At 40.5% G+C, this 72,089-nt stretch overlaps 1 pseudogene across 1 annotated transcript; it reads left to right on the plus strand.

Annotated features, from left to right (window-relative positions):
* Window positions 1-11,092: 11,092 nt before the first annotated feature.
* On the plus strand, window positions 11,093-59,924 carry LOC308438129 (MARVEL domain-containing protein 2-like; annotated as a pseudogene). Its single transcript has 3 exons — window positions 11,093-11,311; window positions 11,600-11,708; window positions 58,326-59,924. The product of its transcript is annotated as an MARVEL domain-containing protein 2-like (transcript).
* The last annotated feature ends 12,165 nt before the right edge of the window (window positions 59,925-72,089 follow it).

Raw genomic sequence — 72,089 nt, forward strand, 5'->3', positions numbered from 1 at the left:
TTTTTTTTTTTTGGTGAAACCCAAGTAGTATTTCACAGAGGCCTTGAGGCTGGGCATGCTAGTGAGTAAACAGTAAACAGCATCCCTACTTTGTAAGTTGTTATACAACATAAGCTCTTTTAGTTTTTATTTTCTTTTTTTTAAAAAGTCTGTTATTTAGCATACACTAAGAAATACTAATTTATAGCACTTTAAGTTTTAAAAGAACTCCTAGGATTTAAAAAATAAAGAAGAGAATGTGAAGTCAGTTGGAAGAGAGGTGTGGGTGAATCTTTGAGGAGGAAGATGTGACTGGGATCAGGATACATTGTATAAAAAATGTATTCTTGAAAGGATTAATAAGAGAAATGAAAGAGGAGAGCTTGCTGATTTACAGATCCCTCATTAAGTTGGAATGAGAGCCAGTCAGATGGAATCAGCATTAGAGACAGAGCTGAACAGGAGAAACACATTCTGAGCACACTGTGGAATGCTGGGAGAAATGATGCCAATTCTCCATTCCAGGTTATGGCCTCACAGTGGGCCGTCAATGAAAAGTGTCTCTACACACCTTCTTCTATGGGATAAAGGGAGATGAAGAACGAACCCTAAAATTTAGCTACGAGGCTTCTCTAGTGTAAAGTACCCAAGAATTAAGATCTAAAGCTGACAGAGAAACTCCCTGTAAAAATCTCTTCCTCTGCTGGGTAACCCATAGATAACGAGAGGGAGGAACCATGCCTGATCATGTGATTGAGACAAGGCTCCAGTCCTGCGGTGAAGAACAGGACAAGTGTTGTATATGTAATGGATTTTTATTGGGAAGGTGATTGGATAATAACTCCTGCAGGTTACTAGTGAAACAAGGCTTAGAATGCTGCTGTGGGGGTGTTTACAATGAGGATTGACTGAGAGGGTAAGGCCTGCCCCAAAAGTGGGTAATATTATCCTTTGGGCTGGGAAAAGGCAATTAGTTCAGTAATTCTTTCCTTGTTCCCTGATTGCAGAGGTAGAGGAAACTCCCAGTAGGAGCTGACAGTATGTCCCCAAGCACTGTGTCCCCACAAATCACGAGGCGGACAAGAGTCTTTCTTCCATAATTCACTTTTTGCCATAGTCATAGAAAAATACACACAGGTGTTTCAGGAAACGAAAGACCTGAATTACTAATACTTCTGGTTACAGGGAAACAAAGGGATAGAGCAGAAGCCTGGAACTGGGGAAAGATGGCAGGTATCACATGTCTTAAGTCAGAAGGCCTGAGGGAGAAGATACCAGTTCCCAGAGAAAGAACACAGTATGGAAAAGACAGCTTACAGTTAAAATGGCAAGGAGACAGGGCAGTTCCACAGCAGAGAAAGAATCAGGGAGATGAATTACCCAATGTCTGTCTTTCCAACATTTTATGTTGTTCTCTGCATGTTCTTGTGGGTTGATCCCATGGAAGATCAGCCAGGAAAACCATGAACAGCCCTTAAGACAGCCCACACAGGTGGATGTGCTCAGAGGAAAACTGGGTAAGAAGCATGTTGTAGACAACCTTATTCTGAATTTCCTCAGTCCATTTCACAGGACAGCATCATTGTAAAGGAGCTTTCTCCCTCTGCTTCTTGGCTACAGGGCGTTTTCTCACCACATTCAGAGCTATTCATCTGCCTACTATGTAGAACAACCCAAAATGCAGAACATTCAATGCCCCAAACTCAATTGCCAAACCCAAGGGCATATATCAAAGATACATGACATGTCTGTGTATCTCACTTGCAGAGGTTTGCATGGATCCAGATATCAGTACACACTCTTGCTGCCTTCTTCCAGCTCACCTCTCCTGTTCTGCATATATACAGTCTGAAATCACCTGTCCCACGAACTACCCTTTTGTCAGACAAACAGAATTAACTTGGTATAGAAATACTGTCAAGAAAACAAGCTGGAGAGACTGTGGCAACACAGAAGGGGCTCCCAGCCTGGGGTGTCAGGTGTGGTGATGGAAGACTTCCCCAGAAGAATGATTTCTAAGTCCTGTCTTCTTTCAGAAAGAAGCAGGCTTTCTCCAAATGGAAAATTCACAGAGCCTGAAGGTGAGAATTCTGTCCCCTCTTCCTCTCTGTGGGAGAGGGGCTGATTGGAAGCCTACTCACCATTGCTCACTCCTCCTGCTGTTTTGAAAGTTTCTGATATGAAGGAAAATATCCTCTCTGGGGAGCCCTTGCCCTTTCATGATTTGCCAAACACCTCCTCAGCAAGGTACCCAAAGCCCTCTGCAGCTGATTGAGATTCAAACAGAAAGCAGATCTAAATGAAGGGTCTGAGTGAAAAGACTGTGTTTATTGTTGCTCTCTGGCATCCCTGGCAATCTTCACCGGAGGAATTTCCACACCACGCTGACTACCTGCCAGGCAGACTGGGGAAAGGCATCTCTCAGGAGCAGCAGGCACATCTGTTTAAAGTAGAAAATGCTCATGGTGGTGAATTGAAGTTGTTTGACGCACTTCAGGGAAACTGCCCTAAATAGTCTTTGATGCATATGTCTTAATAACCTTCATTCTACCTGAGTGTGGCCCAAGTGATTTTTAAGATAATAGAAATCATAAAATGGAGGTACTACAGCCTAGGATCCTCATTTGTGTGGGAAAGTGTGGTCAGGGCTGACAAATGACTACCCAATGGCCAGAGGGCACATGACTTGCAAAGAGAACCTAACACCCATGTCTACTGCAGTGGGAAAGTAGCAAGATAGTAACTTGATCCTCAAGTGTGGAGATGCTACTATCCAGTCTTGAAAAAATCAAATTCTGCATGCATTTGCTGAGCACTAGTCATGGATCTGACCTTACATTATCCTTTGGATAGTAAAAGGTGAAAAACAGCAATTCGAAATAAAACCCACATTGACATGACCCTTAAGACACCACAGTTTGTCAAGAGACAAGATGGATTTCTGAGTCAGCAAATGTATTCATCCTAGAAAGCCAATACACTAATGGACATGTCAGCACACACAGAATGGAGGAGCATATGGAATCCTTAGACCCTCCATCTTTGTACTGGATCACAGAGTGAAAAACAGAATTTCATGCTCACCTAGAACTCCAGACTGATCTTATTTAGTACTGGGTCTTGGTGAATATGATTGCTTAAAATGACAACCTGTTGGGTTAGGATTGGTCTTAAAATCAGCGTCAAAGGTCATTATAGGAAAGACAACATCTCTCTATGACAAGAGAATTTTACATGAAGACAGGCAGGGGGTCAGAATGACAGAGCTACAAGGAATAAGTAGCAAGAGTGCAGGCAATGCCTAGGAATCATAAGACAGTGCTGTCCCTGCAGCTTTAGAGGAGGAACAGTTCTACCAACACCTCAGTTTCTCACTCCCAGCCTCTACAGTGGGATCAGAATATACGTTTGTTCTTTTAAGCCATGTAGTTCATGGCACCTGTTACAATAGTCTTGGAACATTAATACAGTTTTCAGGCTAAAGGGTTAGTTTCTTCCTACAGGGTACAAAAGGCTGTTGAAGGGCAGATTGTCTTTAATGTAAGGCTGACTCATATTTCTATATCTCTCACCTGCACTTTTCCCATCATTTGAGGTGACCTCAGAACACCTGTGTCATGAAACTTCTGTACCAAGTTTTCAACTCCATACTCCTGCAGAAGACAGGCCAGGAATATTTTCAAGGGGAGCTTCCCTACAAGGTGGCCCATTAGAGAATCCTTAGAGAAAGACAATGAGGAATCAACTTATAGCTTAGTGACAAAAGAAGAGTCCATGTAAGAAGGACAAGTGGGACAAAGATGTTTGTATCTGTGATATTGTATTTGCATATGTGTAGAGGTGTGTAAGCATATGTATGTGTGTATTATTAACAAGTATTTTATGAAGGCCTAAGGATAAGAAAGCTCAAAGTTTGAAGTATACAGTATATCATAGTGGGGAAGTAATGGTGGCAGGAGCTTGAGATATGCACAGTCAGGAAGCAGCAAGAAATTAATGACGGTATGCATAGACTTTCTCCAATATAGCAGTCAAACATCCAAGCACATGCACGTGTCAAGGTAGGCCTTCTCACTTCAATTCACTCAATCTAGACATCCCAGAGGCTAGTTTAATCTAGATCATCTCTCGAAAGCATTCCCAGAGGTGTCTCCTAAGTGATTCTAGATCCAGTTAATCTGACATTTAATAATAACCATTCTAGTATCCTTCATAGGCAACAAACCTTGTAATAATCAGGGGTTGTCACTGTGGCTAAACATTTCAGAAAAGCAACTGACAATGGGGAAGATTTATTTCAGACACCGCTTCAAAGACTCAGTCTAATGTCAGATGGAGACATTGCTTTGGGAAAAAGATAAGGCAGAATATGGTAACAAAAGTATGTGATGGTGAGGAATCCTTACCTCATAGCAAGCAAGAAGCAAAGAGACAGGCAAAATAGAAAGTGTTCAGTGCCAAGATAGACCTCTAAAGCATTCATCAGGAACCACCTTTTAATAATCTATTCAAAGTTTGAATCTATCAATGGATTAAACCATTTATTTTACCAGAATCTTTATGATCCAATGGAAACACACTCAGAGACACACCTAGAGGTGAGTTTCACTAATCTGTGTTTCTCAGTCCATCAGGGTAAAATCAGTGTTATCCATCACAGTCCATGTAACAGCTCATATAATAGTCAGCTGGTTAACCTCAAATCACTACAATGACAGTTCATATGCAAAGGAAAGAAACCATATAAGTGTATTTAGGATACATTATTCATTAGAAGTGTTGGCCTAGGTAAGTACTGATATAACATCTCCATAGGTTCCATAGGTGTAACTTTTCATGCCCTCCAGTGAAGGGATCAGCTCCAGAGCAAGAAAATGTAGAAGCATACAGTTCTTGTTTCCTGATGGAGTATTATATTATATTTTTCTTGGTTCTAAAAATTATATATACACTATATATATATATATATATATGCACATATACATATATATATATAATTAATTACACACACATACACACACACACATATATATTAACTGGTGTCAATAGGAATATATTATATTATTTACATTATGTTATATATTATTATCTATATGTATATTTAGTCAATTTGTTCATACATATATATGTATTTAGGAATTACCCTTTGGAACTGGGTAACCTGTCATCAGGCTTGTCTTTGGAGAAATATTCTCTTTGACTACAGACATTGGCTGCCGATAGCTGACTATATAGTGGTAGAGCCTTGTGACAGTTCCCTCATACAGGTTGGTATGTACACTGATGTCATTATGCAGTTCTTGTGAAGTACAATTGGGATCCATTGCTGCATCATGCTTTTGACTAGAAGACCATTTTGTAGAAGGTAAGAGTATTCTTGGGCTTTTCCAGTCATTCTTCCACAATGTACCCAATGCCTTAGGTATAGGATTTGTGTTGTAGACATACTGACTAGAGATAGGCATCACAGAATCACTATTTTCTGCAATATGATCCATTATTCATCTCTGTAGTAGCTTCTGTGTTTTGAGAAACTGACAAGAGACGACTCACTGTATCTGTAAATATAATTTTAAGCATTTATTGTAGTAGTAGGTTCTCCTTTAATACCTGTGATGTCTCCAGCCATGGGTAGTTGGCTAGCTTTACAGTACCGAGTATGAGTTCTTTTCTTAATTACTATGTTTAATGTGTTTGTTGAAGTAAAAAGTTATGTGTGAGTTGACTTTAATTGTTACAGACTTTGATAATCTTAACACAGAATTTATAACAAGTCTCACTCTACTGGTTATATAGATGTAAACAAATATTATGATTCTATTGAATCTTTTTATAGTCAGTGGCTTTTCTTACTGTGTGTGTGTGTGTGTGTGTGTGTGTGTGTGTGTGTGTGTGTGTGTGTGTGTGTATGAACATGTGGAGATTAGAAAACAACTTGTGGAAGTTCATTCTCTCCTTCTATCATGTGAGACACCAGGGGTTGAACTCAACTCCCAATAGTCTTTATTATACTCTGAGGATTTGTTCAATGGATTTTGAACACACTCAGACCCTCATCCTTCTTTTCTATCACCCTCAGCATTGTTCCACTCCTTTCCACAAACTTTGAGGTGACTTCTTTTTGCCCCCACTGAGTCCAGTTTGTATTGCTAGCTTTTACTGGGCTTAGTGTGTGGTCAGCCTATGGATAAGCAGTTAGGTCATTAAAGAAAATACACTCTTTTATTCTCCTAGAAGCTATCAAATGCCAATAACTCCACATCCACCTTCCCCATCTACGCTGGATGTTTGTCTAGCTAGAGCTTGTGCAGGTCTGATGCATGCTGTCATAACTGCTATGAGTTCATATGTGCATCTTCCCTGTTGGGTCTAGAAAACACCTTTTAAAAAACGTTCTCCACCAAATCTAGCTCTTACTGCCTCTTCTTTCTGCAAATATGGCTGAGACTTGTGGTGATGGTTGTGACTTGGCTGTCCAAATTCAGGATGAACACTCTACATATCCTTGAGGGTCTCTTAGTTGATTGCCATCTTCCATAAGGAGTTTCTCTGATTGGATTTAGAGATACTCTGATCTATGTGTACAGCAATAAGTCATTAGGAGTTATTTTTAATATTATATCCATTCAACAGCATAATAGCATTGGGTTCTTCCCTAGGACCTAGGACCTCTCTAGCTACAGGTTCTGAATCCTTTTAATAGTATGCCACGTATTTCTACTTACTAAAGTCAGTTTTCATAGCTGAAATTATCTTTATTGTTTCCTTTAGCTATGTGTTTGCTTTCCTTGAACTTCCTCAGTAAACTGTGTGGCATCTTTGACAATGTTTATAATTGTTTTATTAAATTTTGTGTCATGGGGTTAATATATATAACATTTCTGTAGAATTAGTGGTCTTTTGGGGGACAGAGGGAGAGAAAAATTGTATTTACATTTAATATTGTTTGTGTTTATGTAATAGGACCTGAGCATATTGGTTTATTGAATCAGTGGTATACAAGATATGAGAATATACTCTGTGTCATTAAGTGAAAGATTGCTTCTGGTTTTTCTACTGTCCAAGCTTAGTTGACTTCAGATCAAGTATGCAGATTTTGTAGGTCAGTTCTTCAGATACTTAGTCTTGCTTTTGATTAACAAATCTTTCATGACTAGTTCAGTGGCAACCAAGAAAGTGTGGGAATGTGACTTTCAGCTGGGTCTGAACATATGACGGTGACACAAGGGTAGGGATCCTAGTCAAGTTTCCTAATAGAGCTTGTGTGTATGACTGTCTGGAGGGGTGGTGTGGTAAGGACTTTTAGGTGACTTATCTAGTGGAAATGTTTACTAGTGGAACTTCTAACTGGGCCTAGGCATGGAGAGATATCATGGGCAAGGGCCTTGAGTGACTCACCTGGATAGAACAACGTAGATAAGAATCTTGTCTAGATCTGGAAAAGAGACAGTACAGATAATGATCTGGTTGTGTTCACATTTGTGTGTGTGTGTGTCTGTGAGTGTGTGTGTGTGTGTGTAATTACACTTGAGTAGATGCTTGCTGGAGCTCAAACAAGAGGTTGTCTAATCCCTTGAAACAAGAGTTACAGGCAGTTTTGAGCCACTTGGCATGCGTGTTTCGACCTGAACTCCAGTCATTTCGATGAACAGTGAGATATGGTAAGTGCTGAGCCATTGTTCCAGCCCCATGAATACCTTAAAAATGTAAAAACCTTAAAATCTATATAGATATATAAATATTTACATATATGAATATATTTACAGTATCCTTATTTCTACTTAATTTATTTTTACTTTGTCTCTTTGCTTCTTTTAGCTTAGTCTCTTTTCTTCTAACCTATAAGTTAAAAAGCGCTTTTTGACATTTAATTTTTTTCAATACAGATTGAAGACAATATATTTTCCTCTAAGTATCCTTTGAATTGCATTACTTAAGCTACCATGTGTAACCCTTTTGATCATCATTCACTCCTAAGTTCCCATTATGATTGCTAATTTAGCTCATGAATTATTAATCATGCTTCCTGATTTCTAAACATATGTTTTGTTTCTTTGCATGATCTCACTCAAATAAGATAGTAACGGTCTATTCACTTTTGCAGCAATGAAGTGGTGGTTCACTGAAAAATGTCCTGTGGATGTAACAGATATACCCTGTTTTTTCTACAGAAAGCAAAGAACAAACAGAATTACTTTATTTTGTATTCTGAGTGTACAGCTGCATAGAAAGGTCTTATTTACCCCTAAATTTAATCCTATTTTCACCAGCGTGCAGTGTTTCCTTCACACACTTTGTTATATCTGCCAGGACTGTAGTTGGTTCGGAGTGTGCACTTTATCAGATTGTAACAATCATATGCACCATTTTGTGGTTGGCCTGAAGAGGGTGGCCAGGGATGTTAGAGAAGGAAGGCCTGACCAGGAGCAGGGAAATCAGGAGGATCTGAAAAAGTACAGTACTCTAAAGAATAACCTGCAACAAGTCAGAGAATGAAGTATGAGCTCCAAGCAAGAGGACCAGACTGGGCACAGGTCTGGAGAGCGGCAGAACATGTGACTTCACCTAATGCAAGAATGCAAGACCAAAGCCATTTCTGAGTAGTTTCCAGAAACCAGGCCCAGACTGATTTGTAATCTGTTCTTCCTTTGTTCCCTCTGCCTCCCAGCAAAGGTTCCTATGTCTTCCTTTGCTGCTGCTCAGATAGTTTTAAAGTGAGAGCACAAAAAGTAGTGACAGTAAGAGTGTTCTCACCTTGTGCCTGGCAATGTGTTGACAGCATTGTGTGTTTTATTCTACTTCACTCCACGAGGATATGGGGCAAGCTGCCATGCTGTACATTGCAAATATGGAAATTGAGTGTCAGGTTGCTAATACATGCCTAAGGTCTCTGCTGTGGACTGAGTTGTGTACAACGAGAGATATATTCCAGTTTGGGGAGAAAATATTCCCCCACACACATCAAATTCATGTTGCCTAATTCTCCATGTGATTGTGTTTAAAGCCTTTGGGAGATAAATAGGTTTAGATAAGATGGTCATCATTGGAGGCACTCTCATGAAGGAATTAGTGCCCTTAAAGGAGGAAACATCAGAAGAAACAACCTGATGGCAGCCTTCAGTAGTTCAGAAAGAGAGTTTGTGTGAGAATCTGAATCAGCAAGTATCTTAATATTAGAATCCTCAGCCTAGAACTGTGAAAAACAAATTCCCGTGGTTTAAATTTGCCAGTCTATGGTAGGCAGTTGTGACACCCTGTGCTAACATGTATTTACAACTAGAAAGTAGCTAAGATGGGCTTTGGTCCCTCAGTAGAGGTCATATCCTCTCTTCTTGTCTCTCCACAAACAGAGCCTAGGTTTGTCCTATCAGCTTCCCAAAGGCAGTAATAGCATGTTGCAAGCATCCATCAACATCGCCACAAGCTTTGCAGCAGTTGACACATCCAACAGCATCTCACAGGTAACGGAAGCTGCAGCTAGAGTCAGTTCTAACAAGTATATCAGGAATTTTAACTAGAAGCAATATTATTCAACTAAACATGTCTTAAAACAGTACAGATTATTATTTCCCTAGTAATTAGAAGTCCAGAGGTGGAGATTCATTATTAGTACTGATTTAGTCAGTATTAATAAATCCCAAGAAATGTGGCATTGTCCAGAGATAAAAATGTCCAGAGACTGCCCCACCTGAAGATCCATCACATATGCAGCCACGAAACCCAGTCACTATTACTGATGCCAAGAAGTGTTTCTTGACAGGAGCCTGATACAGATGTCTCCTGAGAGGCTCTGCCAGAGCCTTACTAATACAGATGAGGATGCTTGCAGCCAACCATCAGACTGAGCATGGTGACCTCAATTGACGAGTTAGAGAAAGGACTGAAAGAACTGAAGGGGTTTGCAACCCCATAGGAAGAACAATATCAAAGAACCAGACCACCCAAAGCTCCCAACCAAATTATTAAATCACCAACCAAAGAGTACACATGGAGTGACCCATGGCTCCAGCCACATATATAGTAGAGGATGGCATTGTCAGACATCAATGGGAATAGCCCTTGGTCCTGTCAAGGATTGTTTCTCCAGTGTAGAGTTATGCCAGGGTGTTCAGGTGGAAGTGGGTAGATGGGAGAGGGAGCAGTTTCATGGGGAGGGAGAGAGGGGAGGGAGGAACTGGGAAAGGAGATAACATTTGAAATATAAACATATAAAATATTCAATAAGTTTTTAAAAGTCCAATGAAAAATGCACATATAGGTGCTGAGAGTTTTCTTTTTTTTTTTTAATTCACTTTTTAGTCAGGTAGTGGGGAGAAATTATTTTTAACCGGGGTCTCAAGTTCAGGAAACTTGTCTGTATGCACCATTGGCTGAAACTCTCTTGTTGCCTGGGCAAGCTACAGAGTAAGGACCTAGAATTTCCACTGCATGAGAGGCAGGGTCTGGTAGGGATCATGAGGAATGTTCTGGTTTGACTATGCTTGGCCCAGAGAGTAGCACTATTAGGAGTTGTGGTCTTGTTGAAGTAGGTGTGACCTTGTTGGATGAACTGTGTCACGTTGGGGGAGTCAGTCTTCTCCTATCAGCCTTCAGATGAAGATGTAGAACTCTCAGCTATTCCTGCACTATAACTGCCTAGATGCTGCTATGCTTTCTCCCTTGATGACAATGGACTGAAACTCTGAACCTGTAAGCCAGCTCCAATCAAACATTTTCCTTATAAGAGATGCCTTGGTTATAATGTCTATTCATAGGAACAGAAACCCTAACTGAGGCAGAGAAGTAGAAATCAATATGTGTACCATAGGAGTTTAGTTGAGTTTCCTATCTGCTGATTTGCAAACATCTAAGATTACTTTAGAGAACAATTAATTTATTCCTTAAGGAATTAAGTTGACTGAATTGCTTTCAAAACTGAAAATGAGTCAATTATATTCAGTTCACCAAGAAACATTTACTGAAATCTACTTTGTGTCAACCAATGTACTCTTAACACAGAGATGAAACAGATGACCATAGAGATGACAATGGTGATGATCAGGATGATGAGGATGATGGTAATGGACTGATTATAATGATGATGATGGTAAGTATTGTGATGGTGATTGTAATGATGGTTATAATGATGATTATGATGGTAGTGATGGTGTTGGCAGTTGCTGATGATAGAAATGGTGGTGATGCTAGTTACGATGATAGTGGTGATAGTGGTTATGCTGTTGATGCTGAAGATAACAATGATAATGACAATGGTCATGGTGATGATGATGGATTTCTTCATTGTAGGGAAAAAACCTTAACCATCTCTGACTGCTATCAGACCGCTTTGCCTGTAGGGTTGACATCACAGTAGATGTTGTAAAGAATTTACTAAGTATCCCAGTCTCCTTATCCTGCCTTGGGCACAGAATGAGCTGGAAACATTAGAATGTGGGTCAGTGGATGCAGGATTGACCCTTAGGGAATTTATGAGACATAGCAGACAAACCCCATGACGTTCAAATTCTGGGGAACATTAGATATTTTGGCTAACTTCAGAAGTCCAATGTATAAGGATATAACACCCTCGGTTTTCCATTGTAGGACTTGAATAACATTATGTTCCTTTTTATCATTCTAGCCTGAGATAAGACAAGAGTCATGTCCCAGTTACAGTGTGAGCAGAAACGGGAGCCCCACACTTGTAAAATCCCAGGACAGCATTCTAGGTCACAGCTGCTGTCTGAGAGGTAAGCTGAGAGTGGCTGTTGGAAAAAGCCAGCTAGACTTGTAAGTCATGGGAGAGGTAGCCGTTTTGAGCTGAGAACACATGCATGTAAGGTACAGAGAAAAGTGTGAAAAGTAGTATTGTAATATAACAATGACTCCTGTGTGGACGGACTCACAAGGAGCTTAGACTAAACCATCCAATCTTTACTTCAACCTTGCAAGGCAATGAAATGTTAAGCCACTTGTCAGGAAGCAACAGAAATGGGTTTAAAACCAGGCTTCACCTGCCTGAGAAAGTCCGTCAGGACAATGAGGTTGTCTGAGAATACCCATTAGCCTGGGATAGTCTATTCAAATGGGTATCATGCATGGGAGATACACTCCAGAAAGGTAAATACAATCAGATGGTGGTATATGTGACGGATGACCATAAGCTTCCTGAGAGCAGACATTGTGAGTCACTGAGCTTTTATTCCAACAGCCTGGTAAGTAGTAGCTGTCAGGGAGATGTTTATTTAGGTAAGTGGATGGGAAGATTCCTGCTCTAATTAGCTGTATAAAAAGGTAAACTATAGGATTTAGTCTTTAACCTGCAGGTAGCAAAAGCCCAGAAAGTTTCTTGGACAGAAGTTTGAGAAGAGCACTGCCATGACCATTTTCATGAAATCTTCACCAGCAGTTCCACAGTACAGTCTGATTGCGTTCGCAAAGGGAGGTCTGCGCCTTTTCAGTGAGCTTTGACTGGGTTAATGGCCTGGTGTTATGAGTTTAACATGAGAATAATTCTGGCACAGGCAAAGAGGAAAGCTAGAGCTGAGAGTCCTACTTATTCCAGCCTGCTGAGCCCTCTGTAAGCCAACCCATCCTTTGTGGGTCAAAATTGAATCCCTGGCTCCGTTTTCCACTTGCCACTCAGGTCCAATCACCACACTGTGAATGCTTCTCTCAGATTCATCTGCCTTTCCCTTTCGCTCTCAAACTGTCTTGGCATGTACTCCTGGCAGGGCTTTGAAACGTGCCCCAGGGTTGAAAATGCATGGCCTCTTCCTGTGCATTGCTGCCAGCATCTCACCACACAGGCTGGGAAACAGAGCGACAGCAATCAATACACACTTACAGAGAGAAGCGTTTGAACAGACACCATGTCTGTAGGAGCCGAGAGTTAGCAGAGAATTTATAAGCATAGAACATCTACTGAGAAAAGTTGCAGGGTCCCAGTAAAGCTAGGCAAGAAGGGAGCCTGTGTGTGCTGTAGGTCTGGGGTCATGGGGACAAATCTATTTAAGACCACCAGAGTTGGCATCATGGCATTGTATATCATGCAACCATAGACCTGGCTGCTGCACATGGAACAGCAGGATTTGATGTTTCCTCGTTAGGGTTTTGTCTTACTCTTGTGCAGTCCTTCTCTGTTGACATCTCATACTTCTTCAGAATGTGAATGTTCATTCTGAGCTACGGTACTTCGGAAGTACACAAAGTACCTTTTGATTTTATAGGGACTAACAAGCAATGGATCCACAGCCAGTAGACTGCCCTGAGTCTCACAAACACTTCGAACCCCAGACTTCCGAATGAGTATTGAGTGCTAAGGCCATGGAGCCCTTTGAAGTTAAACTAAAATGCATGAGTTTTTAGGGTCAAGGTTGCCATGTAAGAACTTGAATCTGAAAGTTTCCTCCCAGGTTCTTGCTTGGGGTACTTTGTCACAAGGTGATGGGATTTTTGAATGATATAGAACCTTTAGGGGGTGGGCCCAGCTGTCAGAGGCAGATCAGTCATGGTGGGCCTTTGAAAGTTTTGTCTGCCCCTACTTCATGCTATAGTCTCTGTCTCTTGGTCTGCCATAATGTGAATGGACATGAGCTTCATGCTCTGGAGACCAGATAATCAGCCACGTTTACCTACTATGAACTGAAATTTCTCTGAAACTGTGAGCCAAAGTAATCTTTCTCTAGATTTCTTTCTTTTAGGGACTTTGTTTGCAGTGCTGCAAAGTACTATGTATGCTTCTGGTGCTGGGAGTCCTAGGCCACCATGCCAGCTCATGGAGCAAGTGTCCAGTGCTCAGCTAGAATTAATATCAAATGCTTCTGGACACAGTGTGAAGCATATAAAACTGAACTGATTACAAGTAGTTTTGTAGAGCAAAATAAGAGAGCTTATTAAGAAAGGGAGCTGTAGGTTTAGCACATTTTTCTGAGAAGACTAAAGAGATACAACTCACATGACATATCTACCAGAAGGAATTGTAGACTTTGTTTTGCTCAGTGATGAAAGAAGTGGATTTAGCATGCCCAAGTCAGAGTTTCATGAATGAAATCTGTCACAGGTGGGCTCCAGACTGCATCTTAGAATATTACTTAGCCTTAATATTGCCTTAGTTTAGGTTTTATTGCTGGGAAGAGACACCATGACCAAGGCAACTCTTATAAAGGACAATGCTTAACTTTGGGCTATCTTACAGTTTCAGAGACTCAGTTCTTTATCATCATGGCCAGATGCATGGCAGCATCCAGGAAGACATGGTGCTGGATGAGGAGCTAACCCTGAGGGCAGCGAGGAGAGACTGTCTCTTACAGAGGGTAGGGTTTAAGCACTAGGAACTTTCAAATCCCACCCCCACAGTGATGCACTTCCTCCAACAAAGCTACACCTGTTTCAATAAGCCGACATCTCAAGGGCCAAGCATATTCAAACCGTCACAAATTCCATGCTCATTTTCTCACAACATAATCCACTCAGTTGGTTTCTGCTATATGAATGCTTCATCAGACCAAAACCTGCCTTCATTTATTCATGCCTATATCAAAGTTTGCCCTCATTACTTTGGGTTGAGATGCAAAGAAAACTTCTTGAGCATTTTTTTTTTCTTCCAAACAACAAGCTCCTTTGTGGCTATGAAGACATCACCTGTCACATCAGCTCTCTTTCCTATACCAATTCCTGGACATAACATGGGAAGTCATTCTGCACCAGCATGTGCCCAATGACTTCCCATGCCAGCCAGCACAGGCTGATTTTGAGTTTCTTGGCTTTCAGAAAAGTGTTTTCTTTATGGATCTTTAAGGTTCTTCCCTCCTGTCTCAAGATAATTGCTCCTACTTCAGTCTTTGGGGCTACTTAGAAACTTTTATTTGTATCAGGTTTATTTCATGGAACTATAGAGAGGCAAAGAAGATACAGATTCAATAGAGAGATTGAAGTACAATGGAAAGAACTCTTTCTGGTTTATACTACATTGCAGGTAGATTTGTAGCTTGAGGGGACCTTACATAGAAATGCTAGAACCTACCTCATCTTCTTATTACAATCCCTGCTAAATGCCCATCACCCCAAGTTTCTTTTGGTGAAGACTAGTCCTTATTTTTATTTTAAGCCAAAGTATTTTGCTGCATCTTTCTCTGTCAAGGTTTAGACTCATAGATGAAGGTGATGAGTTGGAGTGTTAATGAGTGAAACGAAGTCGTCATAATTAGGTAACATTACCCATGGAAAATTCGCCTCATACAACATAAAGAATGTAGCAATATTGCTCCACAGAGCTAGCTGCCTCGAAGTCAACACTGCCTTTGCAGAGACAGATAGGAAATGATATGTTGCTGGATTCTTAATATCTATTTTTAAATAGATAAGGACATTTTATTTGTTTTTATTATCTCCTTTGAGGTCTGGAAAGACTGATGGCCTCTTCTTATACTTTATTCTGGTTTCCATTTGTAATAAAATACAATTTAATTTTATAGCTTGAAATGTATTCTATTTTCCAAGTCTCTTGCTTTCTTAAAATTTTGCAGACATTTTTTGCCATTGATGCACCTGTGGAATGAATACAGATATAAATATAGATACAGAAGCTTACTTCATTTTGAAAATTCGTCCTATTCTTCTAGCTGATGACAAAGAATTGTGATTTTAAGAAATGTGATTTTGGTGTGTTTAATACTTGAATGACACTTACACATTAAAAGTAAGTAGTCAGGGCTTGGAGATGGCTCAGTGGTCAGAGCACTTGCCATACAAGTATGGGAACCTGAGTTTGAGGGCATGCATGTAACTCCTGGTTTAGAAGATGTTAACAGGGATACCCGGCCCCACTCCACACTAATGGATGTGCTCACATACAAGCAAACCTACGTTTGCATGACCTCATCGAAGCAGGGGGAGGGAGGATGATAGGGGGTTTCTGGAGGGGAATCTGTGAAAGGGGATAATATTTGAAGTATACATAAATAATCCAATAAAAAAGGAAAATGGGAAAAGGTGGTTGGCTTCTGTGAGTTTCCATGTTTTTATACAGTTTAGATTATGTGAGGCCATGCATGCAGCGCAGCAGTGACAAGAATGGACGAGGAAGAGAATATAGGTAATTGTGACTTACTAGATTAGTGGAGTCATTGGCAATCTTTATTTACATACAGAAAAGAGGATGGAGACAACCATTTACACATCATGTGAGATGGTCTAAGAAATTGCAAAGGGCAGAGCAAACCTTTAGGTAGCTGGTATGGGGTAAAGCTGGATCTCTTTTGGATATAGGAGGCAAAGGGTATACAAAGAGATGGGATTTGAAAGAGAATTTAGACAATGAAGAGGAGAGAGAAGAGGGGGGCAAAAGAAGTATGGGAGAGAGGGAAACACAGAGGGAAGTAGGGAGAGAGGGGGGAGAGAGAGAGGGAGAGAGGGAGTAGAGAGAGAGGGAGAGAGAGAGAGAGAGGGAGAGAAGCAGGGGGGCAGGGGGTAGGGAAAGAGAGGGAGCGGAGAGGGAGGGGGAGGAGGGAGGGAGAGAGAGGGATAGAGAGAGGGAGAGGGAGAGAGAGAGGGAGAGAGGGGGGAAAGGGACAGAGAGAGAGGCTGTGAGGCTGTGGTAGAGAATAAAAAGTGTGTGTGTGTGTGTGTGTGTGTGTGTGTGTGTGTGTCTGTGTGTCTCTGTGTGTCTCTGTGTGTATGTGTACATGTGTGTGTGTTTACATGAGTACAAATGAATGTCCTCAACAAAAAATTCTGGGAGAAGCTGTGTCAACAGAGAGAGGTTAATTTTTCTGATTTGAATCACGGGTGTTGTGGAGAGACTCTGATGTTGGAGGCCCAAAACTAGTTATTTTATCTTAGACTAGCTTTAGTTCAATGAATAGTCATTTCTCAGCCAACTGTGTGACTAATAGATTAAATGGAACAAACAGACAAAAAATTCTCTTGGAATCTCTTAATTCAGCAGACCACTGCCTTCTACCAACCCGAAAGCTAAGAATGGTATTAGCATCCAAGGCCTGCAGAAAATCTTCCTTGCTGTACCCACCTCTCTGATATACCTAACAATGTATTTTAAACTGGTCTGATTTGTTACTGTCTTTGGTCTGTAAAACCATAAAGCATTATAAAAGTGTTCCTATGTTGAAATATGAAATTTACAGTAAACTAAATCTTTGTTTGGGGTCATGTTCACTTAAATTTGACTCTAGAATAAACCATTCTTTAAGGTAAGAGTTGTGTTTTTTCGAATCATTAGTATGTATGCATATGTGTTTATGTGCATGTCTACACACACATGCATGTATGTCTGCATGAATGCATCATTTGCATATATGTATATATGTGCACGATGCATGTATGTTCCTGCTTTTATTTCTTTTTTGTTTTGTTTTATAGGTTTTAAAAATTTGGATATTTTATTTATATTTCAAATGTTATCCCCTTTCCCAGATTCCCCTCTGTAAAACCCCTATGCCCTCCCCCTTACCCTGCTTCCACAAGGGTACTGCCCCCCAACACCTACTCCTTCCTCACTGCCCTAGCATCCCTCTACACTGGGGCATTAAGCCTTCACAGGACCAAGGGGCCTTATCAGGCAATCTCCTCTCATTGATGCAGATGAGGCCCCTTCAGCTCCTTCAGTCCTTCCGCTAACTCCTCTATTGGGGTCCCTGTGGTCAGTAATGTTCATGCAGTAAGAGAGAGTGAGTTAAAAGTGGAAGAGAATGAGAGGACTCAATTATATCTTGGTTGTAGCAGCTGATCAAGTTCAGAATCCTTCAGAGTGACTTAGGATAGAGTGAGACAGTTGTATATCATGTGTTTTTTTTTCATTCTGATGTATTCATTTTTAAGGACTCAGTTCTTGAAACCTTCCTGAGTGAGGATCTCTGGTTGACACACTAGGGGACCCCCTGCTTGGTGTTAGAGTCAGTGGCAACAAGATTAACTATAAGGAATATAGAGGTGAATAAATAGCTCACGTCCATAAAGTGTTGGTCACAGGAGCACAAGAATCTGAGTTTAAGCCCTAGAATACCATAAAACCCAGACATGATATGTGTGCTTGGAAGCCCAGTAATATGGAGGTGGGGACAGGAAGACCTCTGGTTTCACAGGTCACATGGTCCAGCCTAATATTTTTCAAGTTGAATATATTTATTCATATCATATAATTAAATTGTTTAAATGTATTCATATGTGTATTCAAGATTAAATTCATACTTCATTTATGCATTAATATTTTTTCTTATGAATATTTTTTCTTACAACTTTAAAAAAGAGATACATGTACAGATTTTTAAAAGAATTTTGGCATAACACTATATGAATATATTTTTGTCAGTACTTAATTCTTTTAGAGGTTTGATAGTATGCATTGAAATCTTACTAGTTACCATATGCATAAAGTATATGTAGAACAGAACATAACATGGAAACAGTTAAGAGTTTTCTTGGTATGTATAGATTAAACATAATGCTTTTTGAATACCAAAAATTGCCACAAGGTTATATTCTTAGCTCTTGGATTATTAATGATTTAAGGATTTAACACCTGGACCTTAATTTTTTTCCTAAGAAGGACTGAGGCTTTCAAGTTTTGCCATCCTAATTTTCAAACACTGCATTGGAACTTTGGATGCATTAATCTGTGGACTAAAAAAGACACAAAGTTAGATAGATAGCAAAGGTTATAGATTATCAGGAACAGAGGAAGAGGTCAGTATGATCAAGACACATTATACAAATCCTCAGAGAACTGCTATGGAAAACAATCAAACAAATGACAACAAGAACAAGATGGACAGCTACTGAGGAATGACACTCAAGGTTGACTTATGGCCGTCACATGCATGATCACCCCTTTACACACATTTACACCTGTGCACACATGTGCCCACATGCATAATTATGCAAACATTTTTTCAAAAGAGATTTTGACAAATGTTTCTTATATTTCATTAGCAACTCGAGGCAGCTAAAGTCAGGAAAACAAAAAAGACTTTTTCATGGGCTAAGTGGAGGATAATGGATGGTGTAAAATTGATACACATTTAACATTTCTTACGCCTAAGTCATTTTTGAGGAGTCTTTGCTCCTTGCTGCTCATAAGTGATGAAATCACATCCATAAAATGCAGGTCAAAAAAAGCACAGCTTGAAAAAGCAATTAAAACAACCCTCTATTGCTTTCCCCTGTCACCTCTTTGAAATTTATGCAGTAGGTCCACCTTTTCATGCCCCTAATAAAAACAATGCAAACTCACTTATAGCATTTTATGCCATTTTAAGTTCCAGTGATTGCCTTGATTTACTCCAGTGCCCACTCAAAGATCTTATCCCAAGTGGAGAGGTTTTTATAGTGAGTGTTCTTTATTCTCTTGGGCCTAGATATGTTTGAAAGAGCCTGCGGTGAGGAAAGGTGGGACCTTTGTGGTGATTGATTTCTTTATATCTGGCTTGTGTTTTAACTATTTCATGAATGGGAACATCTTTTTCATTACTATTTCTCTGGCACTGGATGAGGTGAGAGGAGAGGCACAAGTGGGAAGACCTGCTTTGGGTGGCACCCAGGACCTGCCAGAACCATTGACATCCCTGAATACTTCAGACATCCTACATTTACAAAAGACTCTGAAAGTCTCCAGTCCCAGATAGAAGCAACTGCATTTTGGAAGATACCTCCTTCCCTTCATTTCTTAACTGCTGGAATTTTGATTGTGTTTTACAACATGATGTCACCACAACTTACATTGTTAATTTCAATGTGCCTGCTCTGGTCCTCTCGCCATGGACAAAGTCCCTTACTGCCTAACTTGTTTCTAGAAAATGCTGCTGTGTCCTTTGCTGCAAGAAGCCCTAGGTTTCTTAGGGTCCATCCAAAAATCAGTGATCGGCTCTTTTCCCCTCTGTGCTTTCTTGGTTGGGAGTGGATCTCAATGTTAAGGATGCTTCCTGAAGCTTTGGGGTGACACATGGAGGCCAAAATGCACAAAATGCACTATTGCAGATATCTCTGCAGGTCTCCTTCTCCATCATTTTGATTTTCTTTGTAACTGCAATGTGGATGAGGCTCCCTGGACAGGCTCCCTGACATTTCCTTTTTGAGTTCTACCTCTGGGAATCTGGATTTGAATCTCTCATGTGTTACCTCGTGGCACTTGCCAGAGGCTTTGAATTTAACAGCCTGCTATAAATTTGATTCAAGATATCTTGTGTGCCAAGAAGAGATTTTTTTCCCCCTCCCTCTCTTTTTGGTCTCTCATCCAAATGTTCTGTGCCTGTGCGATTCTGTGACTCAGTAGGGAAGACACATTCTCTTAGTCACGATGGAATGACTCACACCTGTTTGGTACTGTCTCTAGAGATGAAACTCAGTCTTTATAGAGGAGGACAGCTCTCGGTACTATTCAGGTGAGGTGAAGGCTAGACCGAATAACAAGTCCCTGGAAAATTAAAATGAGACATGACAGCTGGTACTGAGGACACAGCATGGCATAAAGGACACTGTTACAGTACGTAGCACATCACTTAATTTTTTCAAACAGCCATCCCCTCTCTGAGGTAGTAGTATTTCTTCAGCTCTTGCTGAGATGTTACTTTTTCTAGAAAGCTTGCTTGACCACAGACCACAGCAAGGCTGCGCTCTCTTCTTTCGGAGCAAACTGCAGTTGAGTAGTCATCACACCAGGCAGCAATTGTCTGCCTACTCCTCAACTTCTTTATCTACTATCTAAATGAAAACAGGACTCATGAGTGACTGTGCTGCCATTTATCCTAAATGCCTGGTGCCAAGCCAACAATCACAGACACTTAAGAAACATGCTTCTGTGGTAGTTAGGGTAAGGCCAGGGTATCCTGTAGCAGCAAATAACCCCGAAAACTAGAGAGCTTGGCCTAGGCTTACCTATGGAATGCTTCCTTATGCTAAGCCCTAGAGACATACCAGGGCAGCTTCTGTTCATGGAGTGGCACGGCCAGTCAGGCCTTTTAGATCTCATAATTTTATTTCCAAAAGTTAGACTGGGGTTTAGTGGCTATGAGCACTGAGTGCTCTTCCAGAGAACCCTTGTTTGACTCCCAGAAGCCCCAGGGTAGCTCACAACCATCTATAACCTAAGCATGTTGTACCCAGACATATATGCAGGCAAAATACCAATACACATAACAAACAAACACAATATGTAAAAGCATTTTTTAAAAAGTTGTAATAGAGAAAAATGTAATGCCGAGAAGGTGTGCACCAGCTAATCTGTGCTTTACCATGGGATTATGCAAGTCACTTCTGTGGCACACTGGCCAGGACTGTTCCTGTGGACTTGAGTCACTGTGAAGGGATTGATGGTAGTGTGAAGAAACTGATCTCCCTCTTCTCCGAATCCCACTTAATCTCTTTGTGTGGAGTCACTGGTAGGCTAAACTCTGAGCTGACCAGTTTGACAGACACTCGAGTAAGCAGAGAGTAGAGTGCTATGCTGAAGGAAGAGGTGCACATGGGAAACTCTCAGAACCATACAGAGTCCATCCTTGTCCAACAATATGAGCTCCTATCTGTTGGAGGTTACATGGTGCCTCGCATCTATTATTTCTGCTTCTAGCAAATACTTCCACAAGCACTTCAGGACCCATGTGGCAGAATTGGGGTTTTGGGCTTGGCACTTGCTCACGGTGTGAAATGTTCAAACCTACGCATGACAAAAATCTTAGGCAAACAGGAAGAAGAACATTGGGGTGCTGCTAAATTGGTCCTAGGTCAAACAGGACAGTGGTGCAGTGGCCTCTACTTTTTTAATCAATGTTGACATACCATAATGTAGCAAGGTCTGGAGGTTTTCAGTGCCCCCTGCCCCAATGAAGAATTAGTAAAAGCCACATTTTGTTATACTTGATATATTTAAAATTGACATTATTTTAATATTTAATTTCTGTTGAGTTCTGTAATAGTACTGTAACTGTACCTGTAATGGGGGTGCAGGGAGCTTACGGAAGGCACATGAGCAAGTCCGTGCTCTTTAGGAGCGCTGCATTTGTAAGGCAGTGGGCAATATTTGCACAGCTCCCTTAGTCCACTGCATTACGAAGGTCTTTCTGAGCAAGGCAGTCTGCAGCAATGTGAGCCTGGAATTCGAAAAGAGTTTGGGGTTCAGAAGTAAGAACCGTCTATTCTTTAAAAAGTTTTATAAGAGTCTAGTTTGGTTTTTTGTTGTTATTGTTTTTCTGTTTGTTTTCTAAAGAGAGAGAAAGAAAGGTTATGAAGTTGGGTGGCTACAGAGGTGGGAAGGATGTAAAAGAAAATGGGATATGGGGAGTGTGTTCAAAATATGTAAAATTTTTAATATTTATAATTAATTATAATTTATATATGTATCAATTCATCTCTCATCCCTATGACAAAATACCCAAGGAAATCAACTTAAAAGAAGAGAGGTTTGTTTTAGTTCATTGTTTCAAAGATTTCAGTTTGCTGCTCCTTGGCTCCACTGTTCTTGGGCCTGTCCTGAGGAAATACATTTTGATGCAAAGGCATAGAAAAACAAAGCTACTCCCTTCATGCAACCAGAGAAGGATGGTATGAAGACAAAATATAGCCCCTACTTGTGTGGCCCCAGGGACTTGCTTCCTTCACCAATGTCTTCACCCTACTTTCTTCAACTCCTAAGTGTTATCACCTCCCAGTAGCATGCCATGTTATGAACCCACTCATGTGTTGATTTATTCATGAGCTAATTGTTTGCTCTAAGGTCATGGGCTGGAATCCAAGCCTTCAGCACATGACCTTTGGTGAACATACTAATCCAAAATATGAAAACCAATGTTTGAGGTTGAAGAGTTCTAAGGTCATTTCTAAGTGGTTCCTAAACTATCAAATGAAACAAAGAGAAAGTCAAAGAGTTAACATCACACAGAGCAGGGTATTTATTTTTTTGGATGGGGGTATCCAGGAAGTCATGCATTATTGTGGTCACGCAAGACAGGAACACCAGGCTCTCAGACACCTTGGTCACTGTTGCTCCTTGCCCGCCAGTCTTCGACTTCAGACAAACATGTTTCCCACTCCAAGCTTCAGTCTTATTTAAGCTCCCATAAGCATAGTGGTAGAAAGACATCATGTTTTCCTGCAGAAAATGAGACAGAATTTTAAAGATGTGTGCAAGGGATGCTTCGATTTGAACATTGCAATTGCCCTGGCATGTGGTTTATCATAACAGCCCACATTTCACACCCACTCCTCACTCTGGGAAGACTGCCTCTCCACGCTGTCAGGGATGTTGGGCAAAAGCAGGTATTCCAATCATGCTGTCTGCTTCCAGACACTGTGCCCTTCCTCTTCTGCTCACACATCAGAAATGTGGGTGTGAGTTCCTGAAAGCGGGAAACATCACCTTCACTGGAGTGAAGGCTTCTCGTGCTTTGAAAAGGTGTAAAACATATTGCCTCCAAGAATTTCTCTGAGCACTGAAGCCATTTCACACATGAAACAGCGTGAGGAAGGCTACCATTCTGTACTCTTGAGGAGCTGTGGATTCTTTCCTCCTTTCCGGGGCAATTAATATTCCACCACAGAGGCTTAATTCAGCGAGTCTATAAAGATGAAGCTTTTATCTGAGTAAAACGAAAAACATCCATTCAGCCTAACTCTCATTGTTGGGGAAAGTATCCCATGAGCCACTGAATATGAATCCCTCCAAAGTCAAAGGCATCTTGCACTATCAGCATCTCCAATTATACTTATTCAAATATTTAATTTGGAAGGTCGTGAGTAAAAGAGCACTGTTCTAATATTCCAATACAGAACATTTTCATCGACTCAGGAGTTCCCAGTTCATACCCTGGGCATTAGGTGGGTACCAACTGACTTCTATTTTTCTAAAAGTTGAATGCAGTTAGAAGAGCTCATTTTCCTTCCTTTACATATTGTGACTCTTATTTCCAGTGCCCCTGCAAACTATCCCACTCATCTCTACCTTTATTACTCCCGTTCTCTTCCTGTCTAGTTGCATTGTTTCCAGTTCAGCATGCAGAATCAGAACTACATGGTACATCTTTGTGTTTCATCAGAAGCTAGCATTGCTCTGTCACTCATCTGTGAGGACTTGCATACTGTTTTCCACAGGAGGAAGCAGGATCTGCTTCCCCAGGCTTACAAGACCCTTTGTGGTTTACACTCAGGATGTATTGAGTGATATTTTGGCTTAATCTCTATCATTTGCATATATATGTGTTAATGCTGGTGTCTCTGACTAAGGTTTCCTGATTCTTCCCTAACTCTGCCAATTCTCCTGGCTGACTCTGAGGCCTAAACTTAGATTGAACTTAAAAGTCTTCTGAGAAGTTTACTCTGACCTCTCCATACCAAGGAAGGACAGTTCTGTACTTTTATAGTTTTTCCTTTTGGCCAGTCACCAGAAATTGTTGTATTCCTTAACTTGAACACATCCCTTAAGAAAATGTAAGCTTCCATGGGCTTAGAATCATTATATATATATATATATATATTCAGGGCTGGAGAGATGGTTCTGCAGTTAAAACCATTTATCACTCTTATAGATGTCTGGGTTTCAGTCCCAATGTCCATATTGAACAGCTCACGATCTGATACTCCAGTTCTACGTGATCCAGACTTCCTTCCTCTTCTGGCCTCTGTCATCATCTGCATGCATAGGATGCACATAAACTCATACAAGTGCATATATGTGCACACACAATACCTTTAAGAGATGTTCCAGAATAGACTTGCATTCATTGTTATTTGAATGCATTTAAGAGCATTCTGTGGATTATACCTACTTTTTCAATAAACAATACAAGAACAATGCAAATAAGGAAACTACAGCTTGGTGGCTTTAGTGATTTTTCCTAACCAAATTAAGAGCTTTTTCACACACAGCTTGATCCTTCCCTAGATCTTCAATATTTAACAGCAAAACTCTGCACCTAAGACATATTATATGCTCAACACATGTCTTCAATTGGGTATCAGTGGGGAAAATCCTGGGTCTATCTATGAATATGTTATTTTCTATGGGCAGAAAGCCAAGTGTGGCAGAAGGAAAGCCAGCAGTGCCAGTGACCACAAAGTGAAGGCCACTGCCTCCTTTTTTGTCATCTCCTCTACAGTCACCCCAGGAAGGATTGGAAGGAAGTCAAAACAGCTGGATGATCCCATTAACAACCAATAATCTAGGAATGCTGCTAAATTCATTTGAAACTGAACTAGCCATAACTCCCCAAGGGTCCATTAACCTGCAGCTGAAATTAGATTATGTAGAAATAACATTAAATAAAGAGCCACAGTGTTCAGTTAATTGAAAAGCAAACTTGTGAGTGAATGATGAGATCATTCTCTTTGAAAGGCAGAATATTCCATCACTCTAAGACCCTTGGGGACCAGCCATGAGTATCCAGATTGAGGTTAACTATTAAGAAAGCACATATTCCACAGGAGTGCTCAAAACCTGTTTATTGTTTAAAAAAAAAAAAACAGTTTGAGATAAGAAAAGCTTAGAGCCTTTGGAGTGACAGCAAAGTCACGTAAGTTTAAATCCTGAATTTGGGATCTGCAAGCTCTGTGATCTTACTTATAGTTTATGAGCTTCAAACACCTCATCTGCTGAGATCCCTGAGGAATGAATAGTTGTAACATTCATTTCCAGACTTGGGAGGAACATCTCAATACAGAAAAGAGCAGACACAAGGGGAAGAACTGTGCATCAAGGAGACACACTTCAACTGGGCAAGAGAGTTCAGGACAGCTGTTTTCTGAGTTGGATCAAGACTGGAGAGCCAGTGCAGCTGGTTGGGGTGGTGGCCTGCTAGTACCAGTCATGGAGAAACATTTGGAGATCTCTTCACTTCAAACTTCTAGATGGAGTTCAAATTGCTGCTCAGAACTCCCTGAATACAGAGAGTTGTACAACAGGACTAAGTGCTTCAGTAAGTACTTACAATAAGCAGCAATCTTGAATGATGGTGGCTGCCTGGGATTTGTTCATTAAGTACAAAGCATACACAGGCAGGGAGAAGAGACTAATTAGTTCCTATAGCATTCAGTCAATTCAGTTGGGTCTCTAAAAAATGCTGTATTATCTATCTATCTATCTATCTATCTATCTATCTATCTATCTATCTATCCATCTATCTATCTATCTATCCATTTATCCATCCATTTATTCATCCATCATATTTTATATGATATATCCATATCCATATATTATATGTGTGTATGTATACAGGTATAGGTATAGGTATAGGTATAGGTATAGGTATAGGTATAGGTATAGGTATAGGTATAGGTATAGGTATATGTATAACCTCAAAGAGAAACAAAACTGTCTGAAGGTCTGAAGGCAGCTGCCTACCCCATGTGAAAATGTTCCAGAGGCTTTGGCCTCTGGAGCCACCAGCATACCAACCTATATTTTATGTCCTTTCTTTAATACTAGGTTGTCCAATACCCTTAAAAATGTAGAGCTAGAAAAAAGTCCATCAGAATAAGAGAGTGGCCCAGTACAGCACTTGACCAGCTTAGCAGACTGCTGCTGGAGGAGAAGATGTGCCTACTTCATGGGGACTAAGTTTGCTGTTGTTCCTGGCTGCCAGTCACCACTGTCAGTACAGAGTAGAGGGCTGGAGGGGAAAAGCAGCATGTTTTACTGGAAAAGACAGTCTGCAGCTTAGAAAATTAGTGTAACCTTGGGTAAGACACTTAGCTCTTCTGACTCAGGCTTGTAACTGACTTATCTGTAGCTTGGTGAAAGCCATGAATGGTAGAAGGTGGCAGAAAGAGCTCATGAGCTTGGCATGATGTCAATAAATAGTAAACATCCCTTCTTCCCCTTTTTCATTTTTCCCTCCCTCTTTTTCTATCTTCCTCTCCTTCCTCCCTTCATTATTTTCTCCACCTTTCCTCCCTCTTCCCTCTCCCTTCTTCCCTTCATTATTTTCTTTTCTTCTCTTCCTCTTTCCATTCCCTCCCTTCATTTCTTTTTTACCCCTTTCTTCTTTTCCATCTTTCTTTTCTTCCTACCACAACTGCAAACTTCTTTCCTTTCTGTCTACTGATCTTGGCACATTTCCTGTTCTAATGGCCTCCCAAAGCCCAAGCAGAGACATCAGTCATTGTTTTCATGACCTCTAAGACAATGCAACATTCCTCCCCCTTCTCTTTCTGCTGAGTCAGTACTACTGAGGACCAGCTCTTCTTTCTGCCACAGACAGGTGGCAGGGAAAGATGTGAATCCCCACGGAGAAGTACAATACCTCTGATCCTGAGTCTCTCAGAGTGCTCTGTCCTGGAAGGAATCCAGAAGAATTGGAAATTCATCATGACTCTTTCAGGGTAAGGTATATTTGTAATTTCTAAACTCATGAAGATGAGGTGCCCACATGACATGAGACCTGATTGTCCTGAAGCACTAGAAACTGAGGCTTCACTGACATCATGGCTGGCAAGAAAAACTCCCTGTACATGTGTCCTATGCTTCAGTTGATGAAGGCATTATCTTTGCGGCTGAATAGGGTGACCTTCAGATGGGCACGATAATCTTCTCACAATTAAATCATGGGTATTATGTAGAAACAGGTCAACTTGTCTGGTCTTCTGAGCCACAGGCTAGAGTTCTTTCATTAAGACATACTACTACCTTTGTATGTTCAAAGATATTGGAATTGTCTACCATACAGACAGATAGATAACTTGATACTTTAACTATAAGTTTTATAACTTTGATTTTCATAGTTTTGACTCCATTGTTGCTTGCACTGAATGGTGAACCATTTTGAAAACTTCTAAGATTTTTCACCTTTAATGTGGGTACCACACCAGCTATCATTCCCTAAAAGCAGCCGGTGATCATCTTAAACTCTTAAGCTTACTTCTCAAGCTTAGACCACATATACCAACCACAGGCCCTTGTGCGATTTGCACCTCCAATCATGCATTCCATCTGATGACTTACCTTCAACACTTTAGTTCACAGGGAGACACAGCAACTTGGAGGAGTTTCTTTCATTTATGCTCTACCCATTAGTGAGATGACCTGCTAGCACTAAAATCAATACCTTCAACAACCATTCATTTCTGAAGGGAAGCTGGTCTGAGTCAGACACAGATGCTACATACACTATCTCTAATCCTACATATGTTCACAGAAGAAGACACAAAACATTTTTATAGCTAGAACATTCTGCAATTTTTTCCCAACACTAACAAACCTATATACACCACGATATGCTGTTCACTGCACCAAACTCTTTCCTGGGTATATAGTTGCACTCACTCTGTATGCCTACATGTACCCCACACCCTGTTTATAGATTCACCCCATCCCTGAAACCTTTCCAGATATCCTTGCATCTCTCTGGTCCATTCTGGAGATGCTTTATTTTTTCAGACAAGTAAGACACAATTTTTCAACCCATTTCATCTTTCCTTCATAGGTGAATATAATTTCTTTCTAGTTTTATCATACATGCATGCATACATACAAATATACATAATTACATATATACATATATATACATGCATACATGCATACATTAAGTGTGTAATATATATGTATACATACATATATGTATATGTATGTATGTATATATATATATATATATATATATATATATCATACATACACACATATGTAATCAGCATGGATGAGGACCTTGAGCAGGCCCCAGGTAATATTTCAGTTGCCCCTTAATGGGCATGTCTCTGATGACTTCTTGAAGAAAATTCACGACTTTAAGTGTAAAGGAACAGGATTTAGTTCTGATCAGCCTGACTGCTGTTTTCCAAGGCCAAATTAAAAAGACAGTTTTCATAAAACAACAGCCCCTCTAGGAACATTGGATGGGTAGAGGGTTACTGTCACTTTCAGAGGGTCATTTGGAACCTGGTGTGTACTGTTTTCTAAGGAATATAGCTTTCATAATTAGTCCCTTTGGTACTTCTATGTGGTATTGGGTCACAGTCCAAAACACATGACTCATTGAAAGATAGACATTTGAGGCATAGGTACTCATCATCTCTGCCTTCTCACATTAAGTCAATTGGAGGAAAACAGAATTTGTCTTTTCCAAGTTACTATAATGAAAATGCTGCCAGCTGACCATGACCCCAATAAATTTAGGGCTTAAGATGATCCCATTTATGTGATGATAGAGCCAGAAACTGGCCCCTAAATTCTGTATTTAACTGTTGTGTTAAGCAAAAGGTGGACCCAGTGTTGGGTTAACAGTTACCGATGGAATGCTTTGAGCATTAAATACTTTCTTATTTGTTCTGCCTAGTGTAAATGTAACCATTTCTAAAAATAGGTGTCTTTTAGGTTGCTATTATTGTGATGAAGCATCATGACCAACTCGTGGAGAAAAGGATTTATTTGGATTATGCTTCCATCAAAAGCCAGGACAGAAACTTAAACAAAACAGGGACCTGAAGGCAGAAACTGATGCAGAGGTCATGGGGGAGTGCTGCTTACTAGCTTGTTCTTTATAGCTTGTTTAGTCTGCTTTCTTATAAAACTCATAACCACCAGCCCAGAGATGACGGCAGCCATAATGGGCTGGGCTCTCCCCCATCAATCACTAATTAAGAAAATGACCTATAGGCTTACCTCTTAAGAAAGCATTTTCTCAATTGATATGCCTTCCTTTTTGGTAATTCTAGCATAAAACTAGCCAGTACAATAGTCAATTTTAAAAATGTTAGTCTTAAATTGCCAGAGTATATGAAGAAGATATAGCATGCTGAAGAGTTCTTTGTTAGAAGCTTAATATATCACTTATAGGCTCCCCATATGACAAATCAGGCCACATCTGATGTGATGAGAAAGAGCACTCTGCAGAATATATTGGTGTGATAAGGCATGTGGCTCCTAATTTCTCCTTTGCTTTTGTCGTTGAATATATAATCTGTAGTGCTCAGAAACCATCCTAACAGCTATATATAACATACTTTCTTTGGACACAGGATCCCCTGCCTCTAGTTTTCACACCTTGGATCAACGTTCAATATGAGGATCTATTACTGTGATAAATTAATGAACCAACTGGGCATGCTGATGAACCTCAGAGACTCAGAACACAATTTATATTTTATATAAGACCAAGTTTACTAATTTTTAATGTTTGACATAATCTTTGAAGACTGCTGCATAATTACTAATGTCCCATTTTGTTTTATGTTTTTGTTTCAAGCCTCTTTGGCTTTGAGGCAAGTAGCTTATAAAGGAAAAAAATTTAAGTTGTTTAAAAGCATAAAATGTAAGTCAAATATATTTGAAGAAGAATGTTTAAAGGGAGCAAGGGTCTGTGGGCAGCTGAGTCATCAGTACAAGCTCTTTAGCCCCTAAAAGAGCATATTTCATGACTAATGGGATTACTTAGACTAGGTAGAGAAAAGATGAAACACAATGTGGTGGTAACTCCCAAATCTGAATGGTTTAGTTACGGACGTTTACTCCTCAGTCAGGTTACATGCACAGCTGGATGGGTAGAATGGAGATGGGTTCATTCATCTTGGTCATCAAGGAAAACAGGTCAATAAAGACTTTATCTTAACTCTGGCTCCCATGATTACTCAGGCAAGGTAAGGGGAATCTACAGCCTATATGTTGGCTGTTAAAACTGCCATCTGGAATTGACACACATCATTTATGTTCCCATTTAGCTAGATAAAACTGATGATATTGCCAGACCTAACTTCAACAGGGCAATCATCTCAAAATTTCACAGTACTACTGAACAAACAATATTGATGAGCAAACAGCAATCTACACAAACATTGATTCTGCAAGAGACCTTCATTTTGCAACTCATACCTGACAGTGGTACTGGCCATTGGTTTGGAAATTTTTGCTTGCATCAGCTAGATGCAGGACTTTCTCCATGGGAACTGAGAAAAGTGAGAATCCTTTGTTTCAGGCTACAATAAACAGCAAATCAGAAAACCCCGAAGTTCATTTTAAGACTGTGCCACCCTTCCAAACACACCTATAGGTTATGGCCATAGAGAGAGGAAAAATAGAGAGAGAGAACACTGAACTTTGCAGGAGTCAACTAGGTTCCAGGGATGAAGCCAAGCAAGAGGTATCACTGGGTATGGTCTTGATGTATTGCCTTTTATTTGCCTAGCACACAGGGCAGAGTAGGCAAGTGAGGCCAAAGAAGGTGATAAGGGCAAGCTGCTTACATGGTCATGGCTCTCTGGTCAGACTTTCTAGCCTCCTGTGTCCTAGCTTGTTCTGGAAATGAACACATTGTTCACATGTCTCAGTGATATGATTGTAAAGTACATGGGAGAGCAGATCACGAAAGTCAGATGAAAGTATTTTGATAAGAAATACAAAAAGATCAGGTTGCCCTAGCAAAGATGAAATTACACTTTAGAGAGACGGGAATTAATTTTGTGCAAAACAGGTCATTGTTCAGTGACTAGCCAAATCCATTAGAAGGGAAGGAATACAGAACCCAGTACTTGGTATTTGGGAAACTGTGATGAGAGTTTTTACTTCAAATCAGTGCAAAAATGAATAACCGTGATTTTAAAAAAATTGCCTAAGACAAATGTTCTCCTTCACATCAGAACACATGTTAACAACAATACCAAGACGTTTAAATGATATGCTTTGAAAGAAAACCTTGAAAAATATTATAATAAATATTGAAAAGTACTTTTAGTAGAAAGTTGAAAAATTATTCTGTAGAAGATTTTTTAAATTTATACTATAAAAATGAGTGACATATTTGACTCTGAAATATTTCCTAAAATGTGTCCTTTGTGAAAAATAACATAAATTAAAACAAAATGACAGAGTAAAAATGGTTTAATATATATAATAAATATATGTAATAAATGCTGAATAATCAAAATATTCAGAGATCTCTTTACAATAACTTATTTAAAACTTTATATAAACAAAGGCAAAATAAAAGCATTTAGGTAAAAAGGACCACTTTATATAAAATATATAAAAGGTTAATAAGCATCTTAATTGCTGTCAATTCCAGAAGACATCAATGATATGTTTATTAATATTTAAAATTTTAAATTTATATTACATTTTTAATGGTTACAATAAAACTTAGCTAATGAAATTCTCTGATACTTAAACTCTTGAAAATGAATTATCAATGCAACTCAGGCTGGTTAGGAACACAGACTGGAAAGCCAGAATGTTTTATACTACAAATTTCTCAATGTAACTTTCAACAATTATATTGATTCTTTTTGTTGTATTTTTTATTTTAAATATAGATATTTTCCAGGGCTATTGTGAGATCACATTAAGTTTGACGACATGGGTGAGGCTTTGAACAGCACTCACTTGCTGCAAATACTTGGCAATGATTAGGGTTTATTACCCCTGTCAATGAGAACATCAAAGTTAAAAATGCACAGTACTTTCATTTATAGGACTGTGCCCTACAGAAATAGCCATCCATGGCATAAATTTCTTTTTACAAGAATATCCAATTCAACATTTTAATGCCCAGAATTTATAGACTAAGTTAGGTGTTAATTAAAAGACGAAGAGTCATGTAAGTTTTAGTGACCTTTGTACAGCATTATACAAATGTTTACAAAGAATAGGCTCAATCCCCATTTATTGAGATATAAGAATCTATATGTACACATCTAGGGATATATTGAAAAAAGTCAGAACTCATTCCAATAGTGTGAAATCTTGGAAGCCATGAAGATGAAAGGTAAAAAAAAAAAAAAAAAATGGCGACTAAGATTTCAGTGGGTAGAAGAATGGGAAGGGAGGGAAACAAAGGGTTAGACAAGGGGTAACGAGGATAACTATCACTAAGGATATTTGGAAATATACTGTTTTATAATATCTCTCTCTCTCTCTCTCTCTCTCTCTCTCTCTCTCTCTCTCTCTCTCTCTCTCTCTCTCTCTCTGTGTGTGTGTGTGTGTGTGTGTGTGTGTGTGTGTGTGTGTGTTGGGTTTTCAAATTAGGATTTCTCTATGTAACAGCTCTGGCTATCCTGGAACTCCCTTTGTAGTCTTGGCTAGCCTCAAATTCACAGATATGCATGTGTTTATATATTCTGTTGGTGTTATCCTATGTAGGAGATTTTACTCTTCCCAGAGTAAGGTGTGATATATCTCATCTTGATTTGTTCATTGAGCCTGTCTTAAAGGCTCAAAACCATTCAGATATTGCCATTGTTTTTGGTTGTTCAACAAAACCCTGCTGAAGATACCACACAATTTGGTTACAGGATATTGAAAAATCAAGTTGGTATCGACTAATATTAGCTTATCAAAGATAACCACTCAGACACAGTCTATAGCCAATTGAAAGTCCGGGCTGTGACTACACTCAGGTATTCAGAACTGAAATATAGCTCCAAGTATTTAGGGTAAGGGACTTTTAAAAGGTAAAAACCATGTTCCTTCCTAGCAGGGGAACATTTTGCACAGGTAAGCAGTTTAACAGAAGCTAAGTTGAGCAGTTGCTGGAAGGAGAAGTTTGCACAAGTAGGCAGTTCGCCAGAAGCTAAGATAAATTGACAAGATCATCTTGATTTAAGGTTGCTAGAATATGACTGGGTAGTTTTCCTTGGGATTCTTCACCTATGAGCTGAAAATCGATTTAAACCTAGGATAGATTCAGGAAAAATATAAGTTAGAGGAACCTATGTACTGACTTGGTCCTGTCACCCTGACCAGGAAGATTTGTAGCTATTGGCCATTTTTATAGTACCAGAGGTAGCTATACTGGTACTAGGAGAAAAATCTTCAAAAGTTTTACCCAGCTGTGCATCCTTTGAGCTGCAATGGTGATTCGTATAGCACTGGTAAAATAGTGAGACAGATGTTTTGTAGTTAACAAAAAGCTTTCTTATTGAACTTAAAGCCTACTTCATTAGGAGAAACTTTTTTATGATATTATAAATTTTCCCCATTCACCATGCATGTTTGGGAAGCTTAACTGTCCCAGGGTTGAGCCTATTACTATAATTCTACTAAGTGGTTACACTCTACGTTTTGATCACTAAAATCACAGATTGGTACAGCTCTCAGACCCTATTAGAGAAGTTTTGTTGTGGAGCAGCAGACAGGATTTTATATAGAAACTCATAACAGGTCAATGTATAAGTTATAAATGCCTGTGGCTTACTCAGCTACATATGAGACATCTATATCACATCCCTAGAAAGATTGCTAAGAGCCAGATATTGAGAAAGACTCAAATGAAACAGTATCTTCAGGAGATAATAGGACTGTTGCTCTTATGAACTCTCAACAGCTGTGGTGGACTGCAATAGCCTGTATAAGAGCCAAACAGTCAGCAATCCACAATGCAGGAGTTAGGAGCTCAGCAATCACCAACTGACAGCTACTGACAGCTAACGGTTTCTGGGGAAGGAAAAGTCAACTTTCCTGAAAAAAATGTAGCCACTAGCAGGTCAGCCACACTCCAGTGAATGGCTCCATATCCATGAATATATGGACTATATTAATTGGAGTTGGTGGGGTATAATATAAGAGGATACTAGGTTGGGGGTCAGTATTGAAGAGGGAGATAAATCTGGAAAAAGATACAGGGAAAGTAGGGATGTATATGATCAAGATATATTATACACACATATGAAAATATCAAACAACCAATACAATACTATTTTTGAGACTCCAGAGTCTGCTTATAAATATCCTGACAGGTTTATTGAAGAAATTTTACCTGTATATAGCAGCTGCTTTCAGGAAATGGTGTTTCTGTCAGCAGCTGCTGTTTTTTTGTTTTTGTTTTTGTTTTTGTTTTTTTTTCATTTTTTTTTCTTGGATTTTTTTTCCTTAGCAGAAAATTTAACACTCAAGTTTACTTCTCTTTTAAGATCTTTATTGTTTTCTTTTTCTCCTAACAAAAATTGATTTTTTTGAAGCCAATTCAACTGTGCTATTGTTAAGCTTCCATGAAAGCTGACAGCAGTTGGAGTCTCACACCCACAGCCTAAGGAGGGTGAGGGGCAGTAAACACTACAAAGAACCCAGGGATCAGGGTCTGCCCTTGCTAACTGTGGGCCCAAGAACTCACCTTCTGGGAGCCTCAGGTTCTACACTAACCCCAGGGAGGTCTCAGAGCACAGGCCAATTATAACCTTCAATAACCTCGATGAAATTTTGATGACAATGAGGCTCAAAAACTATGGACCATGGAGAAAGAAAAAGAAAGATTTTGTAGAGTGACCCCCTGATTCCTTTGTTGTGAGAGGTCAAAATGTCCAGGGGGTGCATCTTGGTCACTGACTCATCACATTGCCTACTCAGGCACTAGGAACCCTAAACTACCTTGTGGAGAGGACATGAGAGCCAGACAGGAACCTTTGAGATGCCTGTTTCATCTCTGTGTTAGGTAAGAGTGTCTTGAGAACAGTGACTGTACAAACCTGGGGTGGGGGTGTGGGTCCCTGTAGGCATGTAGTCAAAAGCTGTAAAAGAGCTGACACCCCACAGTCCCCCAGAAACTCATCTACCCTTTACTAGTGCCAAGCTAGGAACAGTGGTCTCTAGCCATAGGCTTCAGAGTTAAACAGTTGAAGCCTCAAAGCTTTGCTCTATCAATGATACGCTTTGGGATTTGATATCATCTTACAGGCAGATCATGTCTTCACATGTACAGTTCTATGTCTCCCATTCTTCTCTCTCCTCCTTGCCTGTATTCTTCTCACTCATCTCCTTTAGCATCCACTCCATGGATTTCACTCTTCACCCCGTGTCTCCTCTCCTCTTTTTGGTATGTCTATCCTAGACTCCACTGGACCACAATATTTTTTGTCCTCTTCTATCTCCAAGGGAAGACAGTGAGCTCCAGGTACGTTAGAATTCTGTGTATCTCTACAGGAATGGACACAGAACACATAGCTAGAAAGCATGCTATATGAGATATCTGCAATGCAATATGAGGGCCAACGGGGCACAGAAGATGGTATGTATTTTATGTGGTTCCTCTCCATATCCATTTCTTATGGTATAGACTGTCACTCTCAAAACAGCAAATCAAATCTCCAGAAATGAACTTTGGCTTAGTCTTTTCCACCTTAGTATGAGATTGACAGTCTCTTCTGTTTCTCTCCTTGTAAAAGCTTGTTTGAGTTGAAGTAACAGTCAACAAAAAAGACAGGAGCAGAGCAAATGCAGAGGATATATTAAAAGACAGACAGCCTCTGTGAAGAGGTTATAGCCATACTGTCTTCCTAACCTAGGTTGTCCCCTCTTGTGCATTCCACTCTCCTTTGAACACCCAGGAGAATAGGATCCCAGCAGATGCTCTGTTCACTTCCCACCTACATCTCTATCTTGTCAGCCAGAGGCAGTTTGCTTCTTTGTTGCTGTGTTGAGAGGTACAGCCTTGTTTGGAGGGAAGTGTGAACAAACAGACCCAAGGCAATTCCTCTTCTCCTTAGCCTCCCCCAACCCTAAACAGCTGTTCCCAAATTCTCTCTTCCTTTCTCCCTCAGCACTTTCTAATAATTCACAGGGTGACAGTTCTGAATTTACCCTGGATTCCCTGCCTAATTCTACAATCCTGTGGCTTGGATTCTCTATCCTTGGAAATGTTGTAAGGGCTTGGTCATTATTATGCAGTCAATTCTGGCAGAGAGACCACACTGGACACGTCATGACTCAGTCAAATATATCTCACTTTTTTTTTGCGGGGGGACAGTAGACAGCACATTGACAGGCAGCCCATGAGCAAGTTTATAGGAAGTATTAAATGAGGTCATGCAGAGTATCCCTGGAGGGAAGGGGATTTTATTCCACAATATAATCTGTCCATACTTGGACCACATGGTCCTGATCCATAGGGTAGAATTTCCTTATCAAACTGTACTGCCTAAAAATTTGGAGATTAGAGTTTAGCCCGTTGGGTCTGAGCTGGGAACCATTACATATGACTGTATCTCTTATTCAGGTAAGATATGGTTCTGGTTTGTGTCTGAATTGCTCATTCCCACATGGGCTCATGTTTTGAACTCTTTTTTCTGGCTGGTAGTGCCAGATTTGGGGGCTGTAGAAACTTTAAAAGATGAAGTTCAACTGGACAAAATGGGTCAATAGGAACGGAGCTCTGAAGGTGACACATAGCCACTTGGTTCTGTCTCACTTTCTTGACTTTGGTGCTAATAGGCTCTCTTCTATGTTCCTGTGGCCATGGACTGCACCTCCCTGCTCTGGTTTATCTACCATGCTCTATCTGTTCTCTTCAAGTTCTGTCAAGTATTGTATTCACAGCAACATGAAGTAAATAATGTAAGATCCTAAGTCAAGACTTTATTATTCTAATTCTGGATTTACTTGCTCTCTTATGATCATAGCTGATCCAATGTGGCTCCTGGACTATGTTTTCCTCCATTGTCTCGATACTTTTGAAGGTCCATCAGGGTATATTGGGGGAAATATCATTATTTCAAAACGATTGCACTATTATGGGGGGAGGTGATATCTTGACAAGCTGACTTTATCTATAGTAGTATCTATCTTATAGTAGTAGACTAGTAGTTCTCAACCTGCCTAATAAGTTGATCGCATTGTGCTAACTCCGAACCATAAATAATACATCATAACTGTAATTTTGCTTTTGTTATTAATTATAATATAAATATCTGATATGCTACCTTTCTGAAAGAATCATTTGAGTTCAAATAAATCAGGAGCCACAGATAGAGAAGCACAGGGTTTAACTACCTGGACTCTCATTTGCTCCAGCATGGATACACTATTGTGGAGACCAGAGCCTATGTTCCCTATAAAGCCCTCGAATGACTGCCCTCTCCGGTCTCTTCCAGTTCTCCCATTCCTCAGGCATCACATGTTACTTATGCACAAATTTGGAATGTGAAGAGTATAACCATCCACATTTCCAAACTTTCTACTAGTCATTTTTCTTCTATCACTCACCATAGTGACAAGTATGAGAGTCTCAGGACTCTGGAATAACAAAATACCTAGAATAGTGAAATCTATTCATAAGAATACAAACAATTCTGGGGGTATCACCATCCCTGATCTCAAGCTATATTACAAAGCAATTGTGATATAAACTGTATGGCACTGGTACAGAGATAGGCAGGTAGATCAATGGAACAGAATTGAGGACCCAGAAATGAACCCACACACCTATGGTCACTTGATCTTTGACAAAGGAGCTAAAAGCATTCAATGGAAAAAGGACAGCTTCTTCAACAAATGGTGTTAGTTTAACTGGCAGTCAGCATGCAGAAGAATACAAATCAATTCTTTCTTATCTCCTTGTACAAAGCTCAAGTCCAAGTGGGTCAAAAATCGCCACATTAAACCAGGTACACTGAAACTAATAGAAGAGAAAGTGGGGAAGAGCTTAGAACAAATAAGTACAGAAGAAAAATTCCTGAACAAAACACCAATCACTTATGGTCTAAGATCAAGAATCGACAAATGGGGCCTCATGAAGTTGCAATGTTTCTGTAAGGCTAAGGATAGTGTTAAGAAGACAAAACAGCAGCCAGCAGACTGGGAAAGGATCTTTAATAATCCCACATCTTATAAAGGGCTAGTATCAAATATATACAAAGAACTCAGGAAGCTAGACTATAGAAAATCAAATAATACTATTAAAAAGAGGATACAGAGGTAAACAAAGAATTCTAGCTGAGGAATATCAAATGGCTGAGAAGCACCTAAAGACATACTCAACATCCCTAGTCATCAGGGAAATGCAAATCAAAACAACCCTGAGATTCCACCTCACATCAGTTAGAATGGCTAAGATAAAAAAACTCAGTGACAGCAGATGCTGGCAAGTATATGGTGAAAGATGAACACTTTTTTATTGTTGGTGGGGTTATAAGCTGGTATAATAACTCTAGAAATCAGTCTGGTGGTTCCTCAGAAAATTGGACATAGTACTACCTGAAAGCCCAGCTATACCACTCCTGGGCATACACCCCAAAGATGCTCCAACATATTACAAGGAAACATGCTCAACCATGTTCATAGCAGCCTTATTTATAATACCCAGAAGCTGGAAAGAACCCAGATGCCCATCAACAGATGAATGAATACAGAATGTGTGGTACATTTACTAGAAACAATGACTTCATGAAATTCGTAGGCAAATGGATGGAACTAGAGACTATCATCCTGAGTGAGTTAACCCAGTCACAAAAGAACACACATGGTATGCACTCACTAATAAGTGGATACTAGCCCCAGAAAGCTCTGAATACCCAATACCCAAGAAACAATTCACAGACATTAAGAATCTCAAAAAGCAGGAAGGTCAAAATGGGGATGCCTCAGTTCTTCTCAGAAAAGAGAATAAAACTCTCACAGGAGGAAATTTAAGGTCATATATAGGAGCAGGGACTGAAGTAAAGATCACTCAGAAGTCATCTCACCTGGGGATCTACCACATATGCATTAACCAAATCCAAGCACTATAGCTGATCCCCAAAAGACCCTCACTCAAATCTCAGGAGAGGCGCGCACCCAGTGAGGCACCGAGACCAGAATTGCTGCAATCGCACGAGGAAGTTTATTGAAAGTGAAACAGAGTGAGATCTCAGGCCAGCATGCTGGGGTCGAGACTCATACACCACGCAGGGGTAGAGGAGTTCGACCATGGCCTGAACTTGTAACGGGCTTATAAAGGCAAAAACCACAAAAGAGGGGAGGACAGGGGGAGAATGAGGAAATTCAAAGGGGAAGAATCATACATTTTTTTATCAGTACACCCCCAGGCACACCTAGGGCGTTGGAACATTCCACAGAGGTCATCTGGACCTTCTGTGGTATTTTGGGAACTCAAATCTCAAGAAAGTGGGATTTCCTGGGTGGGATTTCCTGGGAGCGATTTCCTGCAGAGGAAATCCCTAGGGCAAGGAATCAGTGTCCTTTGACAACCTTTTACTCTTCAGAACCAGACAGAGATGCCCACTCAGGGACTATGCTAGAGTCATATAGATACAGCTGACCATGTTTGCAGCTAACCACCGGTCTGAACTTGGGGATCCCAGTGAGGGTGCTGAGGAAAGGACCTAAGGAACTAAAAGGGGTTGCAACCTCATGGGAAGATAACAACATTATCAACCAATGAAACCTTCCAAAACTTCAATGTAGTAAAACACCTTTATGCACACATTGAGAGACCCATTGATCCAGTTGCATTTGTAGCTGAAGATAGCAGTGTGTGGCATCAATGTGAGAAGAGGCTTTTGTACCAGGGAGGACATGTTTTCCCAATGTAGGGGAATGCTGAGGCAATGGGGTGGAGAGGGGGGTCAGGAAAAAGTGCATCTTTGTGAAGGCAAATGGAGGGGGAAGGGGGATGGAAGTGGGCAGGGTAAAGGGATAACATTTCAAATGTAAATACAGAGTATCTAATAAAAAAAAGACAAAAAGAAGAAGAAGAAGAAGAAGAAGAAGAATGTAAGGAGGCTATTATGTCCAGGGCAGATAGCTGCCATCATGCCCTTAAGCACAAAGTCTTCTTTAATGTACTATTTTAGTATCACTGCTGGTTCCAGCCTTGTACTGGTCCTGGCATATACAGGAGAAATTTAATAGAAAGGATGCAATGTCATATCGCAGTAAAGGATTATTTGAATATTAATCATTAATGCCTAATGCTCATTAGGGGAAGTGGGAGTTGTAGTCAGGCCTTCCGGGCTCAAATTCCAACACTTGATTGGAGAATTTGGCAATGCTTAGTCAGAGCATTTTCTCTCATTTGTAAAGCTGACTATGAAGGCAGCCCCCATGGAATGGTAGAGTGAATGTATAAATTGCAATTCCATCAATATATGCAATATACATTAGTAGGAAAGAAAGAACAAAATGTATCAGACTGCACCATCTTGTCAGTAATAAGGTAGAGAGAATGAATTTCTACCAGATGCTGTATCCCATTCTAAGCGCCTTAAGCTTTTTTTTTTCCTGGTTAGATCTCAGATCTTCTGTAGCCCTGTGATGTCCTGGAATGCCTGCCTCCTTGTAATAACAAGAGAAGCACAGAGAGTAAGGCAGTTGTCCCAGGATGTCATTTTAGTTTGAAGTCACAGAATTTCTATCCACAATCTGGAGATTCCAAATATCACTGCTCTTCCCTTTCACACCAATGCCATTCCAGTTACATTCCTGGCCCAGACACCCTGTTCCCCTCCATTCATTTAATTCACCTGGACGAATTATAATCCTGTCTGGGGTTCAGGCTTTTAGTAGGGTCAGCTCTGAATCTATGATGTTAACCAGCGGTCCTGAAACAAGCAGAAGCTTCTATGTCTGGGTGGCAAGGTCAGTAGCATGACCTCTAATACCCCTCCCCCAATTGTCTAAGTACAGTCTCATGAGAGGTGAAAGTAAAAGTGATTATCAAATTACAAGAAGAAAGTGCCTCGCTAGGAAAAGGCTAGCACTTTCTGAGGGATGTATAATTAAAGCCCAGTAGATTAAAATCCCTTTAAGAAATGAGTAATACAAAGATTAAGGCTCATCTGATACAGCTTCCTGAATGGCTGCTCAAAGATTTATAGACAAAGAATAAATCAGCTCTGAAGAGAGGGGAGAAAAAGCATCTTGCTGATAGCTTACATCTTGCAATGGAGTGCAGAGAAGGAGCTGGCTGCTGCATCAGGACCAAAAGATTTTCTCCAAATCAATTCCCAGGCGAAAGGGAAGAAAGCCCTTCATGTGATCAGGCAAAGGACAGTGTCAATCTAAGGATTTGGCATGACAAATCCCTTTCTTAGAAGGTTATGCTGTTTTTTTTTTTTTTAAATGCACAGAAAATGAGCAAAGAAATGAGTAATTAGGAGGTAATGAAGTTGTCAGGATAAGCTATTGACCAAAGAGCAGACAAGGGAGGAGATGAAAAATTTAAACGTTTCTAATTTAGCCGATGTGGAAGCCGCACATCCTTCGGCCATGTGGGAATCATCCTCAGTGTCTAATGAATGAGATTTCTGGGCAATGCGGGAGCATCCCAGAAGGCCATGGAAAAAGGAACTGGAATCAAAGTCCAAAATGATAATGATGAAAGAAATACAAATTATATTCAGTCCCCAATGGTTTGTCTTCTATCCATTTAAAAAACTTGGGAATATATTATCTCATTCAGTTTTCACAGAAACAAGGGAAAAGAAACATCTATGGGTGTGGGTATGGAAGCTCTGCTGAGAGGTTCATGTTTCGAGGCAAGTTGCACACAACAGTGTCTGCTACACAGAAATTGTCTGATACAGACACTGATTTGAAAGCTGGAGAAAGCAAATGCTTCCTTTTACCACCAGATTTTTAAAACTCATAGTAAAATATTTCTAATGTAAGAGCAAAGCAAGTGGGGTAGGGTGGACTATACTATCACTTCAAAGGAAGCCTCTGACCCAGCAGCCACCAACTGAGAGCTATGTACTGTGGACCCCTGTGGAGAGGAATCCACTCATATTCTGATAGCCATGGAGGAGATCAGCTCTTGTTTGCATCTCAGGTTCCTCCACCCTCAACAGGACCCCAGAAAGATGTGCTTTCTCCCTTCAGCCTCCATAGGACAGTGACTGTTACTCAGCCCAGGAAGGTTCTCTGAGTACTTGCTGCCTTGTGACACCTGAGTTGTAAGATCATCCTGAGGGAGCACTGAGGGGAGGGAGAGAGGGAGGGTCTAGAAGAGCACACAGCAGGAATGGCTTCTTACAAAAGTGAGGGAGGGGGGAACTGAGGAAGGGAGAGTACTGGAAGGCAGGAGAAGAAAAATTGGTATGGGGGTGGTATATGTCTCTTGCCCATGAGCTCAGGTGGCAGTGACATCCAGTTATGGGCCCTGTGAATAGGCATGAGTTATTGAATGAAGGTGAGCAGACATTGGATGATTTGGACAAGGGTAAAAGATACCTAAGGAAGAGGAAATTCTTTGTCTCTTCTTTAAACTCTCTTCTTTAAAGCTCAGTTTGGCTTCTTTTCTCATCCCCTCCACCTGAACTCAGTGGCTCCCACCCAGGAAACTCGTTTCCAAACTGCACTAGACTGCCTTCCAGCTTTGTTCACCTTGCAGCTCAGGCCAGTGTACCCCCTCAGAATCTGTTCAGTTGGACCATTTCCTACCGTAGAACTGATGCCCTCTGTTTCCTCTTTTGCTAGTGTGATTCCATGCATCTCCTGTGACGTTACTGAACTACCATCTCTCTTCCTCACACTCTGCCACCCAATCAGACAATTGCTCCTCTACAGCCATCCAATAGAGTAAGGCTGGAGACCCTCACAATCACATTGACCAACCTTTTTTAATTCCATAACCAGGAACCCAAAGGGTAAAGGCATCCCTTACTGCTACCAGGAAACAACTTTAGACACCAGTCTCTTCTCCTTTCCCAGGTGATCAGCCACACCCATCCCACAACCCCCAGCACTTGCTCCCCACTTCTTGCTCTCAGTGGGTGGCATTTCTCCTCACATCCCAGAAAAACACAGCTTAGCAGAAAGTCCATGGTCACTCTCCTTCTCCACTATGTAACTGGCTTCAGCCCCATCTACCCCTACACAAATGCCTGAACTCCCTATTTTGCGTTTGCACACAAACAGGTCCTGTGTAGGCACATTGATTTTTTACCTTTTTCCTGCTGTGTCAACTAGACTGGGAACCAAGTCAAAGGATCTATTTTCTAGAATCCTAATATAATTCTGGCCAGATAATTCTACTCAAAGGAAAAAAAATTTGTGCTGTGTACTAAGTGGTAAAGAATTAGGATAAGTACCCTTCCTGCAAAAAGATAAACCAGAGGAGTTTTAAGGCAGAGGCCAAACATATCACTGACTATAATAAGGATTGATAGATTTATACTTATTGGCAAGCCCATCGGTATATGCATTAACAATCAACAGCCTTTTTTGTGTCTGTCTCACCCTAATGAAATGGTTCTTTAAAACCCCATGCTTGTAAATGTGTAACACAATCTCTTTTTTCTTGGTTAAATCCTGAACAATTTGTTCTGTAGAATTAAATGTAAGGTTTATCTTTTACCTTCTGGCTTAAGCGTCTGATTACATTTATGATAACTTTCAGACCCCCTCAAAAGTAATTCCTCTTTTTAAACTAGTTGAAGACCTGAAGAGTCATAATGTGAATTCTCTGGTTCATTCTTTCAAGCTATTATTGGGATTGTCAATCACTGTTTTTCCTCCAATATTCACTGAATGCTTTCTCTGAAATGGTGAGGGATAACTGGAGTTGTGTAAATTAATTAGAATGCTTGGTCCTGAGAATTATGGGTGGAATTGGGAATGGGTCTTTTGACTGCAACATCAAATGATGCACTTGTAAGGCCTTGTGTCCTTCCCCCTAAGGAGTGGGCTCTGCTAGCCAAATTTTATATATATATAAAATATATTTGTTGATCCTAACAATTTATTTGCTGATAGTGAAAATAAATTTTTCATTTTACTTTTATTGGATATATTTTATTTACATTTCAAATGTTATCCTCTTTCCCGGTTTCTCCATAGACCCCCTATTCACATCCCCCTCCCCCTGCTTCTATGAGTGTGCCTTCCACTCTTCACCCCCTCATACTTCCCTGTCCTGATATTCCTTTACACTGGGGCATTGAGCCTTGGCAGGACCAAGGGCTTCCCTTCCAATTGATGCCCAACAAGGCCATCCTCTGCTACATGTGCAGCTAGAGCCATAGGTCCATCCATTTCTATCTACTCTTTGGATAGTAGTTTAGTCCCCGAGAACTCTGGTTGGTTGGTATTGTTGTTCTTATGTGGTTGCAAATTCTTTCTCCCCCTTCAATTCTTTCTCTAACTCGTCCATTGAGGACCCTATTCTCAATTCAATGGTTGGCTGTGAGACTCCACCTCTGTATTTGTTATGATCTGGCAGAGCCTCTCAGGGGACAGCTATATCAGGCTCCTGTCAGCATGTACTTCTTGGCATCAGCAATAGTGTTTGGATTTGGTTGGCCAAGAAATCATAATTCTCATGTAAGGATACTTTTTCCAGAGGCCTCAGTCTGGCTGATTGAAAATAAAAATGGAGTTTTGATTAGTTACTATTGCCATTGAGCCAATAGGCATGAAAGAGCTCTGGTATACTGAAGATGTACTGAATTCTATTACTAAGGGACACTGGGTGTTTGTTGCAAAATGGAAGCAGGGATCCCTGTGTCTTTCCCCTGGACATTGAGGCATAGCATAGAAGTCCATTTAGTAGCAAACTCAATGCTAAATTATATTAGTCTATAAAGGAAAGCTTATAAAGTCCACAGGCTTGCAGATGTTGAAGTGTATTCAATGACCCACTCTTAGAACAAACATAGCACAACAGAACATAGCCAACAGCAAACTAAAATTCTGATTAAGAGCAAGTGGGACATAGGACAGTGAGTTGAAGGACTGTGAACATTGACCATAGTCAGAAGAACAGTTACAAAAACACTGATCAGTTCTGGATTCTTATTAGGTCCAATGAGAGCAATGGTTTTGTTTCCTTTTCTTTTCTTTGCCATTTTGTGATTTCTGTTATTCTGTCACAGGGATGAGAATAACAAGCAACATAGATACTGTGTAACTTTCTAGACCAAGCCATCTTGGAATCCAGTTGCCAGGAGAAATCTCTCTACCCCAGAGGCCCTGTGCTATTAGAAAGTCCAAGTATTTAGGAAAAACAAAACACTGAGACACAGGCAGAGCTGAGACAGACTCCATCATCATACCTCCAGCCAAAACTATCCATCTGCCATCTTGAACCCCAAGGACCTACCCTCATTAAGGTCTCTGAAGAGTGATAGGCTGTACTGAGCAAACCAAGACTAGTTTATAGACTATGAAGCACACCGGGGCTGGTAAGATGTCACATCTGTAAGAAGACATGCTGCTCTTGCATAGGACCAGAGTCTGCTTCTCGTCACCCATATCAGACAGCTCACAACCTCCTATAAGCCAAGTTCCCGAAGAATCAAGTGTCCTCCTCTGGCCTATCTGGGCACTAGCACATAGTATTATAACTAGTAACACTAGTACACATAGTAACAAGCAGTCACACACACATACCCACAAAAAAATAAAAAAAAACATGATTTAAAAATGAAATCTTTTTAATTTAAACATTTTTTAAAGTAATTACTTTAATTATATAAATTTATGGCATAGATACAGTATAAAAACTCAGTGTAAGTATTCAGTCTATAATGATCAAACCAGGAGAATTAACATTTCTATCTTAAAACATTGATGATTACATAATAACTGTGCATATTTATGAGGTACAGCATGATATTTCAACCCATGTATACCATATGTTCTGATCAAGTCAGGGTAATTAGCATTTCTAGCTTATCATGAAACTGTGTTGGAGTTCCTCCCTTCTAGTTATTTATAAAATACTTTCCAGGTTGATATGAACTGTAGTCGCCCACAGTACTGTATAGCAAGTGGGCAGCTGTTCAGCCACAGAATTTGAGGGCAGTGTGAGACCCAGCAAGAGACATGGTATGTTAGCTATCGCTTGTTCTGAGGACTGACTCTGCAAGTCCTGCTTTTTCCAGATGTAACTAGGCCACTGGGAGCTACTGGATATACAGAAAGGCAGATAGGAAAAGCCTTCAATGGTATGTCTGGCAGAAGTTACTTTCCCTCTCCTGTTCTAAAGTCACAAAAAGATGTTCTTCAGTTTTAGTTTTGCTGAGTGCATTAGTACACTGTCCTATCCATACTTGTCCCCCAGAAGGAAGATAAGAGTATCCCCAGCTATTGTTAGTCACAGTTTATGGACTATGTTCTTAGCTCTTCCCCATTTTTTCTTAGAAGAAAGTAATGCTTACTTAGTTGGATTTTCCCATCTTACCCTCTTGTAAGGATCAGTCCCTGGTGTTTCCTTATCATTTTTACCATGCTTACCATGACCTCCACCACACATTCATGCTTGTCTCCTGAGCACCAGCTTCCTGCCACTTGCACCCATACCTCACTGATTCAACTCCACTCAACACTTCCTTTTTACAGCTATTCTCTTTGTCCAGGAAGCTCTTCCTCAGATGTACTTAATGATTCACTCCCTCCAGTCCTAGTGAGGCACTGGTAGTCTGTGTGTGAAATTCCAGCCCTCTCCAAGCCATGCTTCACTCTTTCAGAACCTTTTATCCTGCCTTTTTTTCTATGACACACTTAGTATCTTTTACCACATCACGTAATTTTTAATGTCTATTTACAATTGCCTTTCTTTCTATATAAAGTCCCATGAGGTCAAATTTTCTCTTGTTACTGTGTAAGGATCTACGTGTCTCACATGGGTCTGGCACATGCTAAGCATTCTGTAAATATGTGCAATGGAATTGAGTATTTTAGGGATATGTAAAACAAAAAGAAGCTGTTTGTAATAGGAGTAGGAACAGGGGGCTGAAAACCAAGGCCACTCCCTCACACCTTACTCCAAGACATTCTTTGTGGGACCTACTAACCACAGCCTAAATTAAACATTGCCAGAAGTCTCAGGTCACTCTTGCAAAGATCACAAGACTGAGCTAACCACTCACTGCTTATGACCCATGAGAATGTATGGCCCACAAACATCCTTTCCTAACTTTAACAAACAAAGATGGTTTACTGGGCAAATAAAAACACAGAAACAAACAGATTTCTTTATTGAAAATCTCAGAACCTTTAAGCTCACAAACATTGAAAGTTTTCAAGAGGAACTTGAGGTGTTTCCCAAGTATATTAATGACTGTTTCTAGGTCTGGTGAGACATATTTGGGGTAGTGAACTTCTACCTTCAACTCCATGTTTTAATAGTCATAATCACCATGAATAATTAACTCATAACTCTTATCTCTCTCTGAGTGCTGCTAGTAATTCTGCATTAATACCAGACCTGCAATCATGTGGCTGTTGTGATTAGCAGTTCATTTTGAATGATTAATTGCTGTTCACTTCTCAGACCACATTAATTAAGTGCCAGTCCAGAGAAGATGCCATGTCAGTGGGCCTGAGGAATCAGTACTCACGTGTATTTCAGATTTGAATCAATTCCCGGCTTCATCACGGTTATGGCACAGAATGGTAACAAACTTGAGAGCCTCGGTTTCTCTTTATTGAAATAATATTTTTTTATTTATTCTTAGAGAATTTCATATATTTTGATTATATCCATTCCCCTCTCTTAACCCCTCCCAGGTCACTCATCTTCCTACCCACCCATCTTTATGTACTTTCTCTTCCACTCTCTCTAAAGAATAAACAAACAAGCAAAAAAAAACCCAATACCCATGTAGTCCAGTGTGTTTGCTTGACTGATTCTGGACATAAGACCTGCTTTAGAGTGTGGTTGACATATCAGATGTCACTTTAATAAGGAAAATTGCTTTCCCCTCAGCAAGCAGCGATAAGATACTGGTATCTCCTTTGCCAGGAGTAGGAATTTGTGCTTACGTCTCCACTAGCATGCTGGGATTTTGTCTGGTTTGGAATTGTGCAGGTGTTGCATGTGCTTTGTCAGTCTCTGTTAGTTCTTATGTGCACCAGCTCTAAGTGTCTAGAAAAATTGTGTGATTTTAGAATGTAGAAGATAGGGCAGAAAGAATGTAAAAGAGCCTGTTTCTTTTCTTAAATGAACTGCCTTGATTTAGCCTGGTGGTAGTAAGATGTGACCAATAGAGTGGTCAGTAAGGCAGGCACATATTGCCACATTCCCACCTAAATGTCACTGTGGCCTTAGCTTGCTTCATTCCAGCTGATATGTCGTGATGATTGATCCATGTTGGGTTAATGGAGCTGGAAAGTTCCAAGTAGGGGTCTCAGCTGTCATCTGTGGATCCTAGTGTCTATCTCGGGGGTCATCAGTCAGATGAAGTGTCTGGAGGAAGACAGATTTGTTGTCTTAGGCAGGTGCGAGGAGATAGTGTTCAGTCTCTGCTGGATCTGTGGGAGTAACAGGTCTTTGAGTGCCAATGTGGGTCTTTGTGGGTCACCAACTGGGGGTATGTTTTAGCAGGGTTAGCCCCATGTTAGGTGCCAGTTGTTGGGTTAATGAGGGGAGGCAGGACACGAGAAGTTTGGCCATGCTTACACCTCATTGCTACTGGACAGGTGTTGGGCTGTGGTAAGCTATAGGGACAGTGCTCCTAGGTCGTGAAGCCTGGTCTTAGGTGTGGGGAGACAGCCAGACTCGCTCAGGGGTCCCTGGGCCTGTGACAAAACAAGGACCATCTGGTTTCCAGGCTCTTAGACATCCAGATGCCTCTGAATGTTGTAGAGGAGCTGAGAATGAAGTAGGGGCCCACAGGGATCTAGCCCAAGGCTGGGGGGAAAAGAGGCATTTATTGTTGTAGAGGAAAGTGGATGAGTAAAACCACACCCCAACTTCTCAGGGTGGGCCTGAGATTAAATACCTTTTTGCAGAGAGGGGTATTTAGGAAGAAAGGCTAATTGGCAAAGCCTCCAGGTTTTTAGGTCCCTTCTTATAATGGACATTTGTCTTGATCCTACATGACCTGTGGAGGGGCTTGGGGTATTGCCGTTATGTGACTCATGGACACAAATCTATGGACGGTTGTGGCTAGTGAGGGGAGCCTGGTTACCTTTCAGTTTGGGGAAATGCCTACTGTCTCTTAGGGTCACCAGGGTTTCAACCTCATCTAGATTGGAAACCAGGACACCTTTTATAGCCCATGGTCCCACAGATCCACCACTGTTACCTTTGTCAAGTGTTAAAGGCTTGGTCCTTGGGTAATGTTACGAGCAATGTGTAGTAGACATTGAATAGAATCTTTAACAGGGAAGGAGACTTTGAGAAAGGTGCCTGTGAGACATGGTTGGGGAAGCTGGCCTCCATTTTGTTCTCTATGTCAGCAAGTTCAGTGCTTTTACTGACATGTCATCCCATGCTGTGTCTTCTCATCACAGCCCCAAACAATGACATTAACTGATCCAGAAAGGAGAAGGCTCTTAAATAGAGTAAACCTAAGAACAGAAGGCGCAAACACTATTAGAGCAGCCTCTAGCATCATGCCTATAAAACCCCTGCAAAATTCTTCCAGTGAATTATAGTAATATAGTAGGGTCAGCCTGGGTATGCTATACTCTATGGTATAACTAAAAACTACATTCTTGAGCTATGCAGACAGATACACACAGGTACATTGGGTCAATGTGTTTGCAAAACACACAAAACAATATATTTCGAGGGCTTAAATGCTTGTCAAAGCCCAGGCAAGCAGAAGGAGCTTAGAGGAAAATGAGATGATCTTTATCCAGGAAGGTCACAGAGTCAGCAGCTGGAGGGTGTCCACTCTGCTGCAAGAGCATTTTCATCTGTAATGAGAAGCAGGTTCCCAAAGGTTGAGCACAAGTCAGCAGCCCAGAAGTAGAATGTCAGCTGGAACTCTTGGTCCAGGCTGAAAAGGAGACAGGAGCATGTTCTTCCTCTACACGCTGTATTGAATCACCAGGAAATCAGATACTGTCAGACCCTGATTAGGGTGTTTCAGTTGACGACTCCCATGGGAACAGTATGGATCTAGTAGACATTGCATTGTGATTTGCTTCTTGTCTGTTTTGAGTTACAGTTTTACTATGTATCCCAGAATAGTCAAGAACTTACTGTGCAGACTATGGTGATCTCAGACTTGTGTGATCTGCCTGCCTCTGCTCCTTGAGCTGCGATGGCATGTTATATGTCACCAAACCTGTGAGAAATTATAGTTTTAATTTGGAACTTTTCCTGACCCAAGGGCCCACAGTTCCTAGTAAGCCAAATCATGAGGGGACCTTCTGAATTTTCATCATCCCCAGGTTAGTGCTATGTAGTATGATACTCTGTCAGAAAAGTTGGCAGTGGAAATGAGCTGCAGATCCCAGATTGTCATGTGTTTGGTGACACAGTGATAAAGCTGAAATGCTATAGTGTTCTTTGATTAAGATAACATGCTCTGTGGCCCAGGTGCACTGATGGCCTTCTCTACCCAGTGACTTTGCACCTTACAATGGATTTGCTGCTCTGAAACCTATAATGAATCCAGAAATGTCTCCCATAACAGTCAGATGGTCACACTCTACATTTTTTTTTTTTGCTAGCTAGGCTCATGTTTTAATAGGGAAGTGACAGAGTACATCACCTGAATAGCTCAGTCTCCACTGTTTCTGAGTCTTTGAGCCTATCCTAATCCAGAGGATGGGATAGATGCCTCTAGAGATAAGAATTTAACCATTTTGTTGCTATTCATTTGGAAATTATAAAGTGTTTTGCTTATTGTGGTGCCACATTCTTTAATCCCAGAACTGGGAAGGCAGAGGTAGGTGGATCCCCACAAATTCAGTGCCATTCTGATCTATATAGCAAGTTCCAGCTGAGGGCTACATAGGGATATACTGCCTTAAACAAACAAACAAACAACAACCCTAAACCTCAAATGCTTAAGTGTAAGAAGGTTAGGCAAATATTATCAAACAGAGATGTGTTCCAAGTCCCCTTTCCAAAAAGTGCTGCTTTAACCTCTGTGCTTGTCACTCAAACTGATGACGGGGTGCGATGGCTTCCCTGAGTCTTAGGGCATAAGGAGCATCTCTAAGTGTAAACTCCAAAACATGTTGTAAATCAAGGAAATGAATCTCGTTTTTACACACACACACACACACACACACACACACATATACATATACGCACACAAAGACAGACAAGAGAGAGAGAGAGAAAGAGAGAGAGAGAGAGAGAGAGAGAGAGATTGTATATTCATCCAAACCTTATGCCTAATATTAGACCTAAATTAGAAGAAAAAAGTCCAGACATACCTAGGAACAGTATTTAAATGTGATTTTTATTACCAATTTCCCAAGTACATTTGACCAATTTCTTTGCACACATGTATCCTTTCAAGTCCCAGCCGTTAAACTGCAGTAGGGACAATGTAGGTTGTGGTAGACATGTGACATGGATTTCTATACTTGGGTTCCTGTTATATAGAAAGAAATTATGATTTGCTAAAAAATTCTTAATCACCAGGCTCAGAAGGACACCAAGAATCCCTTTCAACAATGTGCTCTAAAGAATAGTACTAGAGTTGACCCCAGGGATCTGAATCAATAATAGCAAAACATGATTCTAGTTCCAGCAAGCATCCTTAAGTGGGAAGGCTTCAGTCACCTCCACACAGTTCTTTTCAGTCATGCAAATAAGGCTTTCTAATGGTTGTTTAGAATATCCTGTGAGCCATGTATCTATCCCAGGCTATTTGTACCTGAAGGTCAATTGTGGCCTAAAATCCTTGATGTGATGAACAATCTTCTGATGAAAAAAAAAATCTATTATGAAGACAAACTCATAAGTGCTGACAGGTATCTTAATAACCAAATCCTGGCTGCTTACAAGCAAACACATTTTTAATTAGTCTTCCTTGGAGATCACCTTCTCTGTGATGTCCCAAGGAAGGGTCTTGTCTGGCAACCTTGTGTGAAGGGTACTTCACAACTTTAGGTACTAATTATTCTCTGAGGAGAGAGGACAAAGACCTCAACCAGCAGCTGGCTGTACAATATAGGTCAACTCCCTAGAGTTTGTATTTTGTTATTTCAATTTCTTCAAACTCATTATCAGAAGGAACCTGTGAACTCTTGATTTACCAGGCCCCAAATGAGCCTGTTCAGTAAACTTTTCAGAGCCTTCCTCTCCAAGGGCAAGAGAGAGATGATGACAAACCATGTTAATAGGAAGAATAACTCAGAACAACAAAAAAGATGCTTATGCAGAAAAGCATGTGGGGCTTAGTGACAATGTAGTGATGTTCTTTTAATTTGATGAAAATAGCAACCACATTTTTTTTCTGGCTTCCATGGGTCAGGAGTTTAGAGGCAGTTAAGTAGAACATTTCATCAATGTCTCACATGATGTCAGCACAGGCAGCTTGGGTCGGAAAACAAAACTGAATTCACTCGTTTATTTTTAGGAGTATAATATTTACTGTTAGTTGAAAGGCCACTTCATCTCTATTAGACATCTTTCTCTCTGGCTTGTCTCTAACTTGGGCTGTTTTCTGTTGCTGTAACAAAAAAAATGTATGAGATCAATATTTATATGGAAAGAGCTCACTGTTTTGAAGGCTAAAAGTTCACAAGAAGGCAGTACATCTAGCAAGAGCCTGTCATTGCAGCACTGCTGGCGTCAGTGGTTGGAACACATGTGACAGTGGTGTGTATAGAGGAAAAGCATAGCTACTTGGTGTGAGAGGCAGCAAGAATGAACAGAAAAAGCCAAATGGTATCATCCTAACCTACTCTCATAGTCATTAATCTAATCTTGTAAGAGCTAATGTACTCCCAGGACATGAGCATTGTTCTTCCTCAAGGGTGGCTGTCACAAGCCCCAATCTTCTTTCTCTAATCCACCTCCATGATGATCTATATTGATTGTCAGCATGACAGGATCAAGAATTGCCTAGCAGGCAAACCTCTGGGAATGTCTATGAGAAAGTTTCTAATTTTGTTGTTGTTTTGTTTTGTTTTTCAGGAAACCAACCGATGCATGGGTGGCATTATTTTATGGATTATTAGATGAAAATAGCATTCACATTTTTGCTTGCTTCTATGGGTCAGGAATTTCGATGGAGTTAAGTTATACAAAATAAAAAGAAGAAAGTGATCTGAGTAGCAGCTGTCATCTCTCTGTTTTCTAACTATATAAAATGTGACCAGCTTCTTTATGTTCCTGTATGTCTTTCCAGTCACAATGGTCTGTACTCTATCATTGGGAGACAAACACTTCTTTCCTAACTAACACAACCTCTAAAAGTTCTACCACCTCTCAGTGCCATTACACTGGGCCTCAGTATGCACAGAGACCCTTGAGGGTTAAACTATAACAAGTGCCCATCAACTAGGAATCTAGAGATGAAAGCTTTCCCCAGGATGTACATTATTTTCGAAGGTTTTCTTTGTACTCTTGCTGCCACAGTCTAAAGAAGAACATGGAGAAGTTTAGGATGTCAATTACAGGGAAAGGAAAAGGAGTCTGATCTACCCACTGGGGGGCTGATGACTCCTATCTCATAATCTTCTTCTGCTATTTTTTTATGAAGTAACTTATATTTTTATAACACAAACACATTGGGCAACTTTCATCAATTTTCTTTTTGGCATAAGCTAGGGTAGAAATCTCAGTGTGTCTCAGTGTGAGACTTCTTCTGACTTCTTCCTAATACACACATTATAGAATGTAAACCATATGCCAATTATGAGCCCATCTTTCAAATGTACTGTCCACATTCAATGTCTCTAGTTTATCTCATTACCCACCTGGCTGCAGACTTCAACAGCTGTTCCATTCCCCATGAAGACTCCACTTGTACCAAACCATTAGTGAGCAACGTGGGCTGACAGCTATGCAATAGAGAAAACTTACAAAGCACAACCCTCAGCAAAATTAAAAAAAAAAAAATCTCTTGCTATACATTTCTCTTTCCTAATTCTATTCTCTACAGGATCTCTGGGAGAATATTTTCTCTTTGATTTTTTCCCATTGTACCAGATTCCCAGGGTCCTCTCTCTTCTCTGTCTGACAGTTCCAGATATTTCAAATGTATCTTGCCTTTTCTATCTAGAGTAATTCACCCCTTATTCCTAAACACTTAGCATTTCATAGTAAGATCTTCACATCTGTTTGAAAGCCTAGCATTTGAAAGCTACAAGCTAGAACAGGGACGAAAGTTCTGCCTTGGTTCTACTCAACTTTACTACTGTTGCATCAACCTGACTAAGACAACATAACATGAACATAGAAGTTGGCTCAGGTTTCAATTCTTCTGACTTGTTTGTATGCTCAACTATTCTACAGGCCTCCACAAAGAACCCTGGTGCATTTTTACTATATACTCATTGGTACTTGGTAGTCAAAGTATCTGTTTTCATCTAGCATTTGGATACATGTAAACAGACACACAAAAATATAATAATCAGTAGAGGAATGTCAGTAGAAATAAGTAAATGATACAATAGAAAATCATATAAATTTATTTGAACTTATTTTTAAGAACGCCCATCAACTTGAGCCATTGATGCTAAGAAAGATTCCTTCTCTTGCCAGGTTCTTGGTTTCAACCTGTCTTCTTCTTCCAAGAGAATGAGTTTAAAGGATTTTTTTTCAATGTCAACATGAATCAGTTCAGACTTCAAAGATCTTTGAATGTTTTTGTAAAGAGAGCAGAACAGAGTAAGTATGGGGAACTGACTCACTAGAGTTCAGAGGTAGATTGAGCTTCTAAGGTTTAGTTGGAGACAAACCTCTTTATGCTTCAAAGATTATGGAGGAAAAGTGGTTCAATAATGAGTTGTGGCTTAAATATGATTGGAAGGCATGAGGAAATTGACATCCAGAGTGGTGAAAGGCAAAGGAAATGGGCACTGAAGCACCATCAAGGTGTGTTGCTTAGAACCAGAAAAAAATCTACATTTTACACAAGTGAAGCCCCAAAAGTAAATGTAAAAGTGAAGTTCAAAGGGGGTCTTGGGATTGTCTGTCTATTGAACAGCGGCATTGAATTAAGTGTGCCTTAGCCAATACCTGGGAAAGTGAGTTGTGTGCCAGGTATCATGGGTAAGTAAGACCTACTAGCTCTCTTCATGTCTATTTATTGCTGAGGATGATCCCTAACCCTTATAATGCAAGGGCTCAACTCTATTTCTACCTCAAGGTTTTTCTTGGCTCCTAAACTAGGACCACAGTGAGCAGAGTGAGGAACAGAGTCCACAACACTCCTCAATAGACTGTCTTGGTAACACAGACCCCTCTCTACTAACATTCTTACAAACTATTATTTCTCTTGCTATCACAGTCCCTCTGTGTCTAATTATTACTCGCAAAATCCCTAGGGTCAGATCCTTCAACTCTTTTTTATTCTGATGAAAAGTAGTGGGATCACAAACTCAGTTCTCAGCCACTGAAATCTATCTCTACAATTTTGCACACATGTCTATGCCCAAGGCTTCAGAGGGGTTAGAGAAAGGATGCCCATGACTTTTCTCAGAAGCCTACTCTGTATTTCAGTAAAAAACAAACCAAAACAAAACAGAATAACAAATAAAACCCGAAAACAAACTAACAAACAACAACAACAACAAAACTAGAAATTATTAATGAAAAGATCCACTGCTGTCTTTTAAATATCTTCCAACATTTTCCAAGTGTTTATGTATTTAATAGCAAAATAAATATTGCACAATATTTATTGAGCATTTAATACATACTTCACACTAGTTGAATTCACTAAAACAATTATCTATTTTATCATCATATTAGCCAATGAATTGTAAAATGTTGAATAAGTTTTATACAAGACAAATAAGTAGATTGTTCTAATCTTGACTAGTATACAGTCTGAGATAATGCAGAATTATATATGCTGATGGCATATCATTAATTAACAGAACTGATGGGTAAAGCACAAGAATTGTAAAAAATAAAATTGATGACTCTAGTTTCCAAGTGAGAAAGATTACTAAGAACAATAGAGAGTCTTCTTAGAGTTAGAGTGGGCACTGCACCAAGTTATAGTGTGGCAGTCTTACTGTAGAGCAGACAACAGTGAATATAGAAGATAGACTCAATACAACTGCTCTGGTGTTTCAATGTCACAAATGCACAGGGGATAAGTCTATAGTTTATGATAGGCAAGAAGTTATAACTGAGACTATAGAAAGCTGAAAGCAGAGTAGAACCTAAATTCTTAATGAGAAATAGAATAGAAAAATACAACTATGAAGGTAGGGATTAACCAAGAAGCATTTCTCCAAACAGAGCTCTATGGGGGAAGGATCCAACCCTCCAGTACTGGTGTATTTGGAAAGTGGACTTCAGAATTCAAGTTCATAAATCTAAGCACAGCATATTACTATAAAACATGAACCTTGTGTTATAGCATCCTTGCAGCTCTTGGTAAGAGCCAAAACAAAGTGCTTAGAAGCAGAGATTTACTCCTCAAATGCGTACAGTTCCCACAAGACAAAGTTAGCTTTCTCTAAAGATGAATTAGCCAAAAGCATGTACAAATTAAATGAGTAATGGCTTACCACAGGAGAATTTCAATGATCATGTTTAACAGGGGACCCAACACTTCCAAGACATCGAGACAGCAGAACAATCCAAAGAGACTAGACAAAAGGGATATTCTAAAAGTATTAATCAAATGAATAGAAGAGCAATAACCAGAAAGAGACAATAAGACATTTTAAAGAAAGCTGTATTACTTTACAGAAAAAGAAACTTGAATGACTAGACAGTAAGAATTGAGTTCCTGAACTTAAAAATCTACTGTTAGTAAATACCAAGCTAGATACAGCTGAAGAAGAGATAGAGAACTGGAAGATCAATGTGAAGAATGTAGCCAATGAATCAAAAGACAAAATCTGTGAGGGAAAAAAAAGAATATCTGCTGGACAGAGCCAAAAATCCAATACTTCACTACTGTGGTTTGTTGGAGTAGAGAGACTAGGCAAACCCAGTAATAAAAGATGTGGGCATGGTCTTTTCAGAGTGGATTAGACATATTACCAGGCTGTGACTCCTTAACCGTAGATGAATGGACCTTCTCAAGGTAAATTAGCAAGTCAAAAGAGGAGGGAGGCAGATTCAGATGCACTCATACTGAGTGTCTAATATTTCATTGTAAGCAGCTCACCATTGCTTCCATACAGCAAATACGTCTTTGAAATCCCTTTTAAGGACTCGGCTCATGACTAGTCCATGTAGCCCTTAATACTCTAAAACCCCTCTGAGATACTGTGTGGCTGAAACCCAGTTCCCATCATGCATGTACAACATGGCCTTTCCTGAAATGTGTTTTAGAAAAACCAATTTTATCACATGGTGGTCCTTTCAGAGTGGTAGTGGTATTTTTACTGGTGAGATGAGTTGGGTTGTGTGGTCAAGTGTGTTTGAAAACACTGTGTATGGTACATCTTTTCCCTTATTTAGTAAATATCAGCATATTAAACTCAATGATTGGTCTTAAATAATGATCTCTGACCCATTTCCTTCTAAAAACTGAGAACTCTATTGTATCATAGGACTGTCACAGCTCCATCAATTTTAAGCTATTAATAAATCTTCCAGATAGTTCTGTTGTTATTCAGTGCACTACCGACTGAGGTGGCCCTCTCTGTTTTCCATATATCTGTTATTAACAGAGAAATTTTCTATAGGAGGAGGAACTCTTTCATATCCTTTGGATGGCTAATGATTATGGGCCCTAAGGATAAAATACAAATATCTTAGCCTAATTAAGTTCTATTAAAGAAACAACTGGGTGTGCTCTTCCGGTGGCCGCGCAGATGTGAAAATCACAAATGTCTTCAAGTGATTGAAGGTCTAGGATTCGGGACAGGAGTTACAGTGAGGTTCCAAGGGACACGCCTTGTCCAGACGGTACCTTAAGAACTCTCCAGTCTCTTCACAGCAGTGAGCTGGCTGTGAGCGCAGATCCTCTGCCTCCTCCCCCTCTCCCATTACAGCCACCATTTGGCCCCAGCTTCTACACAAGTGACACAGAGGAACCAGCTGTGGCACCAGACCTCAAGCCAGTAAGACGCTTTGTTCCCGACTCCTGGAAGAACTTCTTCAGAGGGAAGAAAAAGGACCCAGAATGGGATAAGCCGGTGTCAAATATCAGATACATCTCTGATGGTGTGGAGTGTTTATCTTCAGCCTTTCCAGCAAGACCACCCAACTCTTACAAAGATCCTTCTGGAGGGTCACAAGGCAGCTTTAATTTCCAGCACGACGCCATGTTTCCCCACGACCCCTATGCATCCTTAGACCGGCACACGCAGACGGTGCGGACATACAGTGAGAAGGTAGAGGAATACAATCTGCGCTATGGCTACATGAAGTCGTGGGCCGGCCGGCTGAGAATTCTGGGTGTGATGGAACTGCTACTGGGGGCTGGCGTCTTTGCATGTGTCACAGCCTACATCCACAAGGACAACGAGTAGTACAACTTGTTTGGCTATACACAGTCCTATGGCATGGGAGGTCCTGGCAGCCTCGGCAATACATATAGGAGCTATTACTACAGTGGCCCCAAGGCCCCTTTTGTACTCATGGTGGCTGGATTGGCTTGGATCGCCACTATTATTCTGGTGCTTGGCAAGTCCATGTATTACCGCACCATTCTTTTGGACTCTAACTGGTGGCCGCTGTCTGAGTTCGGAGTTAACGTTGCCTTATTTATTCTATACATGGCTGCAGCCATTGTCTACATGAACGATACCAACCGCGGTGGGCTCTGCTATTATCCACTATTTAATACGCCAATGAATGCGATGTTCTGCCAGGTCGAAGGAGGTTAGATCGCTGCCATGATCTTCCTGTTCGTCAACATGATAGTTTATCTTGTCAGTGCCCTCGTCTGCCTAAAGCTGTGGAGGCATGAAGCCACCCAGAACCATTGGGAATTCATGGAGCAGCAGGAGGAGATAAATGACCCGTCGTTGTCATCGAAAAGGAGAATTGTGAAGTGGCCCCCAGTGACCAACAGACAGACCAAGAAGTTAATTTCTAAGAATTGAAAACAACAAAAATAACTCCTGAACTTCTGAGCGGACACATCCCTCCCGTCACATTCCTAAGCCCATCGTAATGCCTGACTACGTGGCAAAATGTCCTGTAATTCAGACGGATGACGACCGAGAACGCTATAAGGCTGTGTTCCAAGACCAGTTTTCAGAGTACAGAGAGCTGTCTGCAGAAGTGCGGGCCATCCTGAGGAAGTTTGACGAGCTGGATGCGGTGATGAGCCGGCTGCCACATCATTCTGAAAACTGCCAGGAACACGAGAGAATTTCAAGAATTCATGAAGAGTTTAGGGAAAAAAAGAATGACCCTTCATTTCTGGAAAAAAAAGGAGCATTGTGATTACCTCAAGAACAAACTTTCTCACATAGAATTCAAGCGTACGATAAGGCGATGAATTGGGATAAGCAAGGCACCGCGGTTGGTATCGTTCACATAGACAATGGCTGAAGCCCTAGACACTGTTCGAACGTGTTCATAGCCTGTGTTTTCACTGCCTGTGTATGTGGGTCTCCTGGGTGAGAAGCAGACGCCTCCAGGTCATCTTCTGCTCAGTTTAAACACACCTTAGGTAAAAGTGTGATCTCACTCAAACATTTCAAAACAGTTTCAAACCCACAAGGGCCTTTCCTGGGATGGGAGAGGTGGAGTATTCAGCTGCGAACGGTTTAATGTTTTTCTCATTAACAAGGACTTGAAGCCAAGATCAGTTGTCACACTCTGTGATCTTGGGCCACTTGGTCAACTCTGTGCCTGTTTCTGCTGTAAAACGGTACCTACCTCCTAGGGCAGTGATGAGACTATGGGAGCTCATCCGGAACAGAGCCTGCCGCTGTAGAAGAACCACATTCGTGTGGGAGTGCTGTTAGATGTGTTGGTGGAATGGATGAGTCCCAAGAAAAGTCCTTAGTGAGCAGGCATCAACAGCCAACCAAAGGCCATGTCCCATAATGTCCTTGTGCTTTTCGCCTTGAGCATCTGTAACCTAAACTGGGTGTTTTCCACTGTTGCCTGTGACTTGTTATGGCTCCCTACGGCCTCCATGTCTGTAGTCAGGCTCACTGTGCATATATCCCCCTGTCCCATGGCCCACACTACGCAGGTGAGAACAGCGCCTTTCAGGTTCCTTGGATCCCCTCCTGTGACTCACTAGCACACTTCATCTTACCAAGAGTCATCTTGGCTAACATTTGATCTGGGAGAAATGTTTTGCTATTTTCTTAAAACAAACAAAATAAAACCTGTAAGAAATATTTTTTAAAGAAAGTTGTTGGTGGGCTGGGGCTACGGCCCAGCAGTTGAGAATTTACCTTCAAGGCATAGACGGGGGCTGATCCATAGCAACATTTAAAAAACAACAAAAACAAAACCCCCCAAAAACCCAAAAAGTGGCTAGAGAGATGGCTCAGTGGTTAAGAGCACTGACTTCTCTTCTGGAGATCCTGAGTTCAATTCCCAGCAACCACATGGTGGCTCACAACCATCTGTAATAGGATCCAATGTGTCTTCTGGTGTGTCTGAAGATAGTGACCATGTACTCACATTTGTGAAATAAATAAATGTTTTTTTTTAAAAGAAAACAAAAACAAAAACAAAAAAAAAAAAAAAAAAAAAAAAAAAAAACCAACACTGCCTTTGGCTTCTATTCAGGAGAATCTATCCAGTAATTTTACTGATGTGGAATTACAGTTTCTGCCCACTACAGCTTCCAGTCAAACAATTAACCCATCAATGTTCAAAGGGGTTTTTACACAGTAGTGAAACCAAGGTAAAAAGTGGAGCAGGCAGAAGCTGGAGTTCTGGCTGCTGATGTCCAGGCCCCTTTTGTCTGGAAAACTGGCGCTGCTCTTGCAGACTAACTTTGTAGTGAGACCTTGTCTCAGACAGGAAACAAAAATAAAACTAATAAGGAAGAAGGAGAGGACAAGAAACTGAGGCAGGAGGATGTCAAGTTTAAATCCAGCCTGGACTTCAGAGCAACCCCCCCACACACACCTTTAATGTAATATATTGCCATTTTGTACATTTAAAAAGTTTAGGTTAGCATTAAAATTAAACATTAAAGACATTTAACTTTGTGAGACTTTATTTTGCTACAGTTGTAAATGTTAATCTTTTAAGACCTATGCTGTAACAGTTTTTCTTAATGTTATATCAATACATGGATATATTAAAATGTCAGTTACCTGAAAAAAAAAAAAAAAAAACAACAACAACTGATCCCCAAGATCATTGTGGTTTCCAACAAGAAACTTTTTTGTTGCTTATTTATGCCAGCTCCCGATGACCTTAGCCTCTGCTTTTGCTCTTCCTTGGGAGGTCCATGGTGAAGGCACATACTTTACTTTGGTCAGGCAGAGTAAGTGCAAGAAAGGAACCATTAAGTGGCCAGGATGAGAAGCTCCCAAGGACCGGGAAGCTAATCTTTGAGAACTTTAGTATTAACAGCTATATTGTCAAATCTGTCTGACATATTTGGATATGGCTACTACGTTGTTTCTTTTTTTCCCCCAGCTTCAGTTTCCAATTCTTTTTTATTTTTCTATAGAAATATTTTTAGTGGTACAGGCTGAGCAACTGGTGAGTGGGAGACCTAGGCTGCTGGGGAGCAGAGGGATCTCTGCAGAGTGCACACGGAAAGGGAACCCCCTGCCCTGACCTGCCCTGTCCTCCCCGATCCAGTGACCGGGAACAGATCTTAGGAACTTTTGTTCCCACCCGGAGACGACTTCAGGACGCAGAGCGGAGCCTGGCCCACCTGCCAGCCGGAAAGGTGGCTTGGAGAGGCTGAGCATCTGTGACCAGGAACAGATCTTAGGAACGTCTGTTCCCACCCGGAGGCAACTTCAGGACTCAGAGCAGAGCCTGGCCCAGCTGCCACCCAGAACCTGGGCTGCCGGGGAGTAGAGAGATCTCTGCGGAGTGCACACGGAAAGTGTACCAGGGACACAGACCAGATACAAGGGAAAGGCAAGAACATATCACTGAAAACAAAATGGCAAGAGGAAAGAGAAAGAGTATATCCCAAGGAAACCAAGACAATCTAGCAACACCAGAACCCAGCTCTCTGATAGTAGCAAACATCGGAATTCCAAACACTCCAGAGAAAGAAGACACAGACCTGAAATCATGCCTCAAGACGCTGATAGAGTTACTTAAACAAGAAAGGGAGGAAAAGCAAAAAGATTCAGAAGCTTTTAAAGAAGAAACAAGAAAAACACTCAAAGAACTCAAAGAACGAGAGGGAAACAGAACCAAAGAAATAAAGGAATGGAAGAGAGAAATTAAAACAGAAATTGACACAATAAAGAAAGCGCTAAAAGAGATAACCCTAGAGTCAGAACACCAAAAAAAGAAATCAGGAGTCACAGAAGCAAGCATTTCCAACAGATTACAAGAGATCGAGGAGAGAATCTCGGGGGCAGAAGACAACATTGCAAACATAGACAAAACAGCCAGAGAAGATGCAAAAAACAAAAATCTCCTAACCCAAAATGTCCAGGAAATACAAGACACAATGAGAAGACCGAACCTAAGGATAATAGGAATAGAAGAGAGAGAAGAGTATCAACTAAGAGGCACAGTAAATATCTTCAACAAAATCATAGAAGAAAACTTCCCTACCCTCAAGAATGAGATGACCACGAGCATAAAAGAAGCCTTCAGAACTCCACATAGGTTGGACCAGAAAAGAAATACCTCCCGACACATAATAGTAAAAACATCAAGTGCCCAAAGTAAAGAAAGAATACTAAAAGCAGTAAGGGAAAAAGGTCAGGTAACATATAAAGGCAGACCAATCAGACTCACACCCGATTTCTCAACAGAGACTATGAAAGCTAGAAGAGCCTGGACAGACATCATGCACTCCTTAAGAGAGCACAAGTGCCAGCCCAAGCTGCTATACCCAGCAAAACTATCAATCACCATCGATGGAGAGACAAAGATATTTCAAGACAAATCAAAATTCACACAATATCTGACCACAAACCCAGCACTACAACGAATTATAGGTGGAAAACCCAATACAAGGAGGGAAAATACAGCCTAGTTAAAAACAAGAAAACTCCTAAACAAGAAAACTAAAAGAAGAAAAAAACACAGACACAACTCAACCCAAAAAAGCAAAAATGGCAGGAAACAGAAACAATTATTCCTTGATATCTATTAACATAAATGGTTTCAACTCCCCAATAAAGAGACATAGACTATCAGACTGGATACATAAACAAAATCCAGCCTTTTGCTGCATACAGGAAACTCATCTCAGAGACAGAGACAGACACTATCTCAGAGTAAAAGGGTGGGAAAAAAACTTCCAAGCAAACAGCTCCAAGAAGCAAGCTGGAGTGGCTATTCTAATATCAAATAAAGTAAATTTCCAACCAAAAGTTATCAAAAAAGATAAAGAAGGACACTTTTTACTCATTACCGGGGAAATCTGTCAGGAGGAACTCTCAATCCTTAACATATGTGCTCCAAATAAAAAATCACCCACATTCATAAAAGAAACTTTACTAAAGCTCAAAAAATACATTTCACCCCACACAATAATAGTGGGAGACTTTAATACCCCACTCTCACCAATGGACAGATCAGGGAAACAGAAACTGAACAAGGACACTGCAAAACTAGCAGACACTTTGAACCAACTAGAATTAATAGATATATACAGAACATACTATCCTAAAGTAAAAGAATACACATTCTACTCACCACCCCATGGCACCTTCTCGAAAATTGACCACATAATTGGACACAGAGCGAGCCTTCATCTATATAAGAAGATTGAAATACTCCCATGCATCCTCTCAGATCACCATGGTCTACGGCTGGTCTTTGACAACAACAAAGACAACAAAAAGCCCACATACACATGGAAACTAAACAACGCTCTGTTAAAAGATAGCAGGGTCAAAGAAGAAATAAAGAAAAAAATTAAGGACTTTCTAGAATTCAACGAAAACGATAACACAACATACCCAAACCTATGGGATGCAATGAAAGCAGTATTGAGAGGAAAACTCATAGCCCTAAGTGCTTCCAAAAAGAAACTGGAGAGAGCTCACATCAGCAACCTGACAGCACAGCTAAAAGCCCTAGAACAAAAGGAAGCAGATATACCCAAAAAGAGTAGACGGCAAGAAATAATCAAAATTAGGGCAGAAATAGACCAAATAGAAACAAAAAGAACCATTGAAAAAATCAACAAAACAAAGAGTTGGTTCTTTGAGAAAATCAACAAGATTGAAAAACCCCTAGCCAGACTAACTAAAGGGCAAAGAGAGAGTATCCAAATTAACAAAATCAGAAAGGAAAGTGGTGACATAACAACTGAAACTAAGGAAATTCAAGAAATCATCAGATCCTACTACAAAAACTTATACTCCACAAAATTGTAAAATCTGGAGGAAATGGACGAATTCCTAGACAGATACAAGGTCCCAAAGTTTAATCAGGACCAAGTAAACCATCTAAATAACCCTATAACACCTAAAGAAATAGAAGAAGTCATCAAAAGCTTCCCAACCAAAAAAAGCCCAGGTCCAGACGGGTTCAGTGCAGAATTTTATCAGACAATTATTGGGGATATAACACCAATATTTGCCAAACTATTCCAAAAGATAGAATCAGATGGAATATTACCCAACTCATTTTTTGAGGCTACAATAACCCTCGTACCTAAGCCACACAAAGACCCTACAAGGAAAGAGAACTTCAGACCAATCTCACTTATGAACATTGATGCAAAAATACTCAACAAAATCCTTGCAAACTGAATCCAAGAACACATCAAAACCATCATTCATCATGACCAAGTAGGCTTCATCCCTGGGATGCAGGGATGGTTTAACATAAGGAAATCCATCAATGTAATCCACCATATAAACAAACTTAAAGACCAAAATCACATGGTCACCTCACTAGACGCTGAGAAACCATTCGACAAAATCCAACACCCCTTCATGTTAAAAGTCCTGAAAAGAACAGGAATCCAAGGCCCATATTTAAACATAATAAAAGCAATATACAGCAAACCAACAGCCAACATCAAACTTAATGGCGAGAAACTTGAAGCAATCCCACTAAAATCAGGGACTCGACAAGGCTGCCCACTCTCTCCCTACCTATTCAACATAGTACTGGAAGTCCTGGCTGGAGCAATTAGACAGCAAAAGGAGATCAAGGGGATACAAATCGGAAAGGAAGAGATAAAAACATCACTCTTTGCCGATGACATGATAGTGTACTTGAGTGACCCCAAAAATTCCACCAGAGAACTCCTACAGCTGATAAACAAGTTCAGCAAAGTGGCCGGATACAAAATTAACTCAAACAAATCAGTAGCCTTCCTATACTCAAAGGACAAACATGTGGAGAAAGAAATTAGGGAAAAGGTACCCTTCACAATCGTTACAAAAACTATGAAATACCTTGGTGTGACTCTAACTAAGCAAGTGAAGGACCTGTATGACAAGAACTTCAAACCTCTAAAGAAAGAAATTGAGGAGGATCTCAGAAAATGGAAAGATCTCCCATGCTCATGGATTGAAAAGATCAACATCTTAAAAATGGCCATACTACCAAAAGCAATCTACAGATTTAATGCAATCCCCATCAAAATTTCAACCCAGTTCTTAATGGAATTGGAAAGATCAATGTGCAATTTCATATGTAATAACAAAAGACCTAGAATAGCGAAATCCATCCTCAACAACAAAAAAACATCTGCGGGAATCACCATCCCTGACCTCAAGCTATATTACAAGGCAATTGTGCTGAAAACTGCATGGTACTGGTACAGAAATAGGCAAGTGGATCAATGGAATAGAATAGAAGATCCAGAAATGAGCCCTCATGTATATGGTCACCTGATTTTTGACAAAGGAGCAGTAAACATTCAATGGAAAAAGGACAGCCTATTCAACAAATGGTGCTGGTCCAACTGGCACTCAACATGCAAAAGAATAAAAATACACCCGTTCTTATCTCCTTGTACAAAGCTCAAGTGTAAGTGGATTAAAGATCTCCACATTAAACCAGATACACTGGAACTATTAGATGAGAAAGTAGGGAGAACCTTAGAAAACATAGGCACAGGAGAAAATTTCCTGAACAAAACACCAATGGCTCAAGCTCTAAGGTCAAAGATTAACAAATGGGACTTAATGTGATTGCAAAGTTTCTGTAAGGCTAAGGACATCGTCAAGAAAACAAAACAGCAACCAAAAGAATGGGAAAAGATCTTTACCAACACCACATCAGATAGAGGCTTAATATCCAAGGTGTACAAGGAACTCAAAAAGCTAGACACCAGAGAATCAAATAACCCTATTAAAAAATGGGGTACAGAGCTAAACAAATCATTTTCAGTTGAGGAACACCGAATGGCCAAGAAACATCTGAGGAAGTGCTCGACATCCTTAGCCATCAGGGAAATGCAAATCAAAACAACCCTAAGATTCCACCTCACACCAGTCAGATTGGCCAAGATCCAAAACTCAGATGACAGCAGATGCTGGCGAGGCTGCGGAGAAAGAGGAACACTTCTCCACTGTTGGTGGGGTTGCAAGCTAATACAACCACTCTGGAAATCTGTCTGGCGATACCTCAGAAAATTGGATATAGTACTGCCTGAAGACCCAGCTATTCCACTTCTGGGCATATACCCCAGAGACACTTTAATACACAACAAAGATATATGCACCACAATGTTCATATCGGCTCTATTTATAATAGCCAGAAGCTAGAAGGAACCCAGATGTCCTTCAGAAGATGAATGGATACAAAAATTGTGGTACATATACACAATGGAATACTACTCAGCCACCAGAAACAATGACTTAACCAAATTCTTAAGAAAATGGCTGCATCTAGAGAATATCATCCTGAGTGAGATAACCCAGTCACAAAAGAACAGACATAATATGCAGTCACTGATAGTGGGATGCTAACCCCAGAGGCTTGCACTCCCCCAGAAACAACTCACAGACTGTATAAAGTCCAAGAAATAAAGAAAACAAAAAATATACATATATTCACAAAACAAGAAGACTTTGACTATTTCCATGTTGCGTTTTGTTTTGCATGTACTTTACGCTTATTGCAACTAGTACGTTTTCAATGCATACTGTCAAGCCCTTGAAAAAAATCAAGTACTGACTAAAAAACATATTCACATGGTTTTATGTAAAATTTATTTTAATGTCTGAAAAAACAGTACTGACAAAAATGTATAATTTTAAGCAAAAAATGTTTAAAATCTTTACATCTATCTTTGTTTTGCAAAATAAAGTCGTTTAAAAAATGAAATATTTTTAGTTTATTAAGATCTAAAACTTGTATTTCACTCCTGATGATGATGATGATGATAGTTATACTGGTGATGATGATAATAATGATGATGATTATGAAGATGATGATAATTAACTGAGTGGTGATATTAGTGGTCATTGTTTTGATGTTAGTTGGTGTGCCAGTGATGATGATGGGGATAATAGTGATGACAGCAATGATAATAAAAGAAGCTGAAGATAATAAGCCTGTGGCTCTACTCTGTCCTTTACCTGAACTATCTCAGAATCTTCGAAACTGCCCTAGCATTGGGCAGTCATTTTTTTTTTCATTGTATAAATTGGGAAGCTGGAGGCTCAGTTTGCTTATTTAACTTAGATTCACAAGACTTAGACATAGCATAGGTTATCTTACCATAAAACTCACTCCTTCACCTCTGATGTACACTTCCTTCCTGAGCAGAAATGACCCTGGACATGGCAGAGAAGCTGAAGATGAGCTGACACATTTCTCCTTTTAAGAACATATGCTGTGGGATATTAATGTCCAAAACAGAGATCGATATTCTGTGGTTGCGATGTTTGAATCAGAATATGTTGGCACATCTTTCACAAGTGCCTGTCCTCTAAGCACCTAGAGGGCCATTTGTACATTTAATGTACATTAAAACCATCTGCACATTCCTGGTGTAATAATCAACAGAATAATTTATGAACATGATGTAGCTCACAGATGGAGAAGTACTTTACTTTATATCTGCTCCAACTATTAGTGACCACCTGAAGCACCCACTGTGTTGAGAAGACTCCTGAAAAGTCTTCAAGGAGAATTATAGTCAAAGAAATGCCTGAAGAAAGAAAAGAAGGAGAGAGTTGTGGTTATGGGTACCAAGCGTTTGCTATCCCTGCTTAAGGAGAACTAGTTACATGCTCCCGAGAAAGGCTCATCTTTAAATTAACAAATGCCTTAATATTTAATGTTATTAAAAGTGGAGGGAGAAGTAATTCCAAACATAGGATATTCAAGTGACAGTTAGCCTCACCTCTCACAGCACAGTGCAGACAGTAAGAACTGCTCCTTCCCTAACCTTTGTGTGGCTGTGACTGCAGTACCTGGCAGAAACAGCATGAGGGAGGAGTGGTGTGTTTGCACTTGTAGTGGGGAAGGCATGGTGGAGCAGCTGAGCTCAAAGCAGTGTGAATCTATGTCAAAACTTGTTCACATAGGTCAGGACCAGGAAGCAGAGAGTGCAGCAGAAGCTGGGGCCTAGAAAACCTTCGAAGTCTCTCCTGCCATGACCTGCTTCCACAAGCTGCTACATGGTTCCTGACACTTCCACAACCTCCCCAAAAAGCACCACTAGTTGAGAACAGACATTAAAAAGGAAGCCTGGAAATGTGTTTCAGATTTGAGTTTAAGCAATAGGCAAGAAGCTCATAGTTGTGAACTAACATTCCAAGACCCATACTAGCAAGAGTAAGATGTGGCATCTAGCTGGTTTTTCTTTCATGGGTCTGATACTAAATGACAGCACACCACTTTCTAAAATCCCCAGACTTCAAGAATTTGTCTCTGTTCAACTTGCTGTTCTACTGGGATGTGTGATGATTCCAGGATACCCACCACTTTTCCCATATTTCCTCCTTGCTGGCTGAACACACACCCCTTTCAGAACACAAATGACTCTGAGGAACACACTCTGTTAGACCAGATCGTGCTTCCCAAAGGTGGCAGGTTTGCATCACGACTTTACATAAATGCTCGCGGCAGTGGCAGTGGGCGGCAGGCAGGAGGATGGCTCTGCCACGAGACAAATATAGAGCTGCCATCCTTAAAACTCTAGCAAGAGACTAACCCTCAAGGGAGATGCCATGCAATAAATAAGTTTTTGCCACAGCATATTGCTTCCCTTTGCATAAATTTAACACCCCATTCTCTGTACAATATGTGATCTTCCTCCGAACTCTCCACAGACAGAAGTAGCTTTGGTAAGACGTGATAAGGGAGAAGTGGCAGAATGGAAGGGAGGCAAGGCCACACTGGAGACCTTGACCTCGATACTAGCTTTTTCTCAGAAGACAGTATTTTCCAATGATTAAGAATATTCCGAGAGTGATGGCAATGGAGCAGAGCACCAGTCTGGAGGAATCCCCAGAGCATGATGGGATTTCTAGTTTTAGACTCTAGAGTGTTGGTTCCCTATTTGCTCTATAAGGGGCAGCCTGACTGCAGGCTTGCTCCCGTCCTCCCATTGAAGTGGCTGACATATTCCTCACCCTAGTCATGAAGCCTAGGCACCAGGATCAAGAGCCAAGCTTGCCTCCAAGGAATGGACTCTGAGAAAGCTTAGCAAAACTTAGACTGTCAACTATTTTTCCCCAGTCTATGTATCACTTCAGGTTGTTCTGGAACCTTTGATGCACATATGCAAATGAATAGATGTATTTTTGGAATGTAGACTGTTAGATATTTCAAATCTACTTAAGTCATTTTTTTTTCCTGTAGTTCGTGTTTCTCAAACATGGCCTGTGGACCATAGAGAATCTTTAATTTAAAATAACATGGTATGTACGTTTTGTTCTACATAGCTTCTGTACCTTTAGCATTTTTCTGAAAAGAACCCCTCTCTCCTGGGGACAGAGGACACCTGGTTTGGTAAGTTATTCTCAGTGCTTCACCCCTGCCAGAATGCAGTACCACCATCCCCTTGTGTCATCTTCTTCCCATCCTTGTCATTCTGAGAGCACCATGGACAGCAACACATCTTCCTGTATCTATGGACTTCATGCAACCACACAATCTGTAGATTCCATTCCTGGAACTTTGGCATCTGGGGGAATTCCAAGGGGCAGGCAAATAGCACTGTCAGTCAATTCTAGGCATGCAGTTTGATCCCATGCATAATGTTGGCCACAGGTTTTCAAGTTTCAAGTGACAAAAATCACAATTTTGTACAGAAACTAAAATCTACACGCCCAGATAAAACCCAAAAGCAAGATTATTCCAGCAGTTAAGTCAAAGACAGCAGCCATACAATGTGCTGTCACTCTCGACTGTCTCACTGTCAATAGTTTCCCCTGATCTGGCAGCCAGTGTGTGCCCTGGCAGTTCCTGGTGGAGGTCATCACACTGGCCGTCTGGAGGAAGCAATTCTGCCCCAACTGCTTCAGTTCTAGGAGTGACTTGGATTTTCCCAGTTCGTGTCCATGGGCCTATAATCAATCCTAAATAATAGCTTTCACTAATGTTTCAGGTAGCATTTGCTCACACGCAACTCAAGGAAATGGATTAATGGACCAACAAGATACAACTAGACCCCAGCTATCATCTTTCCAGACCATCCTATTGCTGCCTAACTGGCAAAGATGAGTAGTTGTGCCAAGTATCACACCTGTCTGTTATGTTATGTGCCTCAAATAGACTTGGAACTTAATATTTTATCAACATGTTTTTTTCCCCAAGTCCTGAGTTCTAATACCACATTGCCACCAACTAGAATGCTTGAGAGCATAAAAGATCAAACATGTTGCTGGGATGCTATCATTAACCCAATGACAATCATAAGAGCTTAAGCCTCTGAGTAGGAACATTAACATTTAAACTGCAGCTGGATTCTACTGCTTCTTGTCACTAAGCTCCTGGTCACGTATTGCCATTATAGTCCAGGCTGTTGTCCCGATACCTTAGTCCCACTATACCTTTGTCCCACCTGGATATTGAGTCTATATATTTAATTCTGAACCAGTGCTGGAGAACTGTGGTACTCTGGCCTTCCTGTAAAATGGAGACAGTCTGCTGGGTTAGAATAACTCAGCTACTAAACATCTTCATTGTTTCACAGGCACACCAATATTTCAATAATCGGATTTTCCAAATCTTGCCATCCCAGCTTACTGTTGTGTGCATGCATTCAGTTGCAGTGAATATCAGTAATGTTTCTCAAATGCAACAATGCAGAGGCCATCTCTGCTAACTATGGTTCTCTAAGGGAAGAGAATGAATAGAAAGGATATGTATTGTAAAGGGGATTTATTACACTGGCTCAAATTATTGGGGCTGGGTAGTCCAACATTGGCTGTCTACACAACAGAGAGCCCAAGAGTCTGGTATCGACTCATTCCATTCAGTTGAATGACTGAACAGTCCCAATATGGTCCTTATTGCCTGGGGAGAGGATTCTTTTTGATCCCAGATGCAATCAAGATTAACCACCACACTATTTTTCTCTTTGCACACATCTATCCAGCCTCTTAGTTCTGTTAACTCTTCATAGCTTTTCAGCAGAACCCACTTCTGTCTCTTTATGACCAGCCTAAACAA

The sequence above is a fragment of the Micromys minutus genome (genome assembly GCF_963924665.1).
Source record: "Micromys minutus genome assembly, chromosome: 27".
Lineage (NCBI taxonomy): Eukaryota > Metazoa > Chordata > Mammalia > Rodentia > Muridae > Micromys > Micromys minutus.